The sequence below is a fragment of the Triturus cristatus genome, chromosome 3_1 (genome assembly GCF_964204655.1).
Source record: "Triturus cristatus chromosome 3_1, aTriCri1.1, whole genome shotgun sequence".
Taxonomy (NCBI): Eukaryota; Metazoa; Chordata; class Amphibia; order Caudata; family Salamandridae; genus Triturus; species Triturus cristatus.
Window position 1 is genome coordinate 362,714,461 of NC_140583.1, and position 72,089 is coordinate 362,786,549.

Genomic DNA, 72,089 nt, shown 5'->3' on the forward strand with positions numbered 1-72,089 from the left:
AATGAAGGACAGGAACACTTTTTACGTGCACAGTAGCTAAGGTGATGATTACACAAGATCGTGCGGTGCTTCTGGGGCGAGACCTAAATCTGTTTTTTATCAATGATCTGGGCAGATCTGCTCACAAGCATGATCGAACAAGGGCATGCTCTGGCTGGGGAAAATGGGCCTGAGAGACATCTGGTGTACCCTACACCCCCATACATACAACTACACATTTTACTCCCATTCACATAAAACATACGCCCATACAGATAATTTTTTAGGCACATCAGATTTCCATTCTATGGTCGCGGGCTCGGTGATAGAGCCCTGCTACTTGTCGGACCATGCAGCAGTGTCCCCTACCTTAACTTTCCACCAATGCAGCCTCCACCCAGAAGCTGGCAGATGCTAGATCGTTCGATCATGCTTGTGAGCAGATCTTCCCAGATCATTGATAAAAAACAGATTTAGGTCTCCCCCCAGAAGCACCGCACGATTCTCTTTAGTTTGCAAAGATGCCTCAAGTCCTCTAATGACCTTTACTAAAGCTGCACTTTGAAATTTACACACATTCTCTAATTTGAGTTCACTGTTAAGTTGTTGTCATAGGCTTCCCATATGTTAAATTTAGTTATGATATATTGATTTGTGTATCACACTAATCACCCGAGAGGGTAATCAGGCACTTGGGCAGGTGTGTAGGTGGAAGGTCCCCACGGTGCTTATGTGAAGAGCCAGGTCTTCAGCTTCTTGTGGAACTCAAGATGTGAGGAGGTGGATATGATGTGTTGAGGCTTGTGGATGTGAATGGAACCAAGAAAGAAAGTGGGTGGAGCCTCTGGAGGATGTGGGTGGAGCTGGAAAAGTGGGTGTGGCCTCCTAAAAAAAATTGAGCACCTACACTTAATATTTTATAAATTAAGCACTGCTCTGTTGATGAATGGATTGTGTCAGTTTCCAGAAATAAGCATGCAGACCGATAGCCCATGTGACAGGCGACGCTGGTTTTTGTTAGTTTGAAGATTAAGTGTCAACAACCACGCTCTGTAGGACCAGTTGTTTTATGTTTTTATTGCGAAACACGTCTCTAATTAAATGCTTTTAAAATGAACAGTTATACACCTCAGATTTTTTTGTCCTGCTTTCATTTTAAAAGATGGGTGTAATTAAAGCGTTCTTGTGATGTTCATCAGCTGCCGAGTCTGGGATCTTTGAATGTCCTGCATACCAAGACTTGACTCAATTAAGAAAATAGATAAGCAACTGCCAGGAGATTTCACTCAAGCTGCTGCATAAATGACACAGGTGGTCAGTGCGTAGCAAGGGTGCACACGGTCCTTATGCACGTAAGGAAAACCATCCTCCTGTTTACAGGGTGAGTAGTCAAATGCATCCATTGTACAGTGGCCCCCTCATGCCCCTGGGCACTAGTTCCACTGCACCGGCTGCACCAATGATAGCTTTGCCCCTGAGCCTGGTTCAGTCCTCTAGCGCTCTTACAGCCGGCATCGCGTACTGCTTGTTTAAAGATGGCTCAGGCCTTTAATACATTTTTGTAAGGTCACTCCATGGCAACAGGAATGCAGTTTTCCACCTTTGATGTTTGATTTCACAACCTAAGAAGCAAGTACATCTAAACTATGAAAATCATACCTGTATTAATCTCGGGCACTCATTTAAATTCACTGCTGGCTTCTGAACGTTGTACGGTATTGTAAAACATTTGACCTGCAGTCCTCCACACTTCTAGCCTACCTTGCCCCAGTTCAGCGAAAAGACTGCCCTCAGCTATTCTCCAACAGAAATGTAACAATGTTCCTTGTGGAACGGTTGTGCGATCTGCTGACATGACATCACTAACACACTCTTTCAATATGCCTGGACCAGGGTGGGCCTTCCTCTTAGGACATACCAGGAAGCAGCAGAAGAAGAACGTGATTTTTAATAATTACCAGGCCAACTGACAGAGCCGGAGGAAAAAATCGTATAGACCAGGCCCGGTAAAATAAGTGCTGGTGCTGCTGAGCACCGGAACAAATTAAGCACTGCAACAGAGCCTCTTTGAATATAAGGAAATCACTGTCTTCGTCGATGGATGGTACACGCTGAACAGTTAGCAGGAACTCCGAGCAGCCACAGAGTACTGTGCTGAGGTGGCCCCCTGCAGCTGGGGCCCCCCCGCACTGCGGGAGCTGCGGGGGCCTGTGTTACGCCCCTGGCCCAGACTTGATCCCACCTTCCATCTTAGAGGCATCCATTGTTGTTATACGGAAACCAGGCAATGATAAATGTCAATGCACTTCTTACCAGCCAATATCACTTCTTAATGTAGATATCAAGTTATTTACTGCCATTTTGGCTGCCTACTTCCGCCCCTTCTACCAACCGCCGCCGCACCGACACCCACGGACCACGCACGCAACCTGAGATTCATCCTGGACTCCTCCCTCACAATGACTAAACAAGTCAACGCCGTCTCATCCTCATGCTTCAACACCCTGCGCATGCTTCGAAAGATCTTCCGATGGATCCCCACAGAAACCAGAAGAACAGTTACCCAGGCCCTCGTCACCAGCCGGCTGGACTACAGGAACGCCCTATATGCAGGAACCACCGCCAAACTTCAGAATCGCCTCCGCGCATACAGAACGCCTCAGCACGACTCATCCTCAACATCCTTCGCCACAGCCACATAGCCACATATCCACCCACCTGAGGAACCTCCACTGGCTCCCCGTCAACAAAAGAATCACGTTCAGACTGCTCACCCACGCACACAAAGCGCTCCACAACATGGGCCCCGAATACCTCAACGGCTGCCTATCGTTCTACACCCCCACCCGCCAGCTTCGCTCCACCAGCCTCGCCCTCGTCCCACGGATTCGCAGAACCACCACCGGGGGAAGATCATTCTCCTACCTGGCAGCGATGACCTGGAAAACCCTCCCCATTTACCTGCGACTGACCCAGGACCATCTCAGCTTCAGGAAGCACCTCAAGACCTGGCTCTTCGAGCAGTAGCAGCGCCCCCCCCCCCCAGCGCCTTGAGACCCTCACGGGTGAGTAGCGCGCTCTATAAATGGAAATGATTGATTGATTGATTGTGCCCCATAGACAATGTAGCGATAACACGAAAATAATCTACACTTAACTGACAAGGCCCAGTGCTCAGACCCAGATCAAACGTTCTTGACTATAGTCTCTGTGAAAGCATCCCAATCGCGTCCATTGGCCTTACCTTAAAGCCGCACTTAAACACTTTGGATCCTGCAAGAGATTTGGTTCTTGGGTTCTCAGTAACTATGGTTATCCAGTCGCAACTATTTGGATGAACGGTCAGACATTTGCCCCATTTCCTATTAGTAGAGCCACTCACCAGGGATGGCCTCTTACAACCATTCTTTTTGCCCTTGGCTCAGCAGGTTTGCGACAATCCTGCCATTAAGGGGATCCCCTATGGCGGAGAGGAGCTTACCATCAGTCTTTACCCTGATGATTCCCTAATGGCCCTGGAGAAGTCATCTACTTCACTCCAATCCTTTTTGAACAAACTGTAGACCTTTGGACAGGCGGCGCGATTTTGTGTGAATGCGCACAAATCTCAGGCCCTCAATCTTTCTCTCATGCCAGCCTCACAGATGGCCCTATCCCGCATTTACCTGATATAGTTGGTGACTACCTCCATTCCCTAACTGGGTATACAGCCGCCTCCCACGGTTAAGGCAACTGCATCCATCAACTATAAGACTTCCCACCAACAGACTAAAATCAATCAAACCAGATGGAGGCCCTACCGTCTCTCCTGGCTTGGTCGAGGGGCTGCCCTAAAAATGTCAGTCCTGGGGGCGGGCCAGGCTACCGACCAAGATAGTTGCGCAGCGCTGAAGCTCTGCTACATAGCCCGACATCCTGGCCCATACAACACTGATGCTGGCTGTAAAACCCCAGGACGGACGCGGAAAGAAAAAACGTTAACCCCATCCCACAAGCGAAGAGAAAGAGCAGAGGCTGAAGGCACTCGAGACAGAATTGCCCGCTGCAGCTTGTGAGGCCTGTGCTTGACGAGCCTGGTGAGCGGGCTAGATTTCTGTGCCACCCCGGAGGGCGCGCCGGCTGAGACTGCAGAGCCGCTGCGCGTTCGGAGGCCCTGGGACTGCCGTTTTCTCTGCGGGCTTCGGGCATTGGGAATTAAGGGGGAGAGGGGGGGGCAAGCCGACACCAGACCACTTTTTTGTGTGTGAAAAAGGCCGCTTTATTGAAACAGGTGCATATCACAAATTTAACTCCTTGGCCACTGCCTTACAAAACTAACACCTCGCTATACAATCATTTCCTGACCTCTTGTTCCTTCCCCCACCCCTACGATCCCAACATCATTTCCCCCATCCCCCAAAATACAACATAACATTCCATAACCAACAATTAACCCAATCCTACACCATGTAGCCTTTCCCACTCCCAAACTCCCCTGACCGTAACCCCTACCTGCCTTCTGTGCAACTGTAACTATCCAACCTCTAATCTAAACTTATCCAAACTGGTTACCCTTCCCTGTTCCTGGACCCAAACTACCAAACTTATAACAACCAACTCTAGCCAATCCCGGCCAACTGTCAACCACCCCGCCTGCACCTGTTCCAAGCGACAATACAGCAACTGCCCCTATGTACCTGTTCCAACAAATGCTGCCCACCAGACTTCCCAAACGACATCCCGCAATCCTAAAAATACGCCCCTTCACCACTAAACATTAGGGTGGGCGGGTGGGGAAAATTTTTCCTACCGCCGCGCTCCCAGCCACCAGGTCACCAAACCTAAAATGGTGGCTGGGGAGGCGCGTAACTAGACTATAAAGCCCTTGGGCTACTTCCGCCGGAATTGGGCTGCATTTGGGCTATCCCAAAATGCAGCCCAAACTCACAAAATGGCCGCTACGGCCACTCCCCCCCCTCCCCCTCCCAACCTGCCCGGGGGGCAGACTTCGCTGTGCTCGGCTGCCCCCCAAGCTCCCATTGGGAATTAAGGGGGAGAGGGGGGGGCAAGCCGACACCAGACCACTTTTTTGTGTGTGAAAAAGGCCGCTTTATTGAAACAGGTGCATATCACAAATTTAACTCCTTGGCCACTGCCTTACAAAACTAACACCTCGCTATACAATCATTTCCTGACCTCTTGTTCCTTCCCCCACCCCTACGATCCCAACATCATTTCCCCCATCCCCCAAAATACAACATAACATTCCATAACCAACAATTAACCCAATCCTACACCATGTAGCCTTTCCCACTCCCAAACTCCCCTGACCGTAACCCCTACCTGCCTTCTGTGCAACTGTAACTATCCAACCTCTAATCTAAACTTATCCAAACTGGTTACCCTTCCCTGTTCCTGGACCCAAACTACCAAACTTATAACAACCAACTCTAGCCAATCCCGGCCAACTGTCAACCACCCCGCCACCCAGAAACAAGGGGGGGGAGTGTAGGCGGATACGCCTCTTCCTCCCCTTTTTCTGCCCCCCCATTCCCCACGGAACCGCACGTGAAACCGAACGCATGTAAAACCCCTAGCAACCGTGCTAAAACCTCCCAAAAACTCCAAGCGGTACCGGGGCAATCCCCAATGCGACACGTGTACCCCATCGTCCCGAAACAGCACTTGCGCATCGCAACAGATGTCCCTATGACCCAATCGTCCTATCCCCACATGACTACTAAAACCGGACCATCTCCGTGGGTAACCTCCTCCTCACTTTATCCACTGCCCGAAGGTTTACCGCCCCCTTCCCATTCCTCCCGGGGGCAAATTCCGACCTGGCCATGGAAACCGCCACCCATCACCTCCTGATCCACACCAGTTCCTTTGTCAAAACCCGCCTCAGTGCCACACCTGTCCCCCTTACCCTGTCAGTTTCCCCCAGCTGTAATACCAACAGAGACGGGCACCTTCCCGCCCGTAAACTGCGTTCCCCACTGGCACCAATTCCTGCCCGCTCAAAACGCCCTTACCCCGCCATGCCACAGCCAATAAGTCTGTCTGGAACCCCAAGCTGTCCTCAAAATAACCCTCCCGGGCCGGGACCCGCGCCCGTCTCACAAAGAATACCACACGATCCCGATGGCCATCTCCCTGGCGAGGGGCCCCATAACCGGACCTGAAAAGAAAAGAAGAATAAAAACCAGGAAACACCAACTTTTTTTTTTTTTTTTTTTTTTTTTTACCCATACCGCTGATAACAATTCGGTGACCACCTGCCCAACTTCCTGATGTCCCTACTCTCCCAACCCCTCGCCTGTGCCCCTGATGCCGCCCCAAAGTGGGAGGAATGAGAGCCAAAACCCTTTTCTTCGATACCCCGTCTCCTCATCGCTGTATGCAGCCCCGCCCGCAGTACGACGCCTTAACGCCCCGCCCCGCCTAGGTGAACAGACCAAGTCCCCCCAACCCCCCGAGCAAGATTTCCAACGCAAACCCACCACGAAGGGCAACCGGCGGCGAACGCACCCTCGTCCCAGCTCCCTTTACCCCCGGCTTTTGTGGTCCGTTTTTCCCCCTTTCGGAGCCAACTACTAGGCACCTCCGCCCCGAAAGAGACCTCCCCATATACAGTTCCCAACTAAACCGACCCCCGCCAATTTGCCCACCGTCCTCCCTCGGCCGGACCCTTTACCGCCAAGTCCAATATGAACTGCAAACCGCCTCTTGTCCTGCCACCCCGGGAGCCCGCCCTGTCGCCTCTGAATGGACAAACTCCTCCCACGTCGCCCGGTATGTCGACCTCGTAGACAGGGCTAAGGTGCCGAAAACCCAGTGTAGCATCCGGTGTTGCCCACTTCCCATAGCTGTGTCATCCTTACGAGCAGAGTCCCGTCCGCGTCCTAGGCGAGCCCACAGAATCTTCACGTTGTGAACTAGACAAGGCAACCGCAATGCCATCGACCACGCCTCGCCCATGCGCCGCGTGGAACGTTATATCATGCCTCCAACGCCCCCGCCCAAAACCCTCAACAACTCGAGCACCTGCTCGCCCCGTGCCGACTTGCCTGCTGCTCCCCTGCACCCCTGCCGTTTTGTCACTCCTAAACGGTGCCTTCTCGTGATCTAACAGAGCCCCCCACCGCGTGGCAGCCACTACCTAGGAAAAGACCTCCAAGACAGCCATGTTCCTGCCTCCCACCAACCGTTCCGCGGGCCAGGGTTCTGTGCACCACCTTCCCTGCCAGTACAGCCCAAATCCCCTGCTCCCTTCTTCATCTGAGAAAATCTGCACCTTCCACACCCATGTCCACGTCCCCCATCAAACGCACCCCGGCAACTGGTGCCGTAACAAACTGCCAACATTCTCGAGGCTACCCTCACCCCGCTGACAGCCGAACAGGATGGTGTGGGGGCCTCTGCCCCCCTACCGGTCTCCCCACTCACTTCCAGAACGTCCGCCCTACTCTACCCACTCTACTGCAAATTGAGATGCCCCAGCGACCCTTGTATGTCCCTAATCGTCACCTTCTGTCATGTCAACCCACTTGCTCGCTGTTCTAACATGTTTCGCTTTTTATCCACCATAAGGCATGCCTCCACCAAACGGAAACCCCGCTCCATGCCTAGAAAAGCCAGCACCATACTGGGTCTTTGCGTTTACACCAGTGCCCATGGCACACCCATTACCCTCATGATCTCATGGAAACTGTCCAGCACTTCTGGCAGTCCGCTGAGTCTGAGGTGCCGACACAAAAGAAGTCATCCAAGTCCCGCATCGCGCCTTGGTGACCCGTCCGTTCCGTAACTAACCCTTGTAGGAACGTGCCGAACCTTCAAAAAGTGCGCCAGACATGGAGCAGCCCATCGGCAATGCTTTGTCCACATGCCAGTGACCGCCGAATTGTATGCCCCACAGATCCGAGTCATCTGGATGAACTGGCACAGCCGGAAAGCTGACTGCATGTCGCACTTTGCCATCTGCGCTGTTGCGCCCGTGGTCACCCCCAGTGACATAGCCACGTCAACATAGGAGTAAAACACAGTGGCCGCCCTTTCCTCAGTAAATTCCTTGATCGACCCACCTTTGGGCCATGACCAGTGCTGTATCAGCCAACTGCCTGTTGCGCCCGTGGTCACCCCCAGTGACATAGCCACGTCAACATAGGAGTAAAACACAGTGGCCGCCCTTTTCTCAGTAAATTCCTTGATCGACCCACCTTTGGGCCATGACCAGTGCTGTATCAGCCAACTGCCCCTGCTCTTTTTTTTTTTTTTTTTTTGCACCACTCCAATGGGTGACCCCCTCAACTTCATGCAACAGCCACTTCCTGAAAGGGGTCCGCTCTGCTGCCCTCCTGTACCTCCTTATCCCGTTTTGCTTTTTCCTTTTTTTTTTTTTTTTTTTTTTTTATATACCTGTGGGCGCTTCTGCGCCAATTTCGACGTAACTGCCCGTCCCCACACCCTTGTACCCTCCTACCCCAACCTAAACCCATCCAGAAACCCCCAAACGTATTCACTCCGCCACTGTTTTTTTTTTTTTTTTTTTTTTTTTTTAGCATAGGAATCTGGCGTGCTACCACTACACCAGCGACACTCTCCCTGTCCGGATACCCCCACAACATCTCCACCTTAACCTAACTAATAGCCCTGTGTCCTAGGCCCCTCAGGCCCCTTCCCGCCTGCCGTGCCTGCTACTGGCCCCCAGCCTTAAAGGCTCCGGGCTGCCCCTGTTGACCGCCGTGTAATTGACCCTGAGCCCCCCCCTCGGGTGGGCCCCCTCGAGAGGGCTAATAAACGAGCGGTAGCCCGCTGGCCATAAAAATAGTCTTCCCCGACCCCGCGAGCCCCATTGTATGCTCGCCCTGCTTCGCTGCCGCATCCCACGCCATGCGCGGCCGGAATTCCTCAGCATACTGAGCCCAGGCATATCCCCCCCTTGTAATTTGCGCTTTCCGCATGACGACCTTGTATTTACACATGGCCACTGACCTCCCCGGCAGCTCCCCACCGTACCCACTGTCATAACTGAGAAAAGCCGCTGTCCAATTCCCTATCGTCACGTGCACCTGAAACCTCCTTGCCCACTCTAATTCCTCCTCCTTGGAGCCCTCCTTTGCCCCGACCCTCCTATGCAGGAGTTTGACCATTTCCACATATTCCTCTTTCCAAACCTCCCTTTGTTACCAACAGCAAATGCCCCCCAAGGGCTTCGCTACCCCCATCTCCGGTCGCCGCGTGATCTTCCATTCCTCCTTTCCACTTGAGCTTTTTTTTTTTTTTTTTTTTTTTTTTTGGGGGGGCCACCATGGGGCCCGACCCACAACCCCGAGATTAGGAGTCCACATGCTCTACCGACTGAGCTACCCGGGCCCCTTGTCCTTGCGTCAGCTGCCTCTCTCTTGTCCGTCCCCTCTCAGTGGTCTTACCTTTGTCCCCCTCTACTGCGCCTTCCAGGCTCACTGCCACATCCATAACGTACGCTCCTTCACGCAACCTCCCCCCGACCCCCCCCCTCCTCCTCCCCAGCCCCCCCCACTCTGGAAACCATCACTGGGCGCCCGAGAAATGTTTATTACCTGGCGCCAGTGCCTCTGTCTGCCGCTCCTCCCGGCATCCTGTCCTGGGGGCCGAGCTGTTTCCCACCTCGATGTCCGACCCGTAGGCCGCGCCTGGCGTCGTGACACCTGCAAGAAACTAGCCACAACATTACTCGGCCCCCTGTCCCTGCCCCGCACCCCCAGCGCTCCCCGCTGGTGGCGCCAACTGCTTGCGTGGTCAACAAACATTCTCCGCTGCGGTGCTCCACTGCCGATGCTCCCCGGGGCGCCGTGACCCCGTGGGTGTTGGGGTTGGCGAGCCCGTACCGGGCCTACTTATGCCAGCCGCGCCGGGATCCCTCGCCGGAACAGGATACGCCGCCCAAGGCTCCACCCTCCCTTCTCCTTGGTGCCATCGAGCCGCTCCCAGCCCTACCAAGTCCGGCACCCCGCGACTGTCAAACTGTCATTCTCCCACCTGAAAAGAAATGAAATGGTCTGGTGTGCTGGGCCTAACACCTCTCCGCCTCCCCTCCCCGCCTCGCTTACCCGCCCCCAACGTATTACCACCCACGCCCGACCCACCGCGCTCCAATCCGCCACCTCCCTCTCGTCTCCGTCCCTGTCCCCCCCGACGCTCCAAACCCATCCGCCCGACCCCCCCCACCCCATGTCCGCTTGCCCCCGCCATTGTCCCCGCCCCCCCCGGACTTCCACCCTGCTCCCGCCCCGCCCCCACCCTGCACCCCTTGTCCCCCGGCCAGACCCCCTTTAGCCCGGTCGCCCCCCCAACCCCACGGCCCAGCACCCCAACCTGTCCAGGCCATCCCGGTACCGACTTCCACCGCGCCGGGGAATCCCCCCCTGCTGCACTCCCCTCAATCTCAACGCCCAAACGGGCTGACATCTATAATGCCTCTTTTTTTTTTTTTTTTTTTTTTTTTGGGGGGCGATGCAAGCTCTTAAAGTAACTGCCCCGGCAAATTAGGAGAGCCTTCGGCGGGAAGCGCAAGGAGCGCGCACCCTGTAAATCAAAAATTAACGCTGCCGGAGACAGCGCTGTACCTGCTCTCAGCGGGAGTCTGTAAATACTGTAGATACGCTGCCCGAGCGGGCTGACAGCAATTAGCACGTCTTTGTTCCCAGTGGGAGTCCGCCATGCCCGCCGGCTCCCGTCAAAAACTCCCCCACGCCGTACCCCCCCCCCCCACCCTCCCCGGCTGCCGCACGCTCCACCATGGAAGCCGAGCGGCCCCACTAAGACTTTCTCCGCGTTCCCGTCGATGCAGCTCGCCACGTGCTGGCACCCGGAGCCCGCCCCGACGAAGCCCCGCCGTCGCCAACACCCGCCGTTTCCACCGAAATCGCCGGATGTGCTCCACAGTCCCCACTGCTCCCGTGGCGGATCCCACCCCCACTCGTCTCTGCGAAACCGCCACCCAGAGCGAAAACAGTCCGCAGACATGGAAACGAGCTGTTTTAAAGAAAGAGGGAGCACCTTAGTTTTCACCTCAGATGGGACCCGAACCCACAACCACTGTCCCACCCCCCGCCCGGCGACGCTACCGTGAGAGAAAAACCCCCTCCTCTGCCGCCAAAATTTTTCCTACCGCCGCGCTCCCAGCCACCAGGTCACCAAACCTAAAATGGTGGCTGGGGAGGCGCGTAACTAGACTATAAAGCCCTTGGGCTACTTCCGCCGGAATTGGGCTGCATTTGGGCTATCCCAAAATGCAGCCCAAACTCACAAAATGGCCGCTACGGCCACTCCCCCCCCCTCCCCCTCCCAACCTGCCCGGGGGGCAGACCTCGCTGTGCTCGGCTGCCCCCCAAGCTCCCATTGCGGTGCTCTGTTAGGCAGCCTGCGGTGGTGCCACCATCCTTCTGGAGAAAAAGTAAATCTGTCCGGACCGGGGACCTAGGGCGATCACTGCTGTGGGCGAGCTGGAGTGCAGTACACTGCATGAGGAGGGCGTTTGTTCAAGCGGTGGGGAGCACCTGAATAAGCGCTTTGGCCCCACATGAGATATTGCCCTGAGCTGCAGTTGGAGACGAGTTGACACTGTGTGTTAGCCGAATTAGGGCAAGAGGGGTGTGTGTTACCCTGCCTGCTGAGCCCCCGGAGCCTGTAATGCGCTGCTCATGTGGCGTGGTTTGCCAATGACGGTGACCGGTGTGCAGTCCTCTGTGCCTGCTGGAGGGACGCCTGCCTGAGTGGGTCTCTCATCCTACCTTACCCCACGTATAAGTAGGTCTTCGGGAGGCTCCACCACCTGTGTTACCTGGGTCCCTCATTTACTTCAGTGAGTGCCATCTTGTTGCAGTATTACCCCCCTTGTGTCAGATTTGTGCATTCACCCTCTTCCAACTGGCTAGTGTCTATGGGTGCAATGACAGGGGTAAAGATCGGACATGGAAAGACCCGAAGCAACGCCTATTACAGTTTGGCTGTTCTGACACTGCCCCAGGGAAGACCGCGGTGACAATGGCAGAGGTGGGAGTGGAGGATGCTACTTCGATTGCCCCAATCCCCCCCCAGGCCCAAAGGTGCTGAAGCAGAAACTGAGGGCGGGATTTAGAGTGCTGGATGGGTGCTTTGACTCCCTAGAAAAGAGGCTAGACACAATGGGAGCCAAATTGGATGCTCACAAAAAGAGACTGGACAATGTTGAAGGCAGGGTATTGGATTTGGAGGAGGGTGCGGCGCAGTCCACGAAAAAAGTAGACCGAATGGAGAAAATACTAAAGTCTGTGGCCTTGAAGAACACGGACTTGGAAGCGCGCAGTAGGCCCAATAACATCCGCGTTTTAGGGGTCCCGGAGTCCACCAACGTGGGTGGTATGGACTTATTTGTGGAGAAACTACTTACTGATCTCTTTGGTAAAGACGCTTAAATTCCTTCCTTTTTAGTTGAACGGGTGCATCGTTCCCTTGGCCCTAGACCCAATTCGGGACGCCCCACTAGACCGATAATCGCCCGCCTGTTGTATTACCGTAATAGGGACACGGAGCTCAGACTGGCCAGGGAAAATGGTGCTACGACATGGCAGGGATCCACTCTGGCACTGTACACTGACTTTACGGCTATGGTCCACGAGGCGAGAAGGAAATAAACGGATGTGAAGGCCACGTTACGTAATCTGGGCCTGCGGTATGGAATGATTTACCCGGTTCGCCTCCGAGTGGACGTAGATGGCAGATCCAGAATTTTTGATACCCCCGCGGCTGTTCAAGCTTTTTGCCAGGACTATAAAGTAAGCTCCAGTGGAAGGACCAGGGACCAAACCAGAGGTTCTCCTTTGCACAGTAGATCGGTGGCTAGTGGTGAACTTTTTTCAATGGAAGGATCAAAATTGCTGTATCCTTCTCACACAAATTATGCCTTATTGTCAATATTGTATTGCTGGAAGGGCAAATGTAATTTTTTGGGGCTTTGTAAATGTTCATGATTCTAAATAATTGGGCTGGCGGCGTGGCGTTGCCTCGCCCTAGTCGTGTTACACCTTTAATCTACTATTTGGTTGGAATGTACTTGAAAATGTTTTCTTCTTGCTATGTAGTATGCTCACATGTTACATTCTACAGGGTTGTCAAAGGGGATTGTCCCTGCTTGGGTTTGGGCAGGGATGGGAGGAGGGAGTGGGGAGGGGAGATAGGTTGCTTGGGAGTTTTATTGCGCACAGAGTTAAATGTTTACCATGACGAGCTAAGCTATTGTTGTCACACGCAGACAATCAGATTTGAGATGTACTTATGACTACCGGGGAAAGGCTTCCCACATTTTCGGACCTTACATGAATCACCTGGAATGTGCAGGGTCTCAACAACGCTAGAAAAGGGAAACAGGTCCTTCAGTATCTACAATGGCATCAAGCAGAGACTCACCTGCCTAAAAATACCTCCACTCATTTTGCTTCGGCCTGGGGCCCCCAGCGGTATTTCGCTAACTTTAGCACATATGCTAGGGGGACTGCAGTTTTACTCCATAAGCGCTTGCCCTTCCAGATGGAGAGTGTTCGTAACGATTAGAAGGGATGTTACACAATGGTTTCAGGGCGCTTAACGGACCACCGAGTGGCTTTTGTATGTGCATATGCTCCAAACACTGACAACCCAGGTTTTTTTCATGACCTTCACACGTAGCTATTGCAACTAGATGCTGACAACATTTATATGGGTGGGTATTTAACTTGCTGTTAGACCCAACAAAGGACAGCACGTCGGGATCTTCTGATCACAAGCCTCGAGCTTGTAGTGCATTATTGGAGCTCTGCGACTCGCTTGGGTTGGTAGATGTTTGGAGGCTTTGCAGGCCTGGGGAATCTGCCTACACTCATTATGCTGCACAATACAATACCTGGACTAGGCTAGATTTCAGGTTAGTGTTCCCAAATTTAACTTTGTGGTACCAGGAGACAAAACATCTGCCTAGAACGCTCTCGGACCACTCTCCAGTGATTCTCATAGTTAGGATCCCTAGGCCAGAGGGCTACGAAAGGCAGTGGAGGTTCCCGGGACAGGCGCTGATGGATGCAGTTTTCAATGCTGAGCTCTGAGCAGCTATCATAGACTACTTTGAGTTGAAAAAAGGTTCAGTGCAAACATGGGCAGTACTATGGGAAGCATTTAAAGCTTGTATGTGTGGTATCTGTATTGCGAAGCACTCCGGGGTGTTGAGGGATCCAAGAGGCACATTATCTTGCATTGAGCAGCTGCTTTAGGCAATGGATAAAGAACACATTTCATGCCCAGCCCAAACCGATCACAACCGCTGTCTGGGACTCCTGCAGGGAGTTCAGGGAAGCAGTGATACGGGAGACGCTTTTCTTGAGCAAGTAAGCCACTGCTAGGCTTTATGGTGAGGGAGACCTGCCGGGCTGCATCTTAGCGTGGCTTCTGCGCCTGGTGTCGAGACAACCGTGTATTCCCTGTATCCATGCCCCAGATGGTAGGATATTATCTGATACTCGGGAGATACATGATGTATTTGTAGAATACTATTCCAAGTTATATACTTCGTGTGCAACGCATAGTGAGGAGGTCCGCAGGGACTATTTGTCAGAGATATCTCTTGTGTGGCTGGAAAAGGGGATACAGGAGTTCTTGGCGGCACCTTTTTCCGTCGAGGGAATTGTAAGTGCTATTGATGCCACGAATGACTCAACTGCTCCTGGGCTAGATGGCTTCACCAGGAATTTTTATAAAGCCTATAAAGACCTATTAGCCCCATATCTGCTAGAGGTATATAATGAAGCGCTGGAGAGTAAAGAATTTCTGCCCACACTGCGTGAAGCAGTTAAATTATTATTGCCCAAACCTGGGAAAGACCCTCTTATGTGTGGGTCATATAGGCCACTATCTCTACTTAATCTTGATTATAAAATCCTGGCCAAAAGGATAGCATTGAGATTGGCCCTCCTTCTAGATCGCATCATCTTACTGGCCCAATCAGGGTTTGTCCCTCATGGATCCACGGCATTAAATCTCCGAACCCTGTATACGGTCCTACATAGAATATCACTTGAGGTCCCGGCAGCGGCGGTGTTATTAGACACAGAAAAAGCCTTTGATTCCCTAGAGTGGCCTTTTTTTCTAATGGTCATGCAGAGGATGGGAATGCCAAAGGGTTTGTGGAGCTTATTTCATTCATATATACCTCCCCCACTTCACGGCTCCGGCTAAATGGTACTCTGTCTTCGCAGTTTTGTCTCTCTCGGGGCACGCAGCAGGGCTGTCCGCTCTCCCCTTTACTATACATAATCACGCTCGATCCATTAGTCCGACATTTTCAGGCAAGGCATTTGCACAGAGGCTTACAGTTAAAGACAGACCCTTTATTGATTTCACTTTATGCAGATGACGTCATCCTCTATGTCCGACGTCCTGAGGAGAATTTGGAGCCAATAAGTAGGGGATCTTTCGATTTGGAGGGGTTCTCTGGGCTTGGCATCAATTGGGGCAAATCGGTCATTTTTCCCCTAACTTATAGTACGGCCAGATGGGATTGTGGGTTCCCGTTGCAATGGTGTGTGGAGTCGACGAGTTACTTGGGCATCCAGATACATCGAGGAACTCAAAAGTTGATATTGCTAAATTATGACCTGGCCATTTACAAATTAGAGCAACAGACAGAGCGCTGGGTAAAACCTCCTTTATCTATGGCAGGCCACGTTGCAATCATAAAGATGGTGGTACTCCCTAAATGTTATTATTTATTCCACAATATTCCCATCCCACTACCCGACAGCTTCTTCAAAAATATCCAATCTCAACTTACAAGACTTGTCTGGGGAGGGCAGAGGGCCAGAGTTAGTTGGGACGCACTGACCCTGCCATACGAGAGGGGTGTTCCAAACTTTCAGATCTACTACCTGGTGGCTCAGTGTAGCTTTGCACACTCTTGGTATCACCTCGATCCACAGATCCCCTATACGAGGACTGAAGCTGACTTGCTATTGCCAGCACCATTGAGAACAGTCCTGCCTAGGGGCAGAAGTTGGCGAGGGTGTCAGGAAGACGCATATTATACTCATCTGAGATACCCTTGAGTAATAACCCTTGGCTATCTATCACGGAGGAGAGATTAGTACAGAAACCTTTGACTCCTTTTCCCTGGAGAAGTTTGGGGACTTGTTTCCCGGGGGACATGTGTTTAATGCTACAGAGGGTGAGTGGTTCAGGGGAGCTCCATTTAAGGATCAGTTTGTCTTGTGTAGAGTTTGCAGGGCACTCGGAGAGAGGATTGCTAGTTTCCCTTTGGCGCCTGACTCATTCGCACCATTAACGTTAGTGATAACTAGTAAAGAGGGAGACTACTTGATTTCAAAACTCTATAGAGCATCAATGGCTCTGGTTCCCGGCAGAGATGCCAGTGTTAGGGAGGCGTGGGAGCGTGATTTGGGACATACAATGCAAGATTCGCAGTGGGCATTCTGCTGTGCTCAGACAAAGGAGGTATCCCTTAACAGCAGACATAAGTTACTCCACTTTAAATTTCTGTAAAGGGCATATATGTCTCTGGCAAAAATTAACTCCATTGATCCAGACTTCCCAAAATGTGGGGACCGACTTTGCCCACATGACATGGAACTGCGCAAAAATAGGTGAATACTGGAGGGCTATTTATGCGATCTTAACGCTCATGATTGGGCAGGAGATTGCACCTTTTCCCGAGGTTGCACTGCTGGGTTATGTATATGAGCTCCCGAAGAAATTGCGGAAATTTACAGCAATTGCTTTACTTTTAGCGAAGAGGGAAATCGCGATTCACTGGGGCCGCAGGTTTACCCTATGACTAAGGTCTGGTTGGCGAGCCTCACGTACTGTAATACCAACTGTGATCTGTTTGCATCTTTGCAGCCTCTCATTTCCAGGCCAAAAGATATTTGGTATCCCCTGAAAGATTACCTTCTGAGGACCAGAACTTTCCCCCCAACGACGCAGCCTGCTGGTATTCCCACTGGGGTGGGTTAAGCCCATGTTTAAAGATGTGTATTGTACCAGACTGCTTGGTTTTCAACATGCAGTAATGTGTCCGCTATGTTACTGGACAGGTTTTAATAAGGGTATGTTAAGTCTCAGAGGATGTACAAATGTATGCAATTCAGATTGTATTTATCCTTGTGATTTGTGGGTAGACCAAGTATGGATTTTTCTTTCACAAATATTGTAACTACTCTGCATGGTACTTGAAATGTCATTTCTTTTCTGTGCACATAATAAATCAAAAAGGTAAATAAAGTTCTTTTTTTAAAATGTCAGTCCTGCCTAAGATTTTATTCATTCATCAGGCTTTGCTGGTTGAACTCCCCAGCGGTACCTTCCAAGCCTTGCAGTGCGATCTGGACCAATGTGTATGGGCCGATGACCGCTCCTGCAAGCGGAAGGAGCAGAGCTATAGATCTCCGAACGAGGGAGACCTGGCCATCCGAAATTTTTACATTACTACCAGGCAGGACAACTTGGGTTTCTGCTTGAAGGGGCCTGGAGGAGTCTGAAAAGCACTTGCTTTTCATGGCTAAAGCAGTGGAGGGACCGTACCTTTGGAAAATCCCTTTCTTACATAAGAACGCCCAGACGAGGAGCCTTCTATTCATCCCCCATTACCAAAACCTCCTAGATGTCTGGGATCGGCTGACTGAGCAAAGAGGCTGGACTTTGTTCCCCTCCCCGTTGACACCAATAGTAGACCATGTGGACTTCATCCCAGGGCTAAATCCAACTGCATTCCAGCAATGGCCACAAGCTAGGTGTCGGTACATAGGTCACTTGTTTGATGATGAGTGCTACTGCCCTTTGAACAACTCCGCTCCGACTATACGAAATGCTTATACAAAAGGAATCTCTCCATCGTCTGGGCATCACTTTTCCCATTTGTTCAAGATTATGAAAACCTATCAGTTTCTGTGATCCACATTGGAAAAAAAATCTTCTTTACCTAGGACTTACTACATCGCTATTCACATAACGCCCTGGAATGGTTTTTGGGGTGGACGGAGGAGTACCAAGAAACAGTCAAGCAGCAAGACTGCAGAGCCAATTTGTGTTTTTAGATAGGGAACAGTAGCTTCTGATGGAGAACAGCTGTTCGGAGCAAAAGCTTACACTTCCTTGGACCACTTCAAGAACAGCAGGGCTATGGGCCACAGCCTGGCCTGGCCTCCCCTGCATAGCAGTTCCACCAACAATCTTAGAAATTCTGTTGTTACTTTAGGGCTGTCCAGTCACAAAAATGGTATCTGTCTCAACTGATCCAAACCTTGATCTTTGAGGCAAAGGTTCTTGCCTACTGGAAACAAGGGCCTTGGAAGCAGTGCCTCCATAAGAGAGGGGCACGGAATGTTATTTTCTTTAATAGGAAGGATGGCTGCTCAATTTTTGATCTTGGTCCATGCATTATGAAATCTGGAAAGTCAAGTTGCTGTCTGTGACCTAGGTCCTCCTGGCCTTGAACTCTGGAGAGTGGTTGGTATCCCTGGATCTCGAGTCACCTATTTTCATATTCCAGTCTTATCCCGCCCACAGGCGTTACTTGAAGTTTACGGTGGGGTCCTAACATTTTTACTCTTTGGTCTTCTCTTCTGGATTAACAGCAAGCCAACACGTCTTTATGAAGGTTCAGGCAGCCATGGCACCTTCTCTGCGGAGGCCAGGAGGCCATATATTTTGTCATTCTCAACGGCTATTGAAGGCTGAGTCCCCAAAGCTGTTCTAGGAACATCTCTGGTGGAGGGTTTATCTTCACCACCACCGGGGCCTTTCGATCAACATCCAGAAGTTTCAACTCCGTTCCACGCATAAGCTTATTTTTATTAGGGTAGTGCTCAACACCGCTCTTATAAAGGCCTTCCCTCCTCAGAGAATCTCTGATATTCATGTGATGATTTAGTTCTGTCTGACTTAAGCCTGGATCCTGGTCCTGGATGTCTTGTGCATCCTGCTGGTGCCTCCCGTAAGATGGATGAGATGCCTTCAGTGGTGTCTCCCCAGGCAGATGGTACAACACCAAGTCTCTCAGCTCTGGTACACATCAACCAGGCAGTGCATCATGATCTGTACTGGTGGATGAACTCCTCCAACCTCTACTAGGGCAGCAGTGGTGTGGGTCAGTAGGCATTCATATGTTTACATCTCACCTATCCAACAGTTTGCTTCATACCTTGTACCACAAGGTCTGGCAGTGGATACGATTAAGGAGTACGTATCAGTATGCAATTGTGCCTTCTGGATCAGCCTTCTATGTGCAATTTGCCATTAGTGGTGCATTTTATGAAAGATTTGACCAAGTAGCATTTGAACCTCGTTTTGACTTGTAAATATCCCCTTTGTTCGAGCCAATGCACCGTTGCCCTGTACAACCTTTATAGGATGGAAATTACCTTTGTTCTCAGTGTAAGAGAACTATAGGTATATTGGTGTGTCTAGTCTTCGCATTTGTCTACCCAGGTAAGTTGGTTCTTTGCACTTGCCCATCCATCTTAATCCAAAGAAGTTTCTGCATTCTACGTAGTCAAGGCTAAAACTCTTCCATCTTTCTTCTCTCCTTTACATCCAGCCTAGGGGGAGGAGAAACATCTGCAGCCTTCATCATTTGTGTCATTTTATCAGCTGCACACAACAAGAAAAAGTTCATGACCATATTTTTGGTGTGCTTCACTTATTATTCTTATTTGACAAACTCATAATTCACAAAGCTACCCCAAGGGGTTTCCCAGCGCATGGTAGTTGCAGACAGTGAAACCCCAGCCAATAGCTAAAAGAGCCAAGTTTTCCGATTTTTGCGAAACGTTTGTAAGGAATTACAGTTCCTAAGAGAGAAAGGGAGAGAATTCCACAGATTGGGGCAGAGATAGGAAACGGAGATTCCTTTGATGCGGGTTTAGCGGAACCTAGGCGTGGTGAACTAAGCGTGGTGTACTAAGTGTGGCTGGCAGAGCTCGACAAACTCGTAGGCTTACAAGGAGTCACTAATCCTTGAATGAATGCGGGTGCAAGGCATTGTTTGGACTTTAAACATATAGCAAAGTGCCTTAAATCCAATGTGTTTTGAAATCTTTAGCCAGTGCAATTCCTGGAGCAGAGGCGAGGCAGGGGCATGTCCCGGTAGTCGAAAAAATAAGCTGGGCAGCGTTCTGAATGGTCTGGATGTGTCTAATCAACGTCTTGTCGGCGCCTAAGTACAACACATTGCCATAGACCAATCTGGACGTGACTAGGGCCTAAATGACCTTTCTCTCTGCCTCGAAAGGTTATGCCCGAGGATCTTTATCAGCCATTTAAAGACTTCCCTGGAGATAAAAGGATCAATGCCAGGACCAAATTCACCATTCTGTGTTGGGTCATCCTTTGTGTCACTATAATGTATGTAGAGCATTGTGCAGCAGCTGTGAATTATCTACACTGTATTTATGACTGCGGGCAGACTAAGCCAAGGCATTATCCAGTGGGGAACAGTTGGTGTGCAACCTAGTGTAATGATGCTAGGTGCTCTGTCTGCTAGCTGCAGTTCCCCAATAACTTGCAGGAGGCTCTGTGAGGTAAGTAGATGCCTTTATTATCATTTAGATCTCTTCTCCGAGAGAGCGCCGGGCAACACGCTCCGATCGCCGTCTCTCGCAACCCGCTACTGCTTGCGCATGCGCAGTAGCGTCCAACATGGCCGCTACGCGCTTCGCCGTCCTTACGTAGTGCGCGCGTCAACTAGACCGCGACACTACATATCTCCCCCTTTTCATACCACCCAACACAATTTCCCCGACCATGTGGTCAGTCCATTTCATAGTCTCTAAACCTGGATGGTCTCACCACTGCTCTCCCCACCCGGGTGTGTCTTACCGGTGTGGAATGTCCTTCTCGGCCTCCCTCTGCGACCGGGCCTCCGTCGGTTCCTTTCGGAGTGCCCTGGCCCTCTCTCTCTTCTTTCTCACCATCTTCCCGGGTCGTTTCCCCCAGGGACCATCCGCCTGGTGTGTCTCTCTCTCTCTCCAGCTCTTCGCTCATGTTCTCTCCGCGCTCTCTTTCGGACGTACCTGCGTCCCTTGTCGGCCCTTCCGTCGGGGTTTCCCCCTCCGCGTCCTCTCGGGGCCATTGTATGATTTTGTTGCACTTGACCATGCGATCGTGAGACCACACGTTTCCGTCACTGAGCAACGCTGCCCGGTCGTACACCTCTTCTACTCTTAGGGGTGGGGAGTACTTGCTTTCTCCCTTCCGCTTCAGGACTGCCAGCTTCACTCTGACCCACTCCCCTTTTTCCAACGCCGTCTCCTTCACCCTCTTGTTGCGGTTGTAGTGTTCCGTATAAATGCGTTGTGCCTTCTCCAGGTTGTGTTGCACCACCGCCGGAGACCATTTGCTGGTGATGGTCTTCTCCTGCCACGCAACATTGTCTCTGGTGAAGGGTTGTCGTCCTCGTAAGATCTGGAAGGGACTGTACCCCGTACCGGTGGGGGTGATACGGTACGCCCATATCGTGCTTTGCACTTCTTTCTCCCAGTCTTTGCCCCTCGTGATGGCCGCCTGTATGGAGCCCATAAGCACCCTGTTGAACCTTTCTACTTGTCCGTTGCTGGCCGGGTGATATATCGAGGTGTGTCTAAGTAGTATGCCGTTCCTGTTTGCAAACGTGACCCACTTGTCCGAGGTGAACTGGGGGCCATTGTCGCTGATTATGATCCTGGGTATGCCTTCCCTGAGGAACACCGCCTTGAGGAAGCGCAGTATCTCGTCCATGTCCATGATCTCGTTGATGTGCACTTCTGGCCATTTCGAGTACTTGTCTACTAACGCACAGAGGTATTTGGGGATCCCCTGATCGTCTAGTATAGGCCCTAATATGTCCACTGCGACCTCTTCCCATGGGTTACTGGGGTTCGTGAACTTCCCTAAGGGTGGTCTCATTGGCTTCAGTATCTTGTCCGCACCTTGGCACTGCACGCAGTCTCTCACGTGCCTCTCTACATGCATGTCCATTCCTGGCCACCAGTACGTTTGTTTAGTCCTGGCCTTTGTCTTCACGATTCCCAGGTGACCTTCATGTAGTATGGATAGCAGGGCCGGTACTATGTTCTCCGGTGGTACCACTCTGTTGCCTCTGTAGACGAACACCCCGTCGTTCCCCACCGACAGCTCTTCTCTGACCTCGTAGAACTGCCGGACTTTGGGTCTTTGTCTTCTCCGTTCTGGCCACCCTCGTACAATGTACAACTTGATGTCGTCCATATCGTCATCCGCCTCATACGCGTTTTTCCACTCCTGCCTGCTGATGGCTTTTTCCGGGTCGTCTGTCAGGGCTACCATCTCGTCTTCGTCTTCCATGCCATTGGAGGCACTGTCCATCGCGGACGCCCTGCTGAGGTAGTCCGCTATCTTGTTTCTTGAGCCCGGGATGTACTCCACGTCGTACCGATACTCCAGGAGTTTCAGCGTCATTTTCGCAATCCGGGGTGTGGCGCTGGCATGACCATCCGATGTCAAAACCTTCACTAGGGGCTTGTGATCCGTCTTCACTTGAAATCTAGTGCCCCACAGGAACTGACGGTACTTCGCCATGGCCCATACCACCGCCAGCATCTCTTTCTCGATCACACTGAACTTTTGTTCCGACGCCGTCAACGTCCTGGACGCGAAGCTGATCGTCTCCGTCCCTCCTTCTGGTCGTTCTTGCATGAGCACCGCTCCTAGCCCTTTGTCACTCGCGTCCGTCATCAATATGGACCGCCCCTGGGGATCGTACCCCTGCAGCGGGATCGCTCCACTGATTTCCTGTTTCACTTTGTCAAACTCCTCCTGCATCTCTTCAGTCCATACAAACGCCGTCTTGTCCCTCGTGAGTTGCCTCATGTGGTGAGTTTTTGTGGCGAAGTGGTGGACGAACTTGCTATAGTACTCCGCCATCCCTAGAAATGACCGTACTTCTTCCTTGGAGGTGGGCGGAGGTGCGTCGCAGATGGCCTTCACGTTCCCTTTCTTCGGTGTTATCCCCTGCGCTCCTATCTCATGCCCCAGGTATGTGACTGATGTCATCCCGAAGTGACATTTCTCCCACTCTGCCGTCAGGCCGTTCTCCTCCAGGATCTTCAATACCGCCGACAGCTTCTTATCATGGTCTTCCAGCTCGGTCCCCATCACTAGGATGTCATCCTGGAAGTACTGCACTCCCTCGATGTCCTTGAATAGGCGGGCCATCAGCTTCTGGAACACCGCCGCTGCCGAGGCAAGACCGAAGGGCATGCGGCAGAATTGGTAGCAGCCAAACGGCGTGATGAACGATGTCAGTTTTTTGCTTGTCGAATGAAGCACTACCTGGTGGTATGCCGATTGCAGGTCGATGGTGGAGAACCATTTCACGCCTTTCGTGCGGGCCAACATTTCCTCTATGCGTGATAAGGGGAATTTTTCTACCACAATGCACTTGTTTAACTCTCTGAGGTCCACACATAGACGCACCTTGCCTGACGGTTTCATGGCCACTACCAGAGGCGCCAACCACTCCGCGCTGTCGATGGGTTCGATGATTCCCCCGTCTTCCAGTCGGTGGAGTTCCTGTTGTACCGCCTCTCTCACCGCAATTGGTATGTTCCTTACTTTGTGCGCTACCGGACGGGCGTTTTCTTTAAGGACGATCTTGTGGGAGAACTTCTCTAGTTTCCCGATCTTCCCGCCAAAAACCTTCGGGTGTCCACTCCGCCATTTCTCCGCCGTCGACTCCTCTCCGTCCAGGGTCACCATCACCTGGGTGTCCCCTCCTGGGTTCAGCTGTACGCCCAACTCTCCTTGGTCCATCCAGCCCAGGACTGACGGTCCCTTCTCCGCGACGTACAGTTTGCAGAGGGCGCTCCGCTCTTTGAACTGGAACAACAGCTTCTTGAACCCCACCATCGGGATGGGATCCCCTGTGTAGGTGACCGGTCGAATGTCGGGGGGTTCTAGCTGTGCGCCCCATGTGGGTCTGAACCTCTCGTTCCATACCGATCTTTGAACAATCGTGTAGGGAGACCCTGAATCCGCCACGATGGTGATGCTTACTCCTCCAATGATCATATCGCACTGGGGCTTGCGCGTTCTTCTCCCCTCGATGCCCAGCACCTGGTCCTCTACACACAGGACTTCATCGTCTTCTTCCAGGCCTTCTGCTTCTTCCCCTGCGTCTTGCGCCACAAATTTCACCGCATGCTGTCTCCCTTTCCTTCGGCATACTTTCTCGTAATGACCTACTAGGCCGCAGAACGCACACTTGGCTCTGAAGGCGGGGCACCGTTTGTCGTGCGCTGCGTGGCTCGAGCTTCTGCATCTGTAGCACCTCATCGCTTCACTCTTTTCTTGCTTCCATGTCTGTCCAGGTTTGGCCTTCCCTTTGGGCGCTCCTCTGTACTCCCCCGTCGTTGTTTTACCCCGTCCATGCTGGTCCGCATCATCCACCTTATTGACCGTGAGTCTGGGGGCCGGGTCTCTCTTTGCCGCCTCCGCGCAGCGCTTGGTCAGTTCCGCCCGTTTCACTATGGCGATCACATCTTTCAGCGTCGCATCCCCACTCGCCCACAGTTTATCTTGCACCGTCTTGCTTGTCGTATGCATTACGATCTGGTCCTTGATGAATTCGTCCTGTAACCCTCCATACTTGCACGTCATCGCAAGTTTACGCAGCGCCGCCACGTAGTCATCTATGGATTCCCCCGCTTCTTGCTTCCTCTGCTGGAAGTTATAGCGGTCAATAGAGGTGCACACTGCAGGCCGATAGTGGTTGTCCAAGTCTTCTATGGCGTGTGAGAACACATCTGTTTCCCCTACCTGTCTGGCGCCCGGTGTGAGGTTTTGAAACACCCGTATTCCTTCTGGTCCCAGGTTGTGTAGGAGTATCCTCTTCCTCCTGGCACTGGAGAACGCCTCCTCATTCTCATCTTCCAGCGCTTCTAGGTAGTTTTTGAAGTACTCCCTCCAGTCTTCCCACTTCATTAGGGGTTCTCCCGGGTGTGGAAGGAACGGGATCGGCGTTGTTAAAGTTGATGACTGTGCACTCATTTTGGCTTCCGCCTGTTTCCTTGGGCTACCTGGCGCGTCTGTCCCCGCTCCCCTTCTTCGGGTACCTGGGACTGCGTTCGAGCTGCTTGCGCCGTCGTCGCCCGATTCCGCCAGGGTCTCCTCTGCCGTTCCGCGGTCCGCCTGCAATGTTCCTCTACCTCGTGGCCGGCTCCTTTACTGCCCACGTGCCACTCTCTGGCATCTATCTGCCTCTGCCGCGCTCTCCCGGTGCGTAGGCGTCTGTCCTCGACCCCCTCGGTCCTCTTACCGCGTGGGGTGACGTCCCTCCTTGTGGACACTCCTTCCTGAAGCAAGTTGGGGGGCACCTTCCTCCTGTTCCACGCAGGGTTCTCGCCAGCCCAGTCTCGTCGCCACTGTAATGATGCTAGGTGCTCTGTCTGCTAGCTGCAGTTCCCCAATAACTTGCAGGAGGCTCTGTGAGGTAAGTAGATGCCTTTAGTATCATTTAGATCTCTTCTCCGAGAGAACGCCGGGCAACACGCTCCGATCGCCGTCTCTCGCAACCCGCTACTGCTTGCGCATGCGCAGTAGCGTCCAACATGGCCGCTACGCGCTTCGCCGTCCTTACGTAGTGCGCGCGTCAACTAGACCGCGACACTACACCTAGTATTCTCCATTGTTGATTCTGCTGCCTATTCTTATAGATGTCTGCAGCATCCAGAAGGGAAGGCTTGAGGAAAGGTTTGTTGACCGTGAAGGCTGCTTTTTATATCTGACTAGTTTCCAACATACAGAAAGCAGGCTTTGGGTTGAGCCACATCAGCTATTAGTTTTTTGGCTCAGCCCCCTTTCTCTATTGGTTTAAGATGTTGTCACATCTTGTATCAGCTCAGAGGTGTATGCATCTATCCTCTAATGCTATTCTTAGCCCGCTATATATTAGCTGTTGTATTATTCTCCTTTTACCCCTTTGTATGGTAATTATTCATGTTTGTTATGCTTTTGTTGATGTCGATAATGCACTTATTACCGTCCTTTCATCTTTTTGTAAAGCGCTCTGATATCCTTCGGGATCTTGTTCGCGCTATATAAAACTTTATAAATGAAATTAATGAAATGACTATGAAATACCTAAAACTGCTTCTGCATTACCTCCATATCTGGCACTGGGTGATGCACCCCAGAGTTCATCCAGAGGCACAATGCTCTCTTACCACTTTGAAAAGTGACTGGTGACTAAGACATCAGGCAGACGCCTCATCACTGACCTCTATAACCCTACAGGTTAAATCAACTAGCTAGCGGCGTTGGGATTCAGAGCTTGGCCGCTCATTGACCCAAATGGAATGGGAGGAAATATAGTATTGCGCGTGGCATACGACCCTCAGCGTGGCTAGTGTCAAAACGGCTACCAAAATAGCTTTATACTGGTATCTCACACCAGTCCACTTACATCGGGGTAACCCCATGCACAGCCCCGAGTGCTGGCGCTGCTGCGATAACCCATGAACCGCACTGCACTTATTATGGGACTGCCCAAAACTCACTACTTACTAGACTCAAGTACTAGATGATGTAAACACCCACCTCAGCACTCGGCTTCCTCGAATTCCTGCCTACACAATTCTGGGGTTGCCCAAGGCACTCATCTTCCCGAATAAATCACACAGGGAATGAAAGATTGGATTGGGTTTGGGGGCAGCCCTACATAATATCCTGACACACTGGGGTAAAGGGCAAATTCCTTCTTATCAGAGTTTCCTTCACCGACTCTTGTCTGACCCTAATACTCTTAGCACAGGGTGCCTCATATCCCAGGCTCTGTTGTCCCTTTATTACCTTATTATCTTCGGAATATCGTGAACTCACTTACCCCAGATATCTCCTCCTTCTCCCCCTGACAGCCACTACTGTTAATTCCAGCTAAGAGAGTACAGATTAAGATGTCACAGCAAGACATGCAAGACCACATTACTCACAACATTCTTTAGCACTGTGAGTCTAAAGAGGTAGGGGGAGTTTGGAGAACTGTTATGTTAACTTATATTTGTACTATGCAAGGTGAGCAGCATGAACTCATGGTAACGCTATGCTTTCTTTATTCTGAAAACTATTGAGGAGATTTGAATAATAAAGTGCTTTGCTACAGGTTCTTTTTTGCTGATATATCTTTTACATTGTAAAGCAATTACTACAGATGTTTTTAATTCACTGACCTCTCACCACTGCTAAACACCATATGTCCCTGACCCCTAAAAACCTCTCACCACACCTAAAGTATTACCATCCTGACCCCCTAAAATTCACCAGTCCCTGAACCATGAAACCCTCTTTTGTGCCCAAACACCACCCATCCATAAGCCCTCAAAAGCACCTCACCACCCCTAAACTCCACCAATGCCTGAACCGTAAAAACTACTCACCATCCCTAAACTCCACCCATCCCTGAAACCTGTAAAACCTTTTTTCATGTCAACTCTATTCAGCCCCAAACCTTTAATACTCCTTATTATTCTAAACTCCACCCATTCCTGAACCCAAATATTTTGTGCCCATGTATCCCACCCAGGTTATTTTGCCTTATGTCAGAATTGTAGAGTGCACTATTACCCAGGAGGGTATCCTTGTACTGAGCAGGTGTGAGCCTAGCTAAAACTAGTGCCAACTGGACTACTCAAAAGGCCAGGTCTTCAGCTGTGTGCGGAATTCAAGAAGTGAGGATGAGGCTTTTATATGTAGTGGCAGGTCGTTCCATGCTTTAGGAGCGATGTAGGAGGTTTGACTGCTGGATCTGTTTTTCCATATGTTTAGGATGTGTGCAAGGAGGAGACCAGATAAGTGAAGTTATCTAGAAGGTTTGTGAATACAGCTACAATTGTTGAGGTATGCTGGGCCAGTGTTACGTAGTGCCTTAAAAGTGTGGGTGAAGGTTCTGAATTATGCTCGTTTGTATATGGGGAGCCAGTGGAGCTCCTTCTGGTGTGGTTGATGTGAGATGGACATGGGAGCTTAAAGTTATTCTGGCTGTTGGTCTGGCTGTTAGTTCTTAATAGTCTGCAGCTTCCTGGTGAGTCTTTTGATGATCCTGGCATAGAGGGTGTTCCCATAGTCCAGCGTGCTTATGACCAGGGTATGCGTAACATTTTTCCGGGTGCTGATTGGGAGGCATTTGAAAATCTTCCTCAGCATCTTTAGGGTATGAAAGCATGTGGCGATGATGGCTTTGAGTTGGTTGGTTATGTCGGTTTTCCTGTTGATAATAATCCCGAATTACTTAGCGTATGTCTGTCCTAGCTCTGGTGACCACCAGGTTGAGTACCATTGTACAATGCTCTTCCCAAAATCACAATTTCAGTCTTGTCGGTGTTCAGCTTTAGACCTTTGGTCTTGATCCAGTGGGCAATTTTAGTCATGCAGGCATTGAACTTGATCTGGGTACTCTGTGTATTGTCCGTGAGGGACAGAGAGATCCAGGAGGACGTGGGCCACATTTGTCCAGAGTCATGTAGGTGTCACCAGTGGTGGCAATGAGGGCAGTTTCAGTGTTGTGGTTGGATCTGAGCCAGACTGAGTGGTGTTGAGGAGTTGGTGGTCATTGAATTATTTGATGAGGCATCTGTTGATGACTTACTCTATGAACTTGTCTGGGAATGGTAGCAGAAAGATTCGCCTGTAGTTGGAGAGTGATGAAGGGTCCTCAGAGGGTTACTTCAGCAATGGGAGGACAGTTGTGTGTTCCCAAACATCTGAGAAGGTAACGGAAGAGGTGGAGACAAACAGAATGGGGGTGAGCATGCAGATGATGAGTTAAAGTCCTCTGGAGTAGGTGAGCTGGGGGCAGGAGTCTGATGGGGCATCTAAGTGGATGGTCGTCATAGTGGTGCATAGTGGTGGCGGTTTCTTCTGGGATAATGAACCCTAAAAATCCCATTAACACCTATACACTATGTAGCATCCTACCAGCCCAGGTACTCGACATTAACCACACCACACACAGAGAGTAGTTTTGATTGCCTTTATTCTGCTGTGTGTAAGTCAGAACTCAACATTCTAAGACTGCCTTCAACTCATCCCTCCAATGCTTACATCACAGGGCAACGGTGCACAGTGGGAACCAAAATAGTTCCAGCAGTCTTTTATTTACAAGACACTGCATCTCCCGCTTTGTTCAACAAAAAGTTACACATTTTTCAAAATAGATAAATATACTCATAAATACATGAATAAACACACAGGTGATCATAGATATACAGGCAATTATAATTTTTCAATTATTCGTCATGGTGCATGAATCTTATGTCCTGATTGGGTCACTGGAAACCGGGAACTGGCAGTCGAAGTGTCAGTAATCTGCACAGGTGAGGTGGTATTATTAGCAGACACAGAATCATCTACAGTCTATCGGGACCCAGTCTCTACATTTACATTGGTGTTTGATGAGTGATTGGCCACATGCAGAAAATTAGAGGAATCTCTCATAAGGGAATTTCCAGGGTGCTGGGCGGTCACCATGTGTCCTTTGGTTTTAGTGATGGTAAATAGTTCAACCTCCAACAGAACATCAGACTTTCTTTTTCACGGTTGTCTGACTAGCACTCAATCTCCTCTTGGAAAGGTGACATCTTTCACATGACGTTGTCTGTCGACATATACTTTCATTTTCTGTTTGGGACCAAAGTCTGTAGTGTGAATGTCTTCCTCATTCTTGGATTTGAGGTTGGTCCATTGGGGCAGCTTGGTCATCATGGCTCTTCCAAACATGAGAGTCTCAGGGCTTTCGCCTGTTATTGAGTGAGGGTTCGAACAGTAAGCTCGAAGAATAGTGTTTATAACAACTTTAAGGTGGAGCTTTTCCAATGTAGCTTGCTGAACAGCTTTCTTTAGAGTACTTATGAACCATTCTACCAGGTCATTGGCCTGGGGCCAAAAGAGAGTGCTTCTTAGTGCAATATAATTGAGGTGATTGAGAAAGTATTTGAATTATTGACCATTAGAAGGCGATCTGATGTCAGATTTGAAGATTGCAAGTACATCCTATGTTGCAAAGATGCCATCTAATCTTTGAATAAATTTTACATTTGTAGTGGTTAAAATGTCTTCTTACAATGGAAAATGGGAGCATTCATTAACAATGACTAGAAGATGATGTCCATTCTCAAGAGCACCAAAGAAATCAACAGCAACTCTTTCCCATGCATATATGACAAGTCTTTAATTCTTTTGCAACCCTTTCATCCAAATAAAGAAACCAGACTCCATCACGGTGAGCCCTCTTGGTGGCAACTATTCCTTGGTGTACCTCATGGGTGACATTGATCACTTGTTGTCATAGACACTCAGGAATAACAATTCGGATACTTCACAGAATGAGGCTTTCTTGAGTCACTGAAAGCTCATCTCTTACATTTTTGAACTTCAAATACTCACTATCACTAGTGAGAAGCCTAGAGTGCTGGTTCCACAAGTGACGGGTAATAATGTCTTTCATCTTTAACATGTCACTATCCGTGCTTGTAGCAGTGACAATTTGTTCTAAAGACATGGCAGCTGATGAAATTTATTTCACAATAAAATTGATGTAGGCCTCTGCAGTCTTAGATGGGGAACCAGGGCACTGTAATGGCACTCTTGAAAAATAATCAGCAGGATTCTGGTCTTTCCTTAGACGATGAAGAATTGAATAGTTGTATTCTTGTAACCTCAAACCCCATTGTTCAATTCGAGGAGGCATTTTGCCAAATATCGTCAACTGTGCTTGATGATCAGTCAACTGTGAAAGGCTTTCCGTACAAGAACACATTGAACACATTGAAATATTCGTAAGCCCAGTCCACTGCTAAACTTTCTTTCTCAGGTCGCGAGTAAGCACATTCCATTTGTGACAGGCTTTTACTGGCATATGCTACAATATGTCTCCAGGCATTTGGCTGTCCATTGTGCTGTGCAAGGTTTGCGCCTAACCCAACAGTGCTAGCGTCAATCGCAACCTCTGTGTGTTGTATGGGATCAAAGTAGGCTATTTCAGTGCCCCTCTCAATAGCTTTTCACATTCATGTTACCAATGAATATACACATTCTTTTTCATCAGTTTTCATAAAGCTGCACTGAACGTAGCAAAGTCTTGTATGTCTCTAGAACAGTAACTGGCCATTCCAAGAAATTATCGTAACATAGAAATGTCTTTGTGGGGGGTTTGCAGTAGACAGTGCTTGCATTTTAGCTGGATCCGGTTTCATAGCCCCGTCAGAAAAGACATGGGCAAAGAATTTCAAGCATTTATTGTGGAATTCACATTTGACTGTGTCACGGGGTCCCTAGTGAGTTGGGAAAAGAGAAATATAACGAGGACTGGTGGTATGTCTCTCCTTCCAATGGCTCTCTCGTTTCCCTACAGCACGATGACTGGCTCGGCACTTTAAACGCTACACCAGATGAAGTCACTGAAATTCAATACTGCTCCTTTAACCGGAGTCCTTCTCTGGAAAGATCAGCCCCCTCTTGCAACGTCATCACCTCCTGGCCAATAAGGGAGGAGGAAATCAGGAAGACGGCGTATGCTGATTCCAATGGGAGAGAGTCGAAGAAGACAGGCGAGGTGGAGAACAGCGAAAGCGAAGGACTGACCACGGAACTGGCGGAAACAGACGTGACCCGAGATGAGCTACGGATACGCCAGGAGGCCAACGACCCTTCGCTACATCCAGCCACACTCCAGGAGGAGGGTGGCTATCACAGGTACGCAACCAGTTTGCGAGTTGGGCTGGGAGGAGGGACCGGACCAGCAACTAGGGCAGTGTAACGCCTCTTCACCCGTACCCAGACACCGCTCACCTTTTTTTAGTCGAGCACTGCAACGTTTTGGTGGTTCCTCACACCATACCCTTTACACGAGTAGAGCAACGTACTCACACATTGTTCTCCGTTTGTTTTGTTTCTACCAAACCCCAGGACCTGCGAGCTACCCCAGAAGGCCGGGACTGACCCTGACCCCGACCCTGACGATAAGGAGCAGAATACCTAAGCACCCCAACGCGGCAAAGAAAAGACCGGACTACTGATGTGCATTTTTGTTTGTTTGAGACTGGCATCTCGAAGGAGAAAAGTGTTTGGGAAAATAAAACCTTCACTCCTACGCTTTGGTTTGGCCCTTGATTTCTCTAACCCGCTACACGTAGTGGAGAATGCGGGCATAAAGCCGTTCATTAGCCCAACAAATATGGACGCCCTAATCCAACACCTAATCATAGGCCAGGATAAGCTGGGATGGGCCGTGGAATGGCAGATATCGTCAGCCCAGGAGTCACACCCCAAACCCCTCCGGGGTATCGTTACAGAAATACGTGGCCAGGGAGGACCCGGACGCATTCCTCCTCAATTTTGGCTAGGGCATGTGGTTGGCCAGAGGAAAAATGGCCTTTCTTCCTTGCCCCCCTCCTAACTGGGGAGGCGCAAGCAGCATATCAAGGGGCAAACGCCACCGGTAATACCCTCTACTACGAAATCAAGGGTCTTGACGCTGAAGAATATCGTGTATGCTTCAGGAAAGAAAAAGATATACCCTGGGAGAATCCAAAGACCCTATTTTTTCGGCTGAAAGCAGCTGCAGACAAATGGATGTGACCCCATGTGAACACTAAAGAAGAAATCATGGATCGCCTATACCTAGAGCAATTCCTTGATGCCCTCCCCTACAACACCCAAGGCTGGCTTCGCCAACATAATAACCTGACTACAAATCAGGCGATCGAGATGGCCACAACCTTCTCACGGGCATAACCTAAAAACCCCATATGGGAAACCGAAAAGCATCTCAGACCAGGGCCTGGAAAGACGGACAGACGTCCAAAGAATAAACCAGAGCCCCCGAAGACACGTCCACAGAAAACTGAGATACCCACTTTCAAAGGGCCCCAGTGCTTCAATTGTGGTGACTGGGGTCACATTGCCCGTGTTTACCCTAGGAAGAGACCTCCCCCTGATGAACCCATGGAAGTGGGATACATACCACGTTCTGTCCTGTACAGAGCTGAGATGGGAAGCGCGTTCTATGTGAGTGTCCAGGTGAATGGGAAGTTTGTGAAGGCCCTCTTAGATTCAGGGTGCAAACAGTCAGTGATAAGGGGGGCTCATGTTCAACCCAGTCAGATAGTCCCAGACACACTAGTTCACATAAGGTGTGTTCAAGGGGATATAAAACTGTACCCGGTCGCATCAATCTCCCTCACTCCACACAAAGGGCCTACAAATAGTGTCAGGGTAAGGGTTTTGGAGGGGCTACCCGAGGACCTCATTATCGGAACAGACAACCCCGAGTTCTTAGATATGTTTTTGGGGAACATTAAACAGGGCAAACCCGTTGAAGGAGTCAATACGGAGAAGATTCCCCAACCAGCCCTTATTACTCCTGATCATTGGCTCTTAGATAGGAGCTTTCAGGTGCTAGCCGAGAAAGCCACCAGCGAGGATATTTACTCCGACCTGGGACAGTTACATGCCGACCTCCTTAAAATAGTCTCTGAATTTTTAACCAAACCAATAACCAGGACTAATAGGAAAACTCTCGGTCCATCCTGGTACAACGGCGCTTGCCGTAAGGCAAAAGCCGACCTTCTGGAATCAATTAAGGAAGGAAGGGGTGCCGTGGACATTAGGGCCAGACGGAGTGTCTATAAGTGAATGGGAACACGACAAATGGACTAAACTCACTAATTTCCTGGCCCGTGCAGACTCGCGCAAAGTTTGGCGCTGTGTCAACACGGGTGCTGAGGAATTGCTACCTGCCTTAGAACCAAATATCTCAGCTAAGGTGTGGGAGGACCATTTTCAGTCTCTTTATAAACTACCAGCGGATGTTGAGGAAAGTTTTAGCTTCCCCCTCTGCCCTATCGAGACCGGCGAACCATTCACATTAAAGGAGGTACGAGCCGCTTTGACCGGTCTCGCCACAGGAAAGGCACCTGGCTTAGATGGTCTTCCGGGTGATCTGTTCAAGCAGGAGCCAGATGTTTGGACCCCCTATTTCTTGACTCTCTATAACGCCATTCTAGCGGGCATGGCTATTCCGGGTACTTGGCTGGGAGCAGAGATTGTCCCAATTTTTAAAAAGGGTTCGCCTCTGCTCCCAGCCAATTATAGACCCATTAGCCTAATAGATGTACCGCAGAAGATTTTTGGCAGGCTCATTCTAAATCGCCTCCAGGATTGGATCGAAGAAACGGCGATTATGAGCCCCTACCAAGCGGGATTTCAACGTGGTATTTCCACCATCGACCAAATCTTCCGCTTAACTCTTTTATATTGGAAGACGGTGCTGATTGAGGGTGGCAGCCTCTACACAGTTTTTGTGGATCTTCGTGCCGCCTTCGATCTGGTGCCTAGAGATAAGTTATGGTCGGTGTTAATGAAGATGGGGGTCCCTGTGGACATTCTCTCAATTTTGAGAAGGCTCCACCAGGGGAACTACGCCAAAGTAAGGTGTGGACGGGATGGTACTTTGTCCGACGCTTTCCCTGTCGATAGGGTGGTCAGGCAGGGTTGTGTCCTCGCCCTGACCCTTTTTTGTCTTTTTGTCAATGGGGTCGTAGATCATCTTTGCACCCTGAATGACATTGATGCCCCCAAGTTGGATGGCAGCAGGGTTCCTGCAATCTTGTTTGCGGATGATACCCTGCTGCTATCCAAATCCCCTATGGGACTCCAACGGGTTTTGGATGGCTTCGTAGGTTTTTGTGAGGAACGTGGGTTGGAGATCAATGCTTCCAAAACGAAATTCATGATCTTGAACCCCCCCCCCCCCCCCCCCCGATTACACGTGCGTGCCCTAGTATTGGGTCCTCTAGGTTGGAGAGGGTCTTTACCTTTGAATACCTGGGTATAGTTATTAAGGAGCGCATGACTTGGGAATCCCACAAATTAAGGGCTAATATGAAACTGACTCAGTTGGTGGGAGGAATTGGCAGGCTGACAAAAGGCCTTACATATAGGCCCACGTATACAAATATACAAGGTCCAGGCTAGGGGGGCAATTATTTATGGTGCAGAAATTTGGGGACACACGTCTTCACAGAAGCTCCAGGTGACGGAGAATACTTTTCTCAGGCAGCTGACAGCGCTACCTGCTAGTACCCCTCTTTTGCCCCTTAGACTAGATTTGGGCCTAAGACCGATTTCAATGGAGCTGGGCTTAAAACCCCTAACTTTATGGTGTAAGATATGGTCTTCCCCTGAACTTTCTAAATACAGATCAGAGCTGCAAGAGATTCTGCGCCTCCGCAACAATACACAAATACCTTGGCTAAGTTTTATATAAAGCATACTTGTGAGACATTGGATCGACCAGACTTATGGCATGACCCCGAGGCTGCATGCCTCAGGGTCCCACGTAAACTCATCACGAAGGCTTTTCGTGAGCATCATTTGCAAGATGCCATAAGGAATGCGAAGGAGGGCTCTCATACTGCCTACTTCCTGGCTTTTAAAGACTTTTACCACCTAGAGTCGATTTATAATGATATGGGTCCCACTCTCACAAGAAAGCTTTATATGCAATGGCGCTATAATACTCTCCCCCTGAGGGCATTTACCGCTCTTTGGCCACATTCAGAACATACGGCCTCATGCCCCTTTTGCAAGCACACACAAGAGACTGACTTGCATGTCATATTTTTTTGCCCGGTATACAGAAGAGCAAGAAAGTATTGGCTTTGTCCACTACTTAGAAACATGGGATTTAATCAGTACTTCCCCGCTTTTAGATTACTTAAGTCTGACATTTTGCCCCCAATTGCATTTGCGGTTGCCAAATTTTTAACGTCTATGTGGTTCACACGATCAGGCCTTCTTAAAACCATATCAAGTAATGATGTTTTATTGAGCTAATATCTTTAGTACAACTGTGCAATGTTTTTATACTGTAAATGTGTTTTGTATTATGATGTATTCTTTTATGGTCTCAATGACCGAAATAAAGATATTTGATGATGATGATAGGAGCTTTCGATTTGCCTAATCTAACGATCCAACACTGAAGAATGCATGGGAAAACGCCCAGGAAAACAGAGATAGTCTAGTAGTTACTTTCCCCCGCTTCCTCCTTAAGGAAGGCCTACTATACCAGGGTGCCAAAGAAGACCCAATCCAGCTCCTCATCCCTACTTCTTTCAGAGAACACATATTGTATTTCTCCCATTCCCACCTTACGGCAGGACACACCGGAGCTGAAAAGACCACCCAAAATGTGCTGCGTCACTTCTTCTGGCCTGGGGTCTATAGGGACATAAAAAGCTATTGCCAATTCTTCAAAAGAGAAATACCCATAGGCCTCCACAAGTTCCCTTACAACCCCTACCCATTATACGATCCCCATTCGAGAGGGTCGGGATGGATTTAATCGGCCCCCTCCCTAAAACACAAAAAGGAAACCAATATGCCCTCGTAATAGTAGATTATGCGACACGATAACCAGAGGCTTTTCCCCTCAGGGTCCCCACAACACATAACATCACTGAGAAACTGATAGAGCTGTTTTCCCGAGTAGGATTCCCCAAGGAAATCCTAACAGACCAGGGCACCCCTTTTGTTTCCCGACTAATGAGGGAGGTTTGTAAAACTTTGAACCTCTGTCATATCAAAACCTCTGTTTACCACCCGCAAACAGACGGTTTAGTCGAAAGATTCAATGGCTCCCTGAAGATGACGCTAAAGAAAATGCTCGCAGCTGAAGGTAAGGAGTGGGATCAACTCCTCCTCGCCTTGTATGTACTGAGAGGGCAGGTACAAAGCAGTTTAGGCTGCTCCTCCTTCGAGATGCTGTATGGGCGTCAACCCAGCTCACTGCTTGATATGACAAAGGAGGCCTGGGAGAAGGAGGAGGCAGAAGAGACAAGAGGTATGCTGGAATACACACAAAAACTAAGATCAAAACTAGGAAAGCTAAGAGATCTGGCATATTCCCACCGACAACGCAGACAAGAAAAACAGAAAGTGATATATGATATGGGGAAGAAGTGTAGGACCCTGTCTGCCAACGATTGGGCTTTGGTTTTACTCCCTTCTTCCACAAAACAATTCCACTCAGAATGGCTAGACCCCTATAAGATAGTGGGTACAGTGGGGAAAACTTCCTACAAGGAGCAGATCACTCCGACCAAGGTCCAGACATAGCACATTAACATGCTAAAAAAAACGTCTCTGTCCCCTACCGAAGAAAACGCTTCTTACCCTTTCTGCCATTCCCGCTACCCCAACGACTCTTGACCGACTAGTCATCAATGATGAACTAACAGAAAAGGAAAAAACCTCCCTTCGGTCTGTTCTTACACCTTTTTCTGCTCTTTTTTCAGACTACCCAGGAAAAACCTCCCTCGCCGAACATGCTATTGAGACCCAACCAGGCAAAATAGTAAGACAATGCCCATACAGGTTTCCGTCCGCCAAGAGGGCAGCCATACAAAAGGAAGTCCGGGACATGATGAGATTGGGGGTCATTCGCCTCTCGTGGAGCAAATGGTCCTCGCCAATAGTAATGGTCCCCAAACCCGATGGCACCACCCGCTTTTGTATGGACTTTAAGGCCCTCAATTCCATCTCTTCCTTCGATGCATATCCCATTCCCCGAATCGATGAACTCATCGAAAAATTAGGGGAAGCCTCATACATATCAACACTAGACCTGACCAAAGGATATTGGCAGGTCCCACTCTGTGAGGAGGATCGCTGGAAGACTGCCTTTGCTACTCCCAATGGGCTCTACGAGTTCACGGTCCTCCCGTTTGGTTTACACGGAGCACCAGCCATCGTCCAACGACTCATGAACACGGTGCTCCGGGAACACCACTCTTTCTCCTCCGCCTACCTGGACGATATAGTGGTGTTCAGTCCCACTTGGGAGGGTCATATGAACCACATGCTAACCATCCTACAGGCCTTACAAGAGGCCGGGCTACATATAAACTCTAAAAAGTCCCGGTTAGGGTTCCAAAAGGTTAAATATCTAGGTTACATGTTGGGCCATGGGATGATTGAACCCCAATCAGAAAAGATAAAAGCCATTTTAGAGACCCCCTTCCCCACCTCCAAAAAAGAGATGAGGGCCTTCCTGGGGCTGATAGGCTACTACCGCCGCATCATCCCTCTCTAATCGGAGGTGGCGGCCCCTTTGACCGATACCCTGCGGAAGGAGGCAAAGCTTCATAGCATACTACATCCCTCAAGAGAGATGGTAGAAGCCTTTCAGAAGTTAAAAACCACTATTACCTCTAGCCCGGTGTAGTCTTCCCTGACTTTACAAAACCTTTTATCCTTCACACAGATGCCTCTAATGATGGAATAGGAGCCGTTTTGTCCCAGTTCTCGGCAGAAGGGGTGGAACACCCTGTCCTATATATCAGTAGAAAGCTATTCCTCAGAGAGAAGGCATATCCTACGATTGAAAAGGAATGTCTGGCCCTGAAATGGTCAATAGAGAAGCTGAGGTATTATCTTGAGGGCCACCATTTCACCTTGTATACGGACCACGCTCCCCTCCAGTGGATGAGCAGGAACATGATTCATAACCCCCGAGTACTGAGATGGTTCCTGACCCTACAACCTTTATCCTTTACGGTGAAACACAGAAAAGGCTGTGATAACGGACTACCTTTCCAGAGTTTTTCCTCTCCCTGATCGGGAGAAACCTGGGGGGGAGGTGTGTCATGAGGCCCCTAGTGAGTTGGGAAAAGAGAAATATAACGAGGACTGGTGGTATGTCTCTCCTTCCAATGGCTCTCTCGTTTCCCCACAGCACGATGACTGGCTCGGCACTTTGAACGCTACACCAGATGAAGTCACTGAAATTCAATACTGTTCCTTTAACGAGAGTCCTTCTCTGGAAAGATCGGCCCCCTCTTGCAACGTCATTACCCCCTGGACAATAAGAGAGGAGGAAATCAGGAAGCCGGCGCAGGCTGATTCCAATGGAAGAGAGTCGAAGAAGACGGGTGAGGTGGAGAACAGCGAAAGCGAAGGACGTACCACGGAACTGGCGGAGGCGGAAACAGACGTGGACCCGAGAGAAGCTACGCATACGCCGGGAGGCCAACGACCCTGCGCTATGTCCAGCCACACTCCAGGAGGAGCGCGGCTATCACAGGTACGCAACCGGTTTGCAAGTTGGGCTGGGAGGAGGGACCGGACCGGCAACTAGGGCGGTGTAACTCCTCTATCATCATCCTCGTCACCTTCCTCTACGCAGACACCCCTCACCTTTTTTTAGTCGAGCACTGCGGAGTTTTGGTGGTCCCTCACACCCTACCCTCTCCACGAGTAAAGCAACGTACTCACATATTGTTCTCCGTTTGTTTTGTTTTGGTGCTATCAAACCCCCGGACCTGCGAGCTACCCCAGAAGGCCGGGCCCGACCCTGACGATAAGGAGCGGAATACCTAAGAACCCCAACGCGGCAAAGAGAAGACCGCACTACTGATGTACATTTTTGTTTATGTTTGAGACTGGCTTCTCAAAGGAGAAAAGTGTTTGGGAAAATAAAACCTTCACTCCCACGCTTTGGTTTGGCCCTTGATTTCTGTAACCCGCTACAGACAGCATTCAGAGTTAACCCTGCATCATTCATCAAATGTAATACTTGCATGAGAGCTTTGTCATGCTCTTTCTGTGTGGCTCTGAAAACCAATATGTCATCACTATAATTAACTCCATTTACTACAGGCTGTATGAAACATTGAATGACATCTTGGAAAAGTTCAACAGCAAAGCATATGCCAAAACTCAATTGCTTATAGTGAAACAGACCAATATACGTGGAAAGGGTTGTAATGTACCTGGATTTTAATTCAAGTCCAAATTGGTGATATCCTTTATTTAAGTTGAGTCGAGAGAAGAACTTTGCACCATTACAATGAGTTATCGTATCCACAATATACGGATCTGGATGTCTCTCTCGCTAAATTGCCTTGTTGACCTGAAGCATGTCAATGCATATGCGTACATCTCCTTCAATGTCTCTTATAGACACTACTAGAATAAGAGAAGCCCATGGCGTTGGACCAATGGAGCGTAAAATGATATCATGTTTAAGTAACAAATTAAGTTCCTTTTCAACAGCTTCTGGCAAGTGAACTTCATAGGTTGTAATAACTGAGACAATTCTAGATACTTCTCCTCATGCAGGATATTTATCGATGCACCACTGTCAATAATGAATGGTATTAAACACCCATTTATCTTTAGACTGATCTTTAGACAATTTTTAATATTTTTGGTGTTTTATCATGAAAACTTTTCTTGACTTTGAGTTTTTCCTCAAATTTAACTAGTCCTACATGTGCATGCCTTTACTGGAGTAATCGGCATTGCACAATTGTCATTGTCACTTTCACTGATAACTGATACTGGGGAACTCTTCGTCAATGACTTAGATGACGATCAACTTCATTTAGTGTCGATTTGCCTTAATTGATGTCACTGCTTGGCCTTGTGGGAGTGTGTCGAACGTCACTGAGGTAGCGTTCGGTCAGCCATTTTTCATTCACACTGTGATGCACTTAAGTTTCTCTCCTTCTTGCAATTTGTCAAGAAATGGTTTGCTTTACCACAGCCAATGCGTATCTTTCCAATGGCTAGACATTTTCCTTCACGTGGAAATGACGGTCCACATGTAGCACATTTACTTTTCCTGTGAAGACATCGCATTGTGTCCCTCAGTCTTGGACTTTGGCTTACTTTTCATGCTCACCACTGACGCATTTTGGACACCTCCTGCCTTCATGTCAGTCGCTTGACAATCAGCACTCTTTTCAGCATGAGCAGCCTTGAGGTCTTGTGCTAAGCTCAGAGTTTCCTTCAGCATTCATTGTCCAAAGGAATCTGACGGACATCCATCAATTGCTCTGAGATGGGTAGCTTCCTCATCATTAAATTCATTGAATGCTTCACCAGCATATACAGTCTCTCAACAAACTCATTGATGGTTTTACCTGGTCTCTGATGTTCTTGATTGAATATGTATCCTTCATAATCTAGATTTGACACTGGATTGAACTTGATACTCAAAGCTGTTTTGATTTGATCATGTGTGACTTTACCTTTTGATGGTATCTTTTTCATGGCTGCTTTCAGTCCTTCACGGATGTATGACGTTACAACGCACACTTTTACAACGCATGCACTTACAACGCATTTTTTACAACGCATAATCCATTACAACGCACTACACTTACAACGCATGACACTACAACGCATTTTTAAAAACTACCTTTACAACGCATACCATTACAACGCATAATATTACATTGCATTTAAGGTAAGTATTAGATAGTATAGGGGTAAAAATTACTTTTCTAACTCCTGGGGGTGCAACACTAGGGTAAGTGTTGGATAGTATAGGGGTAAAAATTGCTATTCTAACTCCAGGGGGTGCAACAGTAGGGTAAGTGTTGGATAGTATAGGGGTAAAAATTACTATTCTAACTCCAGGGGGTGCAACAGTAGGGTAAGTGTTGGATAGTATAGGGGTAAAAATTACTATTCTAACTCCAGGGGGTGCAACAGTAGGGTAAGTGTTGGATAGTATAGGGGTAAAAATTACTATTCTAACTCCAGGGGGTGCAACAGTAGGGTAAGTGTTGGATAGTATAGGGGTAAAAATTACTATTCTAACTCCAGGGGGTGCAACAGTAGGGTAAGTGTTGGATAGTATAGGGGTAAAAAATACTATTCTAACTCCAGGGGGTGCAACAGTAGGGTAAGTGTTGGATAGTATAGGGGTAAAAATTGCTATTCTAACTCCAGGGGGTGCAACAGTAGGGTAAGTGTTGGATAGTGTAGTGTAATATTATGCGTTGTAATGGTAGGCGTTGTAATGGAATGCGTTGTAAAGGTAGTTTTTAAAAATGCGTTGTAGTGTCATGCGTTGTAAGTGTAGTGCGTTGTAATGGATTATGCGTTGTAAAAAATGCGTTGTAAGTGTAGTGCGTTGTAACAGTTGCGTTGTAAAGGTTGTTCCCCGTCCTTCACTAGCCATTTTCCTCAGATACTTTATGATCTTTTTCCTCTATTGCATCTATGAAGTATTCAAAAGCCTTTATCCAGCTATTGCTAATATTGTGTAATTTGGGAGAATCAAATGCAGATGGTGGTTTTAACAATGCAGCAGCCGTATACACATCTGTGGACAGTAGTGGTCTCAGGCGCTTTGTGTGGAACTTGATCAGTCTTAATGACTTTTGGAGCTTGGATCTCACCCTGGTTCTCCATCGGAGCTCTTTACTTGATAGAGGGCTAGGGATTTTTTTCTGAGCCCCTACCCAGCTGCTTTGGTAGTGGGATGCACCATTTGGGGACAACTCCGCCAGCACAATCCCTGACCCTCTTTCTGGGGTCACTCCGCAGCATGCTGTGTTATGACTACTCTTTAGCTGCTTCTGTAAGTAGACAAATTTTGTATACTACTAGTCCATGAAAGCCGATAACATTATTATATTTGATTGACTTTGTGCTTAAATGTTTCTTCACAAACTCTTTTTTTTTTTTTTTTTTTTTTTTTGGGAAACCTTTATTACAGAGTTCAAGAGATATACAAGTATGGGCCTACAACCTTCAGGCCGGCCGCTAGTAGACAGTGAGACCATGAAACACATTCATAAACACGAGCAGCAAGCAGTAAAAAGTCCCACAGATCAAAAAATATCATTTGCGGCCACATTGCCCAAACATCCCAAATGGCGGTTTCATTTTAAATGACAAACGAAAAACAAACGCACAAGGCGGCAAAAGTCTAGGCAACAGTATGTGCTCCCCTCGGGAGGGCTCTACCAATCTACAATAATAGGAGGGGGGGGAAGGGCAGGGGCAGAAACAAAGTGGTCACGATAACACAGAATCAAGAGAATGTGCAGACTAGGGAGACAGGGCCGCCGCCAAGTCGGGCGTCAGTGGCGGGGTACAGATCCCGCCGCGATAGGAGTTCCAGGGGCCCCACACCTTCGCCCATTTCCCAGGCCTACCTCTCGCCACATACACAACCTTTTCTCGGAACATACACTCTTCACAAACTCTTTGTATCTCTCTGCTTCATAGCACATGAATTACAGTTTGACTTGTGCTGAGCTATGGCTGTGGGCTGCTTTTGTAACCTGGTTGCATCCACCTTTATCGTTCTCACTCCGTATAGCGTATGGCATTAATTTGCATAATGGTGCAGTACCTTTTATTTGTGTCTGTTTCATTCACTACCTGGTCACCAACATGTAGACTTTCAATGTCACTTTCTCTAGCTTCAAGCAGTTTACACAGCCTGGCGTTGTGTTGAGACTCCACCTATGCCAGCGTTGATTCTACACTTCAACTGCGGCACACGTAGCATGCACAAGCAGTTTGCTGTACCTCGGCAAACTCTCTGGAAGAGCACTTTCAATGTGCAGGCTTCGTATCCCTTATTTTGTTGCCAGTTGTAGGGTCCTACCAGCTCAGGTACTCCTCACACCTCACATGGAGACTAGTTTTACACAGCTTTATTCCGCTGTGTGTAAGTCAGAACTTAACATTTTAAGCCTACATTCAACTCATCCCTTCAAGGCTTGCGGTACAGGCCTACGGTGGTCACTGCGAACCAAAAGAGTTCCAGGGTTCTTTTATTTTCAAGACACTACACACTACATGAATACTTGAACCCTAAACCCTAAACCCCTCCCCATCCTTAAACTCCCCTCATCAGTGAACCCTAAAAATCCTTCACTGCCCCTAAACTCCACCCATCCCTCAACCGTAAAACCCTTTCTGGGCTTGAGCTCCACCCATCCCTGTCCCCTATATACATGGACATCATTTAGGGGTCTCCATGTGTTGAAACTGCTAACCCTGGCCTGTCCTTTGCGACTCCTGGTACTGCTCTTGCGACACCTGAACTCGGAGATTGCAAAAGCACAGCCAGGTGTTAAAATAGAGAGGGCCTGGCGAGCGAGAGGGCCTGGCGAGCTGGTGGGCTGGCGAGCCTGTTCATTTTCTGTAACTAAGAATAGACATTGCTTACTTATATCCTGTAAGCACCTTTTAAAAACAAAGCAGGATTCTGCTTGTAGCAGAGCCTGCTGAGGAAGGTAGGTCTGAGGTCTGGGAGGGTGCACCCTTCTCCCCTTTCCATGACATTTCAGTAGAGGGATGGGGCACAATACACGCCTACACAGAGTGTGTATGCTAGCAGTTGAATTTCTTTAAGTTTTGCTGCTGATTTTGTGCCATGCAGGGTCTCAAGACCAAGTAGTTCAATAGACCGACCAGTGCTTGTGGACTGCCTGAATCAGACTGGAGTTGACCTGGCAAGTAGTGACAGATAACTGCTCTTTCCCCTAGGACTCCTCTGTAAACTAAGTTTTTGATTTTGCCTACTTTAAATTATCTCCTGTGTTTCAGACACTGGAACACATATTTTTGAATGGATTCATTAAAATAAATACAAAAAACAATTAAATTATGTCAGAATGCAAGAATTTGGCCCTGCAGATCAGTGGGAAAGAGTGTATGTTAAAGCTTTCAGATCTGCTGCTCTGAGGACTGAATTTAAAATATCATAATATGAATGCACATCGTATCAGAGAACTTGTGCCTGATACACTAATCAATTTATTAGATATTAAGATGCGTGCTTGACACACTTCAAACATGTTGCGTGCACACACATACCCCCTCATTGTCCCCTTACCATATGTAAATGAGTCAGCCAGTCTTGACTGTTTAAGTAACAGCACTCAGCATTTGGGACTTTTAATTTTAGATCACAATAATTATGGAATGAGAAATCACAGCATTCAAAGTTGCTATCGGAAAAAATGAAGGACTGCTTGTCTTTGTGACACATTACATGATGCCTGTTGATAACCTACCCCTTCACTATACCCATATTATCTGCATGTTTTGTGAGGGAGATTTAAAGTCTTGCCTCTTACTTGGCCTTTTTTCTGGGATTGATTTGCTGGTGTTGGTATCACACCTGTATTCTGTGAGGGTGATCTGCAAGTGATTGTCCTTGCTGCAAACCTTATTAGCTGCATCCAAGGCAATTTCTGATCGAACTACATTGCTAAGGAAGGCCTCCTTGATTTACAACAATAAACGGTTGTATTGAGATTCTATGCTGTGCAGTGTTTATCATGACGTTCCTGATGAATTAGCATGTGATGCTTGTCTATAAACACCACAGCAGACAGCCAATTTTGTCCCACACATCAAATTTCAATGTCAAAATCATAAGAGCATGAAGCTGAAAGTAAATTAACCTCGACCTCACATTTTATGTCTTGTCCTCCTGTACCTCATCTTGCTGCAGAGAAACCTCAAGTAACTACAGAAGAGTGCATACCTCACTTTACTGTGGAATGTTATAAAAGTAGGTCCATGAGGGTTATAGGACTTTTCAGCACAGGGAACTCACTGATGCATGCAGTCCACCAGTAACATTTCTGTCAGTAAATCAACCCACAACAGTTTTTAGGTTTCACCTGAGAAAGAGCACCACTGTCTGCAAAATCTTTTGTAACAAAAAAACAATAAAACTGTCAAACAAGCTTAGAACCCACCTATTACTTACAGTTACCTACCACTGGTTGGTTTTGACATCACTCTTGTTTCCTTGCTTCTTATTGGTCAGCACCTTCCACTTCCTCCTGGAGCTTCGAGTGTTTGTCCCTGCCGTGGTGCATGGACCAAGTACAGCTTCCCGTCTTTGGTCAGTGTCCTTTCACTGGCCATGTGCTCCTACAGAGTCTTTTCTTTGTTTACTTTTTTTCTTGCACTCTATAAGAGTGCATGCGTTTGCAGTTCATTCCCCTGCTGTCTGTCATTTTGCTGTCTCCCTTCCCCTCACACCGTCCATGCTCTTGCCCCAACCTCCACCCGACCGTTCCCTCGTGTGGCCTGCCCCCTCCCACTGTCCATTGTGTTGCTGCTCTCTGCCTCCTCCCATGCCCCTTCTCACACTCTTTCAATTTACATAGCTGTACCTGAGTGTTAGCCTTTTCCTAGCAGCCAAGCCAAAGTTTTATCTGGTCTTTCTGTCTGGCCAACACGTTTGGTCTGCTATGTCATAGAATCAGTGAATTGTAAATATATGGGAGGGAACCCGTAATTGTGGTCTCTCAGTTATAACAGGGCTCCTTCAGCTTAACACTCTTTACAGTGTCTTGTTGATCATGCCCTTATTAAGAGTCTTCAATTGCAAAGTAATACCAGTTCTTCTGCAAGGTTTCCCTATGATAAAGGATGTGGGTAAATTAAATCTGTCACGAATGAAGCAGACAAGCTTAAATTGAGTATGTCATGTTTGAAGGGGAGGTGCTTAAAGCATGCGCTGGAGCTCTTTACTACGTCTGAGACTAAGGCGTTGTGCCTCTCAATAGTTTGGGTTACCTTAAACAGCCAAGGAGAACTTGAAGGCAGAACTTTGTCTACTCGCTTGGAAGTGATCTCAGTCAAACCTCACTGTGATAACGTTATTATTATTTATTTCTAAAGAATTTGGTTTATTATTTTGTATATAGTTAAGCAGTGCAATACAAACAGTGTACCAGTAATGCGTGCCAATATTAAAGCCATCACATAATACATAGCATATTATTCCAACAGGCGTTGATTCCACCAAAAAAGGGATAATTGTGCACATAATATCACAATAGGGATATTTAGATGTAAGTCCTTCTCTCACAGGTTATTGCAGCCCTCTCGACAATTGCTCTCAGAAGCCGTTTCCTGCCCATCCTCCGCAGAGCCAGCATTTTGCTCCCTAAATACAGCCATGGTCTCTAACTAGGTTTGTAGATCCTCCTGTTCATGGTCATCCCTCCTGCACAGACGGAGCCACACCTCTTCAGCTATTGCCCACTCCGTTGCATCCTTGACCCAGACCTGTTCTCCTGGTCCCACCGGGTTCATATAAGAAATGCCCACCCACCTTTTCGCTAGGAGCAGGGCCAGTTGCAGAAATTTCCATTCAATTTTCTGCTCTTGCCTTTCTTGACTGCTCCGAAGAAGCAGGTCATCGGGTTCAACGCTACTTCCACACCTGTAGTGAGGAAATGGGGGTTAATTGCAGACATTGCTAAGTTAGCATAAGTAGTATATGCTTGGTTGCCATTCTGCCGCTTTTGCACACGACAATACATGGCTCTGAACTTATGAAATACTTTGCTGGCGCTGCTTCACATGAGAACTGTCTACCTTTCACATATCCAGCGGGACAACACGCTCTCTGTCTGCACAGCCTGTTCAAGATCGAATAACAATGTATGCTGTTGATTCACTTTCGTCGGTCCCACGCACATAGACATAACATAAAGCACAGCGGCCCAACCGAAACTTGGGTGCTTTTAATATGGCATTACATGCATGAGAAGGCACTTGGAGAAAACCTTTCCAACATAGAAGAGATGTGCTGATCCTGAGATGTAATTCACTGCATCTGATCTCGTAGGTATGGGGTCTCGCTGACAAAGCCAGAGGTTTTCTATAATTATTCTAAACTAGCTCATGAGCACGGGGAGGGTGGTAAAAGGAGCTATAGTCCTGTTTCCACTGTCATTATAATATGATTTCCTCTTTTGTGCTTTATGGAATTGTAACAATGCTAATTATATTGTTTTTATGTATTATGCTGCTCGTATTGGCTAGAGTACTGCACCTTAGAGCACGTTAGTTAAAAATAAACATTTTAAACTATACAGTGTCTCTGATTACTCACATTGCGGACAAGTATGAGTTTGATCGAAAGAGTGTTCTTGTTTCCCACTATTCCTGAGAGTTTACTAAGTCACATGTTCTTGGTTGTCTAATCATTGGTAGCTACACTGACATCGATGACACCCATCAGTTTTGGTGGGATCTATTCTGTGTAGGAACACTGAGGTGACATGTGCGATGTATATAGTTAAAATGTTCTAATTTAGGCCATGCATTACTCGTCCCATGCTTAACGAGTGTGCAAGAGCTCTTCTATTGTGTATCCTCTAGTGGAGTACCCAGTTCTTCCTCCCACAGTGCCCTGCCTCGAAATATGGGCCTCGGTAGGTCCAGGGTCATTGCTCTGTACAGGTGTGAAACTAGATGTCTTCCCCACCCCGAATTCCTGTAACGTTCAATTTAATCCTCATTACAGGATGCAAAGGCAGCAACAGAGAACAGGCAGGCATGGGCATCAGCAATGCAAGAGTCACTCCATATGCAAAGTAGTATTGCTCAGGCAAAAGCATTGAAAGCTTCATACACACTCAAAATAGGTGGAGCATACCCCACTGGAAGTAGCAGGGTGAGCTTTCCTTCCACAAACATTAGAGGTCCAATACTGAGAAGAGCTGTGACTTGTCCTTTAAAAAACACACAGCATGCATAGTAGTAGTACAAACTTTCCCTGAGCATAGAGAAAAAAGGCACATTATGGACAGCAGCTATGAAAAACAAGCTTTGTCAAATGGTCTTGCCTATGCAAGATCTATTGGCTTTGCCAATGTTTTTAGCAATGTTGCATAGCAGTGCAGCCACTGTGCAACATGGCTAAAAATAAAAACAAATAAAAGAGCTATGAAGTGATCAATGCTAGCTACGTCATAGCGCTGTGCTGCTGTGCAGCAGGGCTAAAAAACATGATACCTAACTTGAACGGCGGAGTAGGAGGGAGGGGGACGACAAATGAGGCACTATGGCCAGAGATGTCGATTTTGGAATGCAGAACCAGGTGTGAGTCTCAGCATCACCTCAACATCCTGTGATTCTGGAAAAAAATCACTTAATCTTCCCTGCCTAAAAGATTTTATGCAAAATTGGGTACTGTAAATAGTGCTCATGTAGAGTGCCCCCAATACCTTCCAGTCAAGTAGAGTTTGTAATATGTAAAAATTAAAAAAAGAAGAAATAGTATCTCAATCAGAGTGGGAGCAGCAGACAAATACTAATTAAGTTGAATAAATTTGTATTTGGTCCATGCTCCACATAAAGACAAGGAAGTGACACAGGAAGCGATGCCTTGCAAGCGCTTCTGAATTAGAAGGCAGCAGAAAAGAGTGATAATGATGCCAATAAATGGTAAGTAATGGGCGAGCTCAAAGCCCGCCTGCGCTGCCTGCATACAGGACCTAACAACCTTACAAAACACAGATACAACACAGGAATTAGCAGGGTGTTTCAGTGACAGTCTTGTTCACAAAATTGATAACAGATTATCAGGGGTTGTGCAAAACATGAAAACATTAGCTGTAGCTATTGGAATGTTCTTCTCAAAACAGGTACAGCACTAGGAGCAAGCCACAGTCACAAAACAAATGCAGCAAGGGCAAACACTATGCAGACCACCATCACAGAATACAGGTGTATTATGAACAGCAGCAAAGCATCCCTCAGAAAATAGGCCAAATAAGATGTAAATTGTGACTTCAAACCTCCCTCACAAAAGAAGTACATATTATGGGTGGCAGTCAAAGGGTAAGTCTGCGAAGTTGTCAACAGGCATCATGTAATGTGTCACAGAAACAAGTAGCCCTTTCTGATTTCAAACAACAGCTTGCATGTTGTAATTTCTACCTACATACTTATTGCGATAAATCCAAAACTAAAGGTCCCAAATGCCGACTGCTGTTAATTAAACAGTAATGACTGGCTGACTGGTACTTATAGTAAGGGGACAATGAGGGGCTATGTGTGTGCACATGTTTGAAGTGTGCCAGGCACGTATCTTGATATTTAATTAATTGATAAATGTATCAGGCACAAATACTCTTATACAATGTGTATGTAGATTATCGTATTTAAAATTCAGTCCTCAGAGCAGCAGATCTGAGACCTTTAAGTACACTCTTTCCCAGTGATCTGCAGGACCAAATCCTTGCATTATGACATAATTTAATTTTCTTGTATTTGTTTGAATGATCTGATCAAGAAAATGTGTTCCAGTTTCTCAAGCCCAGGAAATATTTTAAAATAAGTCAAATCAAAAACTTACAGCTTACAGAGGAGTCCTGGAGGGAAGGGGCTGTTATCTGTCACTACTTGCCAGGTCAACTTCAGTCTGATTCAGGCAGTCCACAAGCACACGCACAGACCTTCTGTCAGCGTCTTGAACTGCTTGCTCTTCTGTTGCTCGAATATGAATTCACCTTGAAAAACCAAAGACAAGAGGTGTTTGGCAAAAAAGAACAGTTGGTTTAATCAAACACTTCAGCCGGGAGAACAGTTGCAGAGTTGAGGGTCTGAGGGCTTTCTCAAAGTACAATCATTTTGAGCACCTTTATTTCCATTTCTTGGATCATCACAAAACAATTCATAGATTCTGTTTAGGGAGAGGAATGTGCGCCTTGTCATTAAGCCATAAATTACTCCCATCCAATGACAAATGCAGGTGGGTCTCGACCTTGCATGGACACAATGAAGGCCAGTGGGTAATGTTTCCAGATGTCCGGCATGGGGAGCACTTGCTGTGTGTGCTGTGTCCTGATTGGCTAAGTGTTCCTAACTTCATTTGGCATCTAACTATATGATGTTTCAGAAATGCGTGTCTCTCCGACCATATGCCTTTTATTGGGGCCAATTTCCCCGGACCATTGTGTCTGCCTATCTGGGGGGACTAATCTGGGTTTTGACTGTTCACACGTTTGTTCTGCTGGTTACGTGCCAAACCACCTGTGATCTGTCAATCAGTTGCCTCAGACCTAGGTCACAGGGACTGCCTAGGCACGTATTTTTGACTCAGGGTTAATGGAGATGTCATTCTGGTGATTTCGACAACAGTGATTCGATTTCGTATTTATGCACACATGTATCATTGCATACATAAACATCAATATTAACATTTTTCTAAGCCTAGGGTCTTATGCCCTACAAGGCACAGACTCAGCAGAGAAAGTGAAAGAAATTCAACTGCTAGCACACACTCTTGTGCCCCATCCCTCCCTCTGAAAAGTCACACACAGGAGAGAAAGGTGCACCTAGACCTACCTTCTTCAGCAGCCTCGGCTGCAAGCAGAATCCTGCTTTGTTTTTCAAAGTTGCTTGCAGGATATAGGGAAGCAATGTCTATTCATAATTTTAGAAAACGAATGAACATTTTAGAAGGCAGGTCGCAAGCCCAAGTGCGAGTGAATGGGGCAACCAGATTTCTGATCCGATGAGGCTTCAGACAGGGATACTCCCTGTCCCCTCTTCTCTTCGCCCTGGCTATAGAAACGCCGGCTACCTGTGTGCATTGTGACACCCAGGTTTGGGGATTTGACTGGAGAATGGCAATTGAGGACAGGATTGCCCTCTATGCTGATGATGTTCTTCTCTTCATGGCGCAATTGATGTACCAGGCACCTGGACTCAGAGTAAATTGGTCAAAATCCCTCCTGGTCACCCTAAGGGATAAATGGGTGGATGGAACATGGCATCCTGCTCTCCTCATCTGACAACTGAGTTTCCAATACCTGGGGATCTACATGACCTGGGAACTGGCCTGGAGCTCTCATGTTCGACTGCCTACTCATGCCATCCATTCATATACGGACAGATAGACCAAATTGCCTCTCAACTTGATGGGTAGAGTGGACTTATATAAGATGATGATTCTCCCACATATGTTGTATGTCCTCCAGAACTACCCCTACTCTATCCCAAGCTTCTGGTTTATAGCCATTATCTCCAAAGTCAGCAAATTATTATGGGCCAACAAACCCCCGAGAATTTCTTTGATAAATACGTCAGGTCCACATTTGAAGGAGGCCTGGCCATGGCTGACGTCCATCTCTATTATTGGGCTACACACATATTAGTGTGTTGCGGGTTGGTAGAAAGGAGCGGGAGACTAGGTCAGGACAATGAAACTTTTATTGGTGTTAATACACGCTTTCTTCGAGTAAACAGTCTATAGTAGGGTAAATGCAGTACTGGCGGCTTGTCTTTGGATTCCCGGTCCCTCGACGAGGTCTACCCTCTTCTCATCCACTCCAGCACGAGCCCATCCAGACGTGGGAAGTGTGTAAAGAAAACAAAAAGGGAATGTGGTGTGAGTAAGGTGCTCTATCATACGAAGTTGGAGGGGGGGTAATGAGGGGTCACACGGTGAACAGCACTTCTATATAAGTGAGGAAAGTGCTCAGGGAGGGAACACCTGGAAACGGTTTTCAAGTATCAGGTCTCTCCCTTTTACCCACCCAGCCCGCAAAATGCTTGCGTACCTGCGAGAGCCACGCTCCTCCTGGAGTGTGGCTGGGCGAATCATGGGACCGTTGGCCTCCTGGCTCCCTGTCATCTCGCGACCGTGCTGCCTCCGCTCCTTCACTCAATACCGTCCGGTTTGCTCCGCTCTCGACTCCGTCTGCTTCCTCGACTCCTCCGGTGATGCCACACACTGACTTCTGCCTTCTTCCTGTCTTTGTCGGCCAGGCCTCCTCGTCGTCATCACTGTGGGCGTGGCTTACCGACCAGTCTTCCCAGTTAAAGGGACAGTGTCTATTTTCTTCTTCTTCGCCATATGCTCGTATGTCCAGGCAAATCCACTCCTCCTGCTGTTGAGAAAGAAGAGGGGAAACGGTGGTTGTCACATTCCCCCAGTGCTCCGGTCGTTCTGCCCCCTGCTTGGCCGGACCCCCCCCCCCGTTACATAGTGGTGAACAATTGGATATATGGGGGAAGGGAGAACCCTGCCTTTTGGGCAGAAGTGTCCTTAATTGGCCTGGATATCATTGCAGGTGTACATTATGTGACACCCATCCCCTAGGCGCTGTTGAGATAAATAGGGTAGCATTTCAAGCCTAGAGGTCAGCATTGCGGTGGTCGAGATGTGATCACCGAGTGACACTGGAGATCTCTGGACAGTAAGATGGCTGGACCGAGTGGTTCGTCTTAAGGATTTTTGGGGATGGCACCAAATGGGGGTGTCGATACTGGGAGATATTTCAAAGGGCAATCACTTTAAATCCTTCCTAATACTTCCAACAGAATTCTGCCTGCATGAATCCCAGTTTTACCGCTATCTCTAGCTTAGACATGCATTGACGAGGCACCAAAGTGCACTCACTGCACCACCGGAATACAATCCACTAAAGGCAAGAATACCCATGGGCCTGCTGATAAGGGAGGCATTTCCCAGATATATATTGTAGTGTCCTGAGGAGTGGACACTAGGACCTGGGAGAGGGCGAGGGGCAGCACAGGTCACCGGACACCAGTTCCAGTCAGGGGGTGGCCGAGGGGAAGAGCGCAGGAAGCGATGGTCGAGGGCAGACGCGCAGCATGCTAGCGGCCGATAATAAGAAATAAAGAGCACTTACTCACACTGCGTGGTGGTGGTCATTGCAGGGCAAGCGACGCGACAACTGGCGATGAGGCGGGATCGAAATCCACGCGTCGCGGCGACTGTCGGAGCCCACCTGGTCGCGGAAATCATCTCGGAGCCAGGAGCCCACCCTGGTCCGAAGTGCCCAGCAGAAAAAGAACATCGTTGCGGGAGCCAACACAAGTAAGAGCAGCGCGAAACTGAAATTGACGAAGCAGCCGAGAAAGGAAATCAAGACGCTCCCGCTCGTGAGTTTTCAACAAACTATCGCGAGAGGAGGCGGCCATTTTGGAGTCAGGCAAATTGGGCCAATGAGCATCCAAGATAGACGGCGGCCATTTTAAAGAGTCAGGCAAAGTCCCAGACAGCGCGAAATCACGCGAGAGTGCGGTGGCCATCTTGGAGTCAGGCAAATTGGGCCAATAACAGCACAGGAAGGCCGGGAGGCCATTTTAAAGTCAGGCAAAAGGAAATAAAGCATTAAAAAGGTCGGAAAAAGGAGGAATAAAAGAAAAAAAGATGCTAAAGAAAGAAAATAGCAAGAGAGGAAGAAGAAAGAAGAGTAAAAGAAAATAATAATAATAAAATAAAACAAAGGATGGGTGACGAAGACACAAGGAGAACACAAGCTGTGTTCCGCAGGCCACTGCCATTTAACATATCGGAACCGCAAGCAGGCATCAGATGGGAGAGATGGCTACGACAACTCGAACGCTACATGCGCTCAACAGACGTCGCAAAGAGCAAACAACTAGATCTGCTGATTAACCTTGCGGGGGACGAGATAGAAGACCTAATGATGACATTCCCGAGTGAAAAAACGGCGGATTACAAAGGCGCGAAAGCGTGCCTCACGGAGAAATTCGACCCCCAACGCAACATCGACTTTGAAAGGTACACGTTCCATACAGCATGCCAACAACCGGACGAGAGCATGGATGACTTTGCAACAAGATTGCGGAAGTTGGTGACATATTGCGAATTCGAAAAATTAAACAATGAAGAAGCAATACGAACGCGTCTCATTGTAGGGTGTCTGTCAGTAGAGTTCAGGGCACGCATTCTAAAAGAACCAACAACACTTGAGAAAATACTGACGATGGCCCGCACAGAAGCACGGGCCACGGAACATGCCAAACAAATACAAACAGGCAAAGAAAAAGTCATAGCTATGGCGCATCGGATGACGAAAAATTTTAAAAGGAACGATAACAGGGAGCAACAACATCCCAGGAAACAAGCCGTCACATGCTACAGGTGCGGCCTTGAATTCCCACACATTGGCACCTGCCCAGCAATGGGCCAGAAATGCAGAAAATGCAATAGGGACAACCATTTTGCAAGCACCTGCATGAGCCGGCAATTCAGGAATGAGAGGGGACGAACAGCAAGACCAAGGATGACGGGCACAAGACACGCCCGACACATGGAGACGGCGGAGAGAGGCTCGTCCGAAGAGTCGGACGAAATGACGGCGGCCGGGAGGGAAGCACGGCTATACCTCATGTCCGACACATTAAAGGAAGGAAGACAGCAGGAACACGTCCAGCTGGTGGAGAAGCAGCAAATAAAAAAGACGGCCACAGTAGACATCGACGTCGGGCGCCACAGAACAAAATTCGTGCTAGACAGTGGCGCAACATGCAACATAATGTGCATGTCAGAGTACATGAAGATGAGAGTAAAGCCAACGTTATCGCCATCAACAGTAGACGTGTTCACATGGGGATCAAAGACACCCGTCGAAAACATGGGCAAATTCACCGAAACTCTGACATATCAGGACATGACATGCCAAGAAGAGATACAGGTGTTGAAAGGGGACATCCCAGCATCCTGCCTGCTGAGCAACGTCATGGCACAAGTCATGGGGCTGTTGGCCATGACATATCTCATGACAGAAAAAGACAACATACTGCAAGGATATCAAGAAATACTGAAAGGGCTGGGGAAACTAAAAGACAAACAGATCACCCTACACATAAATGAAGCTGTGAGGCCAGTGGCACAGCATCACAGGAGAGTGCCTATTCATCTACAACCGCAAGTGGAAGAAGAAATAAACAACTTACTACAGCAATACATAATTGAGCCTGCAGACGGCCCGACACCGTGGGTGTCACCGATTGTGGCAGTCCCGAAGAAGAACGCGTCCCAAATACGGATCTGTGTAGGCATGAGAATACCGAATACCACAATATCGAGGGAACGTCATACGGGACCTCATCTGAACGACATGATCAGCCGGCTGACAGGGGCGTGCCAATTCTCAAAGCTAGATCTGTGCAAAGGATATCACCAACTAGAACTGGACCCCCAGTCATTGTACATAACGATGTTCTCCACACACCTAGGACTATTCAGATACAAAAGGCTCAGTTTTGGCATCTCGTCAGCAGCTGAAATATTTCAGGAAACAATAAGACAGGTGATACGACCAGTGCACAACAGTTTCAACTACAGTGACGACATCCTAGTGTTTGGGAAATTGGACGGAGAACACGATGGCGCCCTACAGCAAGTGTGCAAACAGCTGAAGCAGGCCGGGCTAACACTGAATGGAGAAAAGTGCGAGCTAGGGAGAACAGAACTGATATTCTTCGGGCACATATTCTTGGAAAAAGGGATGAAGCCTGATCCCAGCAAAGTGGAGACGCTGAAGAACACAAGGCCACCGTCAGATGTGGCAGAAATAAGATAATTCCTAGGCCTGGCAAGCTACTGTGCCAGATACATACAAGACTTTGCTACGGTGAGCACATCGCTGAGAGAACAAACGAAACAAGGCCAGAAATTTGTCTGGTCTCAACAATGCAATGAAGCGTTCGAAGAAATACGGAAGGCCGTGATGACTGTGGAGCACCTCGCATACTTCGACCCTCTGCTCTGCACCGAGCTGACGGTCGATGCCAGCCCAGTGGGGCTAGGAGCGATACTAGCACAACACTTGCCAGGAAAGGAGTAACCAAGGAAGATTGTTTCATACGCCAGCAAAAGCCTGACAGACATTGAGAAGGCATACTCACAGCCGGAGAAAGAAAGCTTAGCGGTGGTATGGGCATGCGAGCATTACCACATGTTTGTGTACGGGAAGCCGTTCACCATCATCACAGACCACCAAGCACTAGTAACAATTTACGGCAACCCAGCGGCAAAAGATGCCGCCCGCATCGAGCGCTGGGGCATCAGATTGATGGACTACGATTTCAAAATTGTCCACAAACCAGGGAAAGAACATAATCCAGCAGACTACATGTCACGGCATCCACTACCGCATGCAGAGACAAAGGCCTCAATGGCAGAAGAATACTTAAACTTCGTGTTAAAGCAAAGCACGCCTGCACCAGTAACTCTAACAGAAATCGAGAGAGAAACTGAAAAAGATGACACTCTCCGAGAGGCCAGAGAAATGATGAGGCAACAAAGATGGAGACATGTCAACAACAACTGCACATGGAAGGGAGGAGTAAACAAGGAGGAGATGCTGGCTTTGCAGAAAATAAGCGTGGAGCTATCAGAGGCAAATAGTGGAATAGTAATGCGGGGCACCAGGATAGTCATTCCAAGCTCACTACGGCGCCAAGTGGTCAGCATTGCACACGAGTCACACAGGGGCATTGTGGCAACAAAGAAGTTGCTGAGAGAAAAAGTGTGGTTCCCCGGTTTAGACCGTCTAGTCGAAGATACGATCGCGGCCTGTCACCTATGTCAAACAACAGGTCCGCCAGCAAGACAAGAACCTTTGCACATGTCGGAACTGCCAAGGGCTGTATGGACAACAATGGCTGCCGACTTCTTTGGACCTCTAGAAGCGGGAACTTACCTACTGGTCATAATAGATGAATACTCCAGATTCCCCATTGTGAGACAAGTCTCCTCAACGTCAGCAGCAGCAATGCTACCTGTTCTGGACGACATATTTGCAGCATGGGGCTCGCCAGAAACACTGAAAACTGATAATGGTCCTCCGTTCTCAGAAGAGGAATTCCGAAGGTTCATGGCCTACCTCGGAATACAGCACAGGAAGATAACACCACTATGGCCGCAAGCAAATGGCATGGTCGAAAGATTCATGGGAAACATCAAGAAGGCAGTTCAGAGGGCGAAGCTGTCACAGATTTCCTTGGGCCAAGCACTATGCCAAATACTGAGAGACTACAGAAACACGCCCCATGGGTCCACAGGGAAATGCCCGGACGAGCTGGTACTAGGGAGGACAAGCCGAACGAGGCTGCCGCAGGTAGAAGGACTGACGGCACCAGGGCATGAGAGCGTGGCAGCCAAAGATGAGGCGGCTAAGAGAAAAATGAAGAATACGCCGACAGCAGACGACATGCCACCAGATCACATTTCCATGGAGACACTGTAGTAGTCCGCCAGAGACAACAACGAAAGTCGGACAGTTTGTTCGCCCAAGACCCGTTGACGATAACACAAGTAAAAGAAACAATGATAACAGCAGAATCAGACCGCCAACGAATAACAAGAAACAGCTCACATTTCAAAGGAAAAAAGGAAGAAAAGGACGAAGAGCAAGTGACAGGCATCGAAGAGACCACAAAAAGGGAGTGCAATGGAGCAGGTGCAGCAGAAGCAACTAGACCAAAGGAGGGCCAAGGACTTGTGACGAGGCCGAGAAGAGACATCGTGAGACCAAAAAGACTGATAGAAGAAATGTGAGATGCCGCTCTGGGTAGCATCTCACGGGTCACATCTATCGATTCCATCACATCTTGCAACGGACTCTACCTCACCAACTGTCCCATTTCTGATTATGAACTAATGTTACTGTCGTCACGTCTTTGTGACAAAGGGGGGAGATGTAGTGTCCTGAGGAGTGGACACTACGACCTGGGAGAGGGCGAGGGGCAGCACAGGTCACCGGACACCAGTCCCGGTCAGGGGGTGGCCGAGGGGCAGAGCGCAGGAAGCGATGGTCGAGGGCAGACGCGCAGCATGCTAGCTGCCGATAAGAAATGAAGAACACTTACTCACACTGCGTGGTGGTGGTCATTGCAGGGCAAGCGACGCGACATATATGACCCTAGTTAATTGTTTTTATCGTGAACGTCACTGAGCCTTAAGACGCGGTGGGGAAATAGTTGGGCGCCCTGGAAGAGGTGGAAGGCATGCATTCACCTCACACCCTAACTATATCGGCCCGTTTGCACCTCATCCAACTTAATTTTATCAGCTGCACATATTTTACACCTCAAAGACAGTGACAAGTCAAGAGAATCGCTGAACCCACCTGTTCCAGATGCAGGCAAGAAGTGGGAAATTTATTTTGCATGGTATGGGGATGGTCAATCATCCTTCTATACCAGACTGATTCATTTAGGATACGCTTGGAAAGCCACGGTCAGAGGGTTGAGGAATTTCCCAAGGTCGCCCTGCTTGGTACACTGGGTGACCTGGTGGGCTTGAGAGGGGATAGCATTTTGGTGGGTCTGGAAACGCTGTTGGAGAAAAGGGATGTCACCAATGGAGGGCAGGTATGGGTACATGCGCGAACCCAGAAGAGACGATTTATATAGCACGAGGATGCCCCAGGAAACACCCTAGAATTTGGAGAAATGGTGGGTGTATTACTGGCTGAAGAGGGGGTGGGGGAGCGACTGGATACTGGGATTATTGTGAATGGCTCCTAGAAGTCCAGTGCGTGGGACTGAGTGTAACGTATATGTTTTCTCTGTGCCACTTTTGTTAAAAAACAATAAAATATTGTTATTAAAAAAACATAGTCACCAATCAAGGTGGCTTTACACAATATTTAAAAATGTTCTGAAACAGACGTCACCCATCTCTCTGGATACCTGCACCCTATTAAAATAGACTTTAGAAAAGCACCTAAATATTAAGTTCATGCTACTTTGCGCCTGCACATCAGAACTCCCCATCATAAACTTGATGTCATTTCAAAGTCGATATCGTATCTTCTTACTGCTGACTGGCATCCTGTGCGAAATGTCTGTGTTTCCTAGAGTGCAGCACATGGTACCAATGATCGGAAAGTCACTAGACCACAGTTATGAGCATATCTGCCAAGCAGCGTAGAAAATCACATTCCATAATAGAGGTTCAAGCCTTTGACGAGTTCAAACCTGAATACGGGTTCATCCCTACAACTTGCAGCCACGTGGTTAATTTGAGACACACCCAAACATGGCCGACTCTCTCCTCCCATATTCTCCCTGCATTGGCCCACAATTGACGTCCGAGGTGCCTTCAAGACAGCTTACCATAATTAAAAAGCCAAGAGTAATATTAATTCTGAAAAGAAGTACAATTCAGCGCTTCCACGTTGTAAACACCAGCATTATTGCACGGCACCTCTTAAATGAGGTAGCCATCTCAGCTGCAGCACTGAATTAAATGTCTTTATTCTTGGTGCATCGGCTAAAATACTCTGAACCCTAACCACATCCTGAACTCCGTCCCTCTTGGGAACAACTATAAATGGCTTGCTGAGTTCATATTAATCTGCATTTGAAGCTACTCGGATCGAAGTATTTTCCCATCATATAAATAAATGCCTCCTTCATTCCATTTTTCTTTTGAATAAAGCTATTGGAACTGGGAGCGTTTCAGGACAGCGGACAACTGTTAGTTCATCTTTCTTCACTCTGTTGAATGTTTGCGACAAAAACATATACAGCAATTGAGAGTTCCCATAATCCCCCACTATAATCCAGACAGATTTGGCTTACATTTCCCAAGCATTTCTATTATCTCGATTTAGCAAATTGCTGTTGTCTTGAAACCCTGACCTTCTATGAATGTTTGTCTGCGACAAGCAGCCTGTTTTCGAGGGCCAGTAACATAGCTATGCTTTGTGGGGCCATGGATGCATATTAAAATGTGTTTTAAAAAAGCAGGGTCTGCAGTGGTAGGGAGGCCTAGTGTATCGTTCTTTGAGTGATGTAGAGCGGCCAGAAAAAATAAGGCGATATGAGATTAACTTCAATAATATCTTTGGAGGGAGGGATGGAGGGACGGCGCTGTCGGATCAGGTATCTAAAAGGAGCTTACCTGCTTTCTATTGGTTTCCACTGATATTATTTACATAGCCAGCTTAACGCTACAAAGAATTACAGAACGTGATCAGTGGTTCTTTTAAATGTAAACAATGTCACGTTTTGCAGAAAGATAAAAGCTTGAAAAGTGTCCAAGATATGCACATCAGCAGGGCGTCTAGCAAAGTAAAAGAGGGGTTTTAATGCTCAAAGGACATTTGACCACTGACAATTAGAACAAAACATAGTCTTCAAAAGCATATCAGCAGTAAGTAGCACTTATGAAGATTGTCTATAACACAATATACGCACATAAAGCACTCGATAGCGAAACCCACCATGATCATGGGCAAAACCTGCAGCCACCCAGAGACTTGCTATATCATTTATTCATTCACTCATCATTGATGATGCTTGTTGTATTTTTTATAAAGCTCAACTACCAGAAAGGTGTCAGTGTTCTGTAGAGAGAACATCTTGAAAGATGGAGAGTCTCTCTTTGTAAAGAATCCGGAAGAAGCAGCAAGGACCAAACATAACCATAAGTGTTGGGCCAGGCCAGGCCCTCCCTGCAGGGTCACTCCCAAACCTTTGGACTTTTCCCTCCACTTTTTGCTGAATTCGTTTTTGCTGGCCTTAGGACTCTGTGCATTTTACCAAGATTTCTAACCCTCCAGGCCTATGAGGAACTAAAGATGCTGCAAGCACCAGCAATGGAGGGTGACCCTGAGGGGGACCTGGATTTGAGTGAGGATGAGGAGCAGGACTACGAGGGGATCCTTGAGCTGCAAGAAGAACTCTCCTGCCCCTTAGAGTGGAGTCAGGATTCCCAAGATGGGGCAGGGAGCATTGTGTATTCCAGGGGCCTGTCACAAGTGGAGTTGGAGGACAGGAGGGAGGAGAGAAAGTTCGAGCTGGAGCTGGCTAAGCTAAAACTGGAGAAGGAGAAGGCTGAGACTGAGAGTACCTTAGCTGGGAATAAACTGCAGTTGGAGCATGAAAAGAGCATGAGGGAGCTGAAGCGTCCGGAGGGGGCGGAGAGGCCGCGCTGGGAGAGGCCAGACGCCCAGCGGGAGAGGCGCCAGTGCCCAGGGAGGCCGGAGAGCAGTTGCACCCAGGCGTTGGGGGACGGTAGGGGGTCCCATCGACACTCCCCTCCTCCGGGATCGGGGGATTGGTCACGTGGTGCCCCCTGGCCGGATCTTGGTGCCTCGATGTCGGGGTTTCGCTGGGGCCGCGGCCGGGGGGAGGCCGGGTCACGTTGGCTGGTGTGGGTAGATGTGTACAATCCAGGGGAGACCCCGAAGGGTGAAGGGGTCCCCGGTCGGCCTGAAAAGGGGGCCAGGACCACGCCACGAGGCCGGGTCCAACAAGCCCGAACTGCCAGGCCAGGTCCTTCCTGGAACAGAAACAAGCATCCTGGGACCGGTTTCATGGTATCACCCCTCATCAGCACCACATCTAGGCATACCCTTCCCACTTAGGTCGACAAAAGCAAAAAGAACAAATGAAGTATTATACAATGCCACTTTTAGAAAGTTGGCATTTTTCTGCCCATAGCTCTTATGTGCTTATAGCCTGACCTTGGTCACATGACTGTGTGTAACTTACAGTTAGACTTTGTCAATAGAGGGATTAGGTGTGCCTGAATGGGCCATCTGGTGTCAGGATGCTCTACCTTCATACAAATGGCTTAAAGACCCTGCATTGCCACTGCAGCCAGATTGGAGGGGGGCAGGAGAGCTAGGAAATTGCATGCACTTCAAAGTCACTGTCTAGAAGCTTCTCCCACCTTCCAGAACCAAGGAACCGGGGTACAATAATGGGACCTCAGACACCAGCTCTTCACTGCACGACTGGACCTGTGGATACTCTGTCAGAAAAAAGAACTGCTGTGCTGCTGGAAAGGACTGCCACTCTGCTGGTTTGTTGCCCTGTTTGTCCTGCTGCTCTGCTACCTTCTGCATGGGGACAACAACTGGATCTTCAACTATCCCAGGACATTAAGAGTGACTCACAAGGACTAGTTTGCTGGCCTCCTGTTCAAAATCACAGGGACACAAAATGCTCCCTCCATCTTGAACCTGCACTTGGACCCAGCCTGAGTGAGTCCTAACCCTCCAGTCCTGGACACTTTTTGTAAGTGGTGCATAAGGTGCCCAGATAGCCAAAATCTGATAGTTAGTTTTGGCTAAAACCTGCTCTGAGAACCAGAAGGAGACTGGGACCAACCTGCTAACCTATCCGCCTGAGGTGTGCATCGCCAGTCGAATTGACTTTGCAGCTTCTTCCGCGATGTTCTTCTCTGCAGCAGCAAATCCGTTTCAGCGGTCTTTTTCCAAAGCGGTAGCCGACCTTGTGGAATTGTCTTCAGCTATAGCCCTCTGCCTCATCCCCCTGGAGATTGCCGTCGTCCATTTCAGAGATTAAGTCCAAACATAGAAATCTTCAATACGGCTTCGACCTAAGACTATCCGGCAATGACACTCCCTCTGTGGACACCTACTGCAGCCTAGCCCCACTGAACTTTACCTTCTCTGAACAGTCCGAAGGTAAGCGATGACCCGGCCCAATCCACTCCATATTTTTCTACTCTGACTCATTTTTACTAAAAAACTTTAACAGCAAATCCATTTCAGTGTCTTTCGCCAAAGGAGTAAAAGACCTTGTGGAACTGTCTTCGGCCATAGTCCTCTGCCTCGGCCTGCTGGAGATTGCCCTCTTCCATTTCAGAGACTAAGGGGCTGGTGGTCTTGTGACTGCCAGACTTGCAGTGGCACAGGAGTGGCAGTCCAACATTTTTCTGATTACGGCATTCCAAGTCGTACCAGCTGTGGGGCGCAGGCTGCGCCAGGCAACAGTCATTCCCTGGCGGTGGCTCAGGAGCACCACAACACACTATGCGTGAGCAGGGACTGGCACAATGCCTCTCAGTATACTTTGAGTTTCTGCAGCGCCAGCCATTTCATGGTGGAGCTCCGCAATAAAAAGGCTGTCGGTGCAGAAACAAAGGGCGTCCTGCAGGACCCCATGTGCCCTGCAATTGGGATACATTCAGGGGAGCACAACAGGTGCCACTCTGTCTGTATCCCCACTAAGGTCCATCATGGACTGGATGTCACCATCCATGCCGTGGTGGAACTTTTTCTGTTCCAAATGCGGTGCCTGTTTTCTGGGCACCGCCATGGAAAGGGCAAAGCATTGCCCCCCTGTTAGACCTGGCACCATTGGCGTTGGTCTCCCTTCCATTTTTCGCTTTTGTCTCCTCTGTGTTTGCCGGTGTTAGATGCTCTGGGCGCTGTGCCACTGCCATTCAGTGTCACAGCGCGAATGCTCCCTATTGTAGATTAACTGTATGAATTGGTATAATCCTAATTGACCCAAGGAACATGATAGGAAAGTCGAATTGAGTATGCCTGAGCTCGAAATATTAAAGTGAATCGTTTAGGGACGATTATTTCTATATTCTGTGTTTAAAACTACCACTTTTGGGAAGTAGGTATTTTCTTGCCTAAGCCTTCCTGTGTGCTCTGCTGTTATGTGTATTGGCTGTCTGGTTTTGGAGGGTCAGGGCAGGCTGAGACCGACCTGGATTAAATAGAGAGATCTGCAGTTGGAGTATGGGGAGGGGTGACCCTTTGATCTGAGCAGGGCTGTGCCTGGCAAGGTGAATGATGGCTCCACCTCCCACTGTGCGTCTGATGGCAGACCCCCTCTACCTCAAAGGCAGGATATAGCCTCGTAAATAAAGTGCTCCAGGATGACACCAAACTGGTTCTTGATGGGTTCAGTGATTTGTGACTTTTTGAGAATAAAGTCTTTTGGGGTATAAAGATCTGCGCTAAAACCCCTGGAACGGCGTGTTACTTCTGGATGTCAAGACAAACCTCTGTCCTTGTAACTGGAGGGAAAGGACTTTGAAACTTTTATCCATCTTGCTGAAGCAACTACCCAAGGGCCTGATTTGAGCTTGCCTCCTGCTGAAGTCTCAGGGACATTGGACTTCACCCATCAGCCGTCCAGATTCCTATTTGAGAGGGATTCTACTCGCAGGTGAGGCCTCTGTTGAGAATTCCAGAGCCTCTGCTTCTACTGCGGGGAACGCGGGATGAAAGTCATCGAATCGCTATTGTGGGCCACCGCAGCTGAGGAGCTGTTGCCGCTGAGAACCCGCATTTGCCTGTGTTACCAAAGTCATCGTGATCGCTATTGCGGGCCGCCGCAGCTGAGGAGCTGTTGCCGCTGAGAGCCCACATTTGCCTGTGTTACCAAAGTCATTGTGATCGCTATTGTGGACCACTGCAGCTGAGGAGCTGTTGCCGCTGAGAGCCCGCATTTGCCTCTGTTACCAAAGTCATTGTGATCGCTATTGTGGGCTGCCGCAGCTGAGGAGCTGTTGCCGCTGAGAGCCCGCATTTGTCTGTGCTACCAAAGTCATTGTGGTCGCTATTGTGGGCTACCGCAGCTGAGGAGCTGTTGCCGCTGAGAGCCCGCATTGGCCGTCCTACGAGAATCATCGCTATCGCTATTGTGGGCCATGCAGCTGATGAGCTATGCCGCCGAATGCCCACATTTGCCGTCCTCCGAGAATCATCGCTATCGCTATTGTGGGCCGCTGCAGCTGAGGAGCTGTGCCTCTGAGTGCCCGCATTTGCCGTCCTACGAGAATCATTGCTATCGCTATTATGGGCCGCTGCAGTTGAGGAGCTGTGCCGCTGAGTGCCCGCACTAGTCACCACTTCGAGGATCTTGTTATCACCTGCGGGTGCCGCTGGGTGCCCGCCTTTAAGCCAAGTCCCAGGATTATCGTGAGTGCACACCGCGGACTGCTACAGCGGGGAGCTGTGGCCGCTGCGAGTCCGCCTGTCATCACCACGGCTTCCTTGCGAGGCTGCGCGCCGTGCCCCTTTAAATCTCAGGTACATTGTGCATCACCGGGTCTTGTGGACCCCGGCCTCGAACTAAGTTCGTTCCACACGCTTTTTGAGTGCCTCTATTGCTTTTGAAGTGAATCTGTAATTATGTGCCTTTTGGTTTCTTGATCGCTTTTGAGCCTTGTGTTAAGCCTATATAAAGATACTTATTTTTCTATAGCTACTTCTGTGGGGTCCCTTTGTAGTGTCTTCACTGCGTTATTGTGTATAGTCGTAAATGCTTCACACACTGCCTTTGAAATAGGCCTGTCTACTCGTGCTACGTTACCACAGGGTTGAGCAGGGGTTATCAAAGGGTGTAGCCCCTTACTCTGACTTAGGAAGAAGGATCACTATTTGGACATTGGCGCCAGGCGCTGTCAACTAGAGATCCCCATTTCTAACATTGCTGGTCAGCGGTGAGGATCAGGACTTGCATTTGTGATCCACATACAATAACTGGTGTATGCTACTAGTAAGTGTAGGCCTAGGCACAACCACATACAGTTTGATTTTGTTCTATTGTTGATTGTAATTGCCAGTTATGTCTACAATGGGCAGGCCAACGTCCAATGCTTCGGAGGATCTCATTGTTGAGGAAGACAGGTTAGAAACCTACACTGCCAAACAGCTAAAGTATTTTTGCAGGCAATTCACAGTCCCTGTTGCGGGTCTCTCTAGGAAGGAGGAGTTTCAGAAGGCCCTTAAGGACTGGTTAGAAGCGAGAGAGTCCGCTAGGAATAAGGGAGAGAATGCTGGAGGGCAGCAGGATGACGAAGTGGATTTAGTGGGAGGTAAAGCACTTTCCAATCCAGGTACTAGTATGTCCTCAAAGGATCTGTCTCGAGAAGAGATGGATGACAGGGAGAGAGATAGGAGGCATAGTTTGGAGATGGCCAAATTGGAAGGTCAGAAGGACCTAGAGAGTAAAAAGTTGGATATTGAGAATAACAGGTTGGCATTTGAACTTGAGAAAATGAAACTTGAGCATCAGAGAGTATTGAGGGAGTTGGAGATCAAGGCTAATAGTTTAGAGATCGCCCCCTCTGGTGACAGCATACCTTTAGTACCTACCGAGAGTAAAGTTTACATACCCAAGGATGTCATCAAGGATTTCCATAGAGTGAGAATATTGGGCAATGGTTTAACGCATATGGGATAGCCATGGTATCCCACCGGGTCCCTGAGAAGGATTGGGGAGCGGGGTTGTGGGGACACTTTGTGAGCGATGGGAGGGATACCCTGTTGGATCTGCCTGAAGAGAGCAGGATGGTGTATGCCCATATGAAAGAGGCCTTGATGAAGCGATATGGTTTGACCCCAGAAATGTACAGGCAGAGATTTAGAACCTGTAAGAAGTTAGAGGGTACCACTTGGGTTGTATATGTGTCTTTTTTTTGCAGAGCAATGGATCACTGGGTAAAGGGTAGCAAAGTGGAAACTTTTGAGCAATTGTATTAGTTGTTTGCATAGGAGCATTTATCTAGTAACTGCTTTCCAGAGCTACGCCAGCACCTTATTGATAGCAAGCTAACTCGCCCTGGGAAGCTTGCTGAGGAGGCGAACCGCTAGGTGAGCACCTGGCTTCGCAAGGTTCCGGAGGGAGACTTCGCCAAAGGTGGGCAGGATCCCCAGCAGAGAAGTGGGGGGGACAGGGGCAAACAGAGGGAGTTCCAGAGAGGGCCTCAAAGTAATTCCCAAGGGAACCAAGGAGTGGTGTCCCAGCCTCCCCCTGAGAAGACGCCAGTGCCCCCGAAAGGTAGGCCTGTTCAGAGGGGGCCTCTTACCTGTTTTAAGTGTGGTCAAGTGGGCCATCGGTATTACGATCCCAGTGTCCCCAGAGGGACTCCAGTGCACCACCCCTTGCGCCCCCTACCAGATTGCTAGTGTAGCCCTGGGAGGGGAGGAGATGGGTGCCCAAGGTGGGTGGGATCCCGTAGAATTGACCCTTGTCTCGCTAGGAGACTTTGAGAAGGTCCCTAACCCTGCACTGCCTGCTAACACTAAGGGGCCGATTCCGATCCAGGTCGGAAAGCACTCCAACCGAGTCGGATCCGGAGCGTTTTCCGACCGAGCCGGACCCCTACAGTCCGACCGAGCGAGTACGATGCGCACGTATGCTGTCGGACTTGGTTTGGTCAGACACCCATAGAAGTCAATGGGAGCCAGTTGTACGACGCGTACATGCGCTCCCATTGACTGAATGGGTACGTCTCAAACAAGTGCCCTGCAGTGGGTACGCGTCGGTGCCATCCGCACCGTACATGCCTGTGTTGGGGAGAACCATAGGTCTCCCCCTGTGTGCTAGTCGTACGGTTGCGGGTGTCAGTGGGCCGACGAGAACCCCAGAAGTCCGACTCCGGGAGCTTTTGCGAGCTGGACACTCCGGCTCGCACATGCTGTCCGACGCGTGCATCGGACTGGCTCAGTTGTAAATCGCATCCATTGCACACCACGGTTAGCTTCCGACCGAGACGTACGGAGCGGTTCGGACCCGGAAACGACTCAGTCGGTGAATCTCACGTAGCTCGCATCGTACTTGCTCGCTCGTACAGCTGTATGAGTCGGCCAGAAAACACACGTACGGCTCGTAGTTTTTCCGGCCGGATCGCGTCCGGTGCCCTTCCGACCCGGATCGGAATCAGCCCCTAAGAAGTACAGGCAGTGGGTGACCATCAATGGCCATAGGGTAGAGGCTCTGAGGCACACAGGAGCTAGTGTAACTGCTGTCAGCTCCCGGTTGGTATTCAAAGAGCAGGTTGTCCCACATACATTCTGCCCAGTAGTGTCAGCAGACAACTCTGAGAGCCAGTGTGAGGTGGCTCAGGTTCCCTTTGAGTGGGGGGTCTCAGGAACTCTTCAAGTAGCTGTGAGGCCAACCATGCCAGTAGACTGTCTGTTGGGCAACGATTTAGAAAACTCCCCGTGGGCTACGGTGGAGAGGAAATCTCACTTGGAAATGTTGGGTCTGCATGAGTGGGCGTGCGCGACCACTCGGTCCATGGCAGCCAGTAAGGATGTTCAGAAGGACCTGGAGCCTGAAAGTATGGCCCAGGCCCCTGCCTTTAAAGAAATGGGGTAGGGGGCGCGGTAAACCGGCCCCCATAGTTCCCACGGTCCGGGAGGGAGCAAACCTTGAGGAGGATGCCCTGGAGCCTACAGGGGAACTAGTAGCAGAACTGGGGGACCTGCCTGAGCTGACCCAATGACAGCAGGAAGGAGGGCCCACCAGGGAGAATTTTGTGAACAGCAGAGAACGTGCCCTTCTCTTGAGGGCCTGCGGTAACAGGCCGCAGCCCAGGCAGCAGGTGATCAGTCAGAGTCACATTTGATCTATTGGGAGAATCACCTTCTTTACAGTGAGCCTAAGGTTGCTGAGCTTGGGTCAGCCCGTATGCTGGTGGTACCCCAGCGCTACAGAACCTTCCTACTGGGGTTGGCTCACGATGTGCCATTGGCCGGACATCTGCGGCAGACCAAGATCTTCGAGAGGTTTGTCACCCACTTTTATTGGCCCCAGATGCGCAGGAGCTCAGATGCATGCTCACAGTAAGACATGTGAAACTTGCCAGGCAAGTGGAAAGAGTGGGGGGAATATCAAGGCCCCACTCCAGCCCTTTCCAGTTGTCAGTACCCCATTCGAGTGAGTGGGCATTGACATTGTAGGGCCTCTGGACCCCAAGACAGCCATGGGCAACAGGTTCATCCTGGTCTTGGTAGACCATGCCACACGGTACCCTAAAGCCATCCCACTCAGGACAGTGACGGCCCCTGTGGTGGGACGTGCACTGATGGGGATTTTCTCCCGTGTGGGATTCCCCAGAGAGGTGGTGTCTGATAGGGGTACTAACTTCATTTCCAAATATGTGAAGTCTCTGTGGGAGGAGTGTGGGGTGACTTACAAGTTTACGACTCCTTACCACCCCCAAGGTAATGGGCTGGTTGAGAGATTCAACCGGATCCTTAAGGGCACGATTATGGGCCTAGAGGAGCCCATGAGGCGTAAGTGGGACGTCCTCTTGCCATGCCTGCTATTTGCTTATCGTGAACTGCTCTATGGTCACCCGGTAAGAGGACCTGGGAGTCTGGTCAAGGAAGGCTGGGAGCAATCTCCCAGGAAACCACCCCAGGATGTGTTTAGTTACATGCTGGCCTTCAGGAACCAGACTCGGTGTTTCAGAAAACTTGCTGAGGCAAATCTGGAAGCCAGCCAGGAAGAGATGAAACACTGGCACGATCAGAATGCCACTCTGATTGAGTTTGAGCCTGGTCAAAAGGTTTGGGTCATGGCCCCAGTGGAGCCCTGTGCGCTCCAAGATAAGTGGACCGGCCCCTTTGAGGTGGTGGAGCGCAAGAGTCCTGTTACCTGCATGGTGAACTTGCGGTCTCACAGGAACCTCTTGCAGGTCCTGCATGTTAACCGCCTGAAACCCCACTTTGAGAGGTCTGAAGTGGGCATGCTTCTGGCCACAGATGCTGGAATGGAAGAGGAGAGAGAGCCTTGTCCTGACCTCCTGCGGGCAGAGGAGCAAGATGAGTCAGTGGAGGGTGTGGTCCTCTCCACCACACTGACCCCTGAGCAGCAGAGCAATTGTCGCCAACTGTTGGGGCAATTCAGTGACCTGTACTCCCTGGTGCCTAGTGTCACTGATTGGTGCGTCCATGACATAGACACTGGGGGCAGCCCTCCTGTGAAGCACAAGGCTTACCGAGTGACTGACCGGGTCAGGGCATGCATTAAGGAGGAGGTCTCCAAAATGTTTGCTTTAGGGGTGATTGAGTCGTCTAGAAGCCCTTGGTCCAGCCCCGTGGTCCTGGTACCAAAAGCTATTGGTCCAGCCCCGTGGTCCTGGTACCAAAAGCTGCAGCGCCTGGTGCCCCCGAGACCTTCGGTTCTGCGTGGACTACCGAGGTCTCAATTCAGTCACGAAGACTGACGCGCACCCCATCCCCCAGAGCTGATGAGCTCATAGATCGGCTAGGGGCTGCACGGTACCTCAGCGCGTTTGATTTGGCGGCTGGGTTTTGGCAGATCGCCTTGACTGATGGGGCAAAGGAGAGGTCAGCATTCTCCACCCCAATAAAAAAAAAAAAAAAAAGCATTCTCCACCCCAGATGGGCACTACCAGTTCCGGGTGATGCCCTTTGGGATGAAGAATGCCCCTGCCACCTTTCAGAGGTTGGTCAACAGGGTGTTGGTTGGGCTGGAAGATTTCAGTGCCGCCTACCTGGATGACATTGCAGTGTTTAGTTCCTCATGAGAGAACCACCTGCGCCACCTCTGGGAAGTGTTGAAGGCCTTGCGAAAGGCAGGCCTCACAATCAAGGCAAGTAAGTGCCAGATTGGGCAGGGTTCTGTGGTGTACTTGGGACACCAGGTGGGGAGCAGCCAGGTGGGGAGCAGCCAGGTGGTACCCCTATAGCCCAAAATTGAAACCATCCTGGCTTGGGAGCCCCAAAGACCGAGACACAGGTGAGAGCCTTTTTAGGACTCACGGGTTATTACAGGAGGTTTGTCAACTGGTATGGCAACATTGTTGCATCCTTGACTGAGCTGACTGCTAAGAAGCAGCCAAAGATTGTGAACTGGACTGACACCTGTCAGGAAGGTTTTGACGCCCTGAAGACTGCCATGTGCACAGCACCTGTCCTGCAGGCACCCAACTTTGCAAAAGAATTTGTTGTCCAGACATACGCTTCTGAGCATGGTGTGGGGGCCGTTGTGTCACAGATCAATGAGGAGGGCCTAGATCAACCTGTAGCCTTCATTAGTAGGAGATTACTTCCACGGGAATAGAGGTGGAGTGCAATTGAACGTGAGGTATTTGCTGTGGTCTGGGCACTGAAGAAGTTGAGACCATACCTGTTTGGGACTCACTTCCGGGTTCAGACTGACCACAGGCCCCTAAGATGGTTGATGCAGATGAGGGGTGAAAATCCAAAGCTGTTGAAGTGGTCTATTTCCCTACAGGGTATGGACTTTACGGTGGAACACCGCCCTGGTACAGAACACGCCAATGCTGTTGGTCTGTCCAGATATTTCCACCTTAGTGATGAGAACTCCCAAGTGGGTGGGTAGTTCTCCCCACATTTCAGCTGGAGGGGACACGTGTTAGACCTGGCACCATTGGCGTGGGTCTCCCTTCCATTTTTTGCTTTTGTCTCATTTGTGTTTGCCGGTGTTAGATGCTCTGGGTGCTGTGCCACTGCCATTCAGTGCCACAGCGCGAATGCTCCCTATTGTAAATTGACTGTATGAATTGGTATAATCCTAATTGACCCAAGGAACATGAAAAGGAAGTCGAATTTAGTATGCCTGAGCTCCAAATATTAAAGTGCATCTTTCAGTGACGAGGATTTCTATATTCTGTGTTTAAAACTACCACTTTTGGGAAGTAGGTATTTTCTTGCCTAAGCCTTCCCGTGTGCTCTGCTGTTATGTGTATTGGCTGTTTGGTTTTGAAGGGACAGGGCAGGCTGAGACCGACCTGTATTAAATAGAGTGATCTGCAGTTGGAGTATGGGAAAGGGTTATCCTTTGATCTGAGCAGGGCTGTGCCTGGCCAGGTGAATGATGGCTCCCCCTCCCACCGTGCATCTGACCCCCTCTCCCTGAAAGGCAGGATGTAGCCTCGTAAATAAAGTGCTCCAGGACGACACCAAACTGGTTCTGGATGGGTTCAGTGATTTGTGACTTTTTTAGAACGAAGACTTTTGGGGTATAAAGATCTGTGCTAAAACCCCTACACGGTGTGTTACTTATGGATGTCAAGATGAACCTTTGTCCGTGTAACGAGAGGGAAAGGACTTTGAAACTTTTATCCATCTTGCTGAAGCAACTACCCAAGGGCCTGATTTGAGCTTGCCTCCTGCTGAAGTCTCAGGGACATTAGA

The 72,089-nt window shown here is 49.0% G+C and overlaps 1 long non-coding RNA gene across 1 annotated transcript; it reads left to right on the forward strand.

The window, feature by feature from the left end:
• Positions 1-31,538: 31,538 nt before the first annotated feature.
• Positions 31,539-35,968, forward strand: LOC146860274 (uncharacterized). Its single transcript, XR_014978811.1, has 2 exons — positions 31,539-31,719; positions 31,933-35,968. It is a non-coding gene; the product is annotated as an uncharacterized LOC146860274 (long non-coding RNA).
• The last annotated feature ends 36,121 nt before the right edge of the window (positions 35,969-72,089 follow it).